Genomic DNA, 72,089 nt, shown 5'->3' with positions numbered 1-72,089 from the left:
AGGTCCTTCACTCTTCTGGCCAAAGGCAGAAATCCAAGCCCAGTTATGGTGTATGGCTTCTGGGTTCCCTCCACTTTAGCTTGCTTGCTCTGCTTACAGATTCTGCTAAGCCCTGGGACCTATAGGAATCAGTAACTAGGTGGTTGTTTTACATTGTTTTAAAAATGTTCAGATTATGCATTCTGATATAAAATTCCATAGAATCTTTGACAGACAGGCAAACATTGCATATACAACAGGTTGTCAGCTATAGTACCAATCAATACTGGGGGGAGTGGAAATTGGGAAGACGGATTCTTCTCTGCACCATTCACCCCTGTGCCCCCAAGCAGTTATTCTATTCCAGGGTTTCTCAACCTTGGCAGCTTTCCGATGTGTGGACTTCAACTCCCAGAATTCTGGGAGTTGAAGTCCACACATCGGAAAACTGCCAAGATTGAGAAACTCTGCTCTGTTCCAATGCTGATGATCTAAGTAGGACTATTCACTACAGGAGGGATTTTGTACATATTAGAACAAGGAATAGAAGATTTATAGTGTCTTTCCTACTATAAAAACTTATCAAATTTGCCCTCCTTAATAGGAATGCAGCTGTGTGCTCACAATATAGTTGTGAGGATGTTGTGATGATTCACTGCTCAACAACTGCACAAAAATATAGACCTATGAAGGGAAAGTATGTACCAAAATGCAAAACAGCATACTAGTTGCAAAAATATGTACACACTAGGAACAGTATGTAAAAAAAGATTTATTAGGAAACCCGTTTATAAAAAGAGACCTTTTTTTGCTGAATTTTCAAACTGAGGCCAAATCACACTGAAGCTGAGTGAAACCAAAACTAACAATTTTGTCCCCTTCCCCTGAAGAACCACAGATGAAAGTAAACATTCAGTGGTATAATTAGGTAATTTTAGCCTAGGTCTAATAATCTAACAGGTTGCTCTCATTTTAGATGGTAACGTGGATTACTTCCATGGTTTGAAAATATGAGAAGCTCGCTATGTTATGCAGTGGACCTTCCTGATCATTTTACTAAGTGGAACCCTGGATTTCCACTACAAAGTGGAACTGATGGCATTATTGTAAACATTGATTCACAGTTCTTTGTCCATAAGAATTGAGGGCTCTTTCCAAGGTCATGTTGGTCTTGCAGTCAGAGTGGAAAACCAAATGATTCAGAAAAGCTCACATGAAGAGGGTGAAGGCATCATCCTTTCCTCCTTGCCTATCCATAATTCTGATAACTCAAGGAACTCTGTCTCTGAAAGCAAATGTTCCATTTAATTATTCCTTGTGTATTACTCTAGTTCTTTAAAAATGTGTACAAATCTTATAGTCATGAATTCCCTAATTCAACCAAGCATTGTGCAAAATAATACTTCTTTGAATCTAGCGTTTGTCTGTTCAGACCAAGTTCAAACAAAATGTCCTCTCCTCTCCTCCCTCCCATCTCTCTCTTTCCATGCTATTTAGCATCTTATAAACCTGTTAGCTTATCTTCCCTGTGTTATCTTTTTTTGTAAATTCAAACTCATCAAATGTGTTTACCTTTCTTTTTTACTCCTTTGCTCTAACCCTTGAATAGCTTTGGTGATGGCCTTCCTCATCTGAAACAACCTCAAAAAACAGCCTTAAAAATCTGGCTGTTTCAGAGGGCATTTGGGGATGAGTTAGAGGTGGGGGAGCATGTATGATGTGATGTTATGAGAGTAGGTATGAGTTAGATGTTTTTGTTCTTGGTTCCTACTGTTTTCAACCCTATTTTGTACACAATATTTTGTAAGTCGCTCAGAGACTTTGGGCTGAGGCAGCTTAGAAGCTGGAGATAAATAAATAAATATATAAATAAATTGTGCTATTTGTCTTTTCAGTACCTTTTCCACGTTGGCAATGACATTTTAATTTGGAAGTGGGGTGACAAAAATTGTACAGTACACTGTATCACAAATGCAACTGCATCTACAGGATTGGTCAAATATTTATTGTGCCTCAAGGAAAAGAAAGAAAGGAATAGCACGCACACACAATTGGATTGGTAGTTTAATCTTATTTTAAGATTTATCTTCCAGTGATAAACAGATGATGTGGCATAGATAACTTTGTCCACGTAATGCCCTTAGCATCTGCTTTCTCTTCCTTCTTTTGCTTTATAGCAGGGTCGACTCTTCCTATAAAATGTTGCTAGGATGCTGGGAATTTTATTTTCAGTCCCTTTCTAAAACATCCCAAGATTTATTTCATAGCCATTGCATACATGGGACGATATTCTTAAAGTTCTCCTAACAAAAGACTCCCCTTCATGGATCACTGCCTTGTCGTGGCGAAGGGGCTTGTGTAACTCAGTGAAGCCATGAGCTATACCGTGCAGGGCCACCCAAGACGGACAGGTCATGACAGAGAGTTCTGACAAAATGTGGTCCACTGGAGAAGGAAATGGCAACCCACTCCAGTATCCTTGCCAAGAAAACCCCATGGACAATGTTAAAAGGCTAAAAGATATGACGCCGGAAGATGAGCCCCTCAGGTCGGAAGGTGTCCAATATGCTACTGGGGAAGAGCGGAGGGCAATTCCAAGTAGCTCCAGAAAGAGTGAAGCGGCTGGGCCAAAGCCGAAAGGACGTTCAGCTGTGGATGTATCTGGAAGCGAAAAGAAGGTCCGATGCTGTAAAGAACAATATTGTATAGGTACCTGGAATGTAAGATCTATGAACCAAGGCAAGCTGGATGTGGTCAAACATGAGATGACAAGATTGAACATCGACATCTTGGGAATCAGCGAATTGAAATGGATGGGAATGGGTGAATTTAATTCAGGTGACCATTATATCTACTACTGTGGGCAAGAAACCCTTAGAAGAAATGGAGTTGCACTCACAGTCAATAAGAGAGTGGGAAAGGCAGTAATGGGGTACAACCTCAAAAACGACAGAATGATCTCAGTGCGTATCCAAGGCAAACCATTCAATATCACAGTCATCCAAGTCTATGCCCCAACCACTGATCCTGAAGAAGCTGAAGTTGACTGCTTCTATGAAGACCTACAACACCTTCTAGAACTAGCACCAAAAAGATGTCCTTTTCATCATAGGGGACTGGAATGCTAAAGTAGGAAGTCAAGGAGTAATCGGAATAACAGGCAAGTTTGGCCTTGGAGTACAAAATGAAGCAGGGCAAAGGCTAATAGAGTTCTGTCAAGAGAACAAGCTAGTCATAGCAAACACTCTTTTCCAACAACACAAGAGACGACTCTACACATGGACATCACCAGATGGTCAATACCGAAACCAGATTGATTATATACTTTGCAGCCAAAGATGGAGAAGCTCTATACAGACAGCAAAAACAAGACCAGGAGCTGACTGTGGCTCAGATCATGAGCTTCTTACTGCAAAATTTAGGCTTAAATTGAAGAATGTAGGGAAAACCACTAGACCACTCAGGTATGACTTAGATCATATTCCTTGTGAGTACACAGTGAAGGTGATGAATAGATTTAGAGGATTAGATTTGGTAGACAGAGTGCCTGAAGAACTATGGACGGAGGTCCGTAACATTGTACAGGAGGCAGCAACTAAAACCATCCCAAAGAAAAAGAAATGCAAGAAAGCAAAATGGCTGTCTGATGAGGCTTTACAAATAGCTGTGGAAAGAAGGAATGCGAAAAGCAAGGGTGAAAGGGAAAGATATAAGCAATTGAATGCAGATTTCCAGAGAATAGCAAGGAGAGATAAGAAGGCCTTCTTAAATGAACAATGCAAAGAAATCGAGGAAAACAATAGAATGGGGAAGACTAGAGATCTCTACAAGAAAATTGGAGATATGAAAGGAACGTTTAGTGCAAAGATGGGCATGATAAAGGACAAAAAAGGCAGGGACCTAACAGAAGCAGAAGAGATTAAGAAGAGGTGGCAAGAATACACAGAAGAACTATACAAGAAAGATCTTAATGTCCCTGATGTCCACGCTGGTGTGATCACTGACCTTGAGCCAGACATCCTAGAGACTGAAGTCAAGTGGGCCTTAGGAAGCATTGCTAACAACCAAGCTAGTGGAGATGACAGGATTCCAGCTGAGTTATTTAAAATACTAAAAGATGATGGTGTTAAAGTGCTGCACTCAATATGCCAGCAAGTTTGGAAAACGCAACAGTGGCCACGGGATTGGAAAAGGTCAGTTTATGTTCCAATTCCAAAGAAGGGCAACGCCAAAGAATGCTCAAACTATCGTACAATTGCACTCATTTCACATGCTAGCAAGGTTATGCTCAAAATCCTACAAGCTAGGCTTCAGCAATACATGAACCGAGAACTACCGGATGTACAAGCTGGGTTTCGAAGAGGCAGAGGAACTAGAGATCAAATCGCCAATATTCGCTGGATCATGGAGAAAGCACGAGAGTTCCAGAAAAATATCTACTTCTGCTTCATTGACTATGCAAAAGCCTTTGATTGTGTGGATCACAACAAACTGTGGCAAATTCTTAAAGAGATGGGAGTACCAGACCACCTTACCTGTCTCCTGAGAAATCTGTATGCGGGCCAAGAAGCAACAGTCAGAACCGGTCATGGAACAACCGATTGGTTCAAAATAGGGAAAGGTGTACGACAAGGCTGTATACCGTCACCCTGCTTATTTAACCTATATGCAGAGTACTTCATGAGAAATGCCAGGCTGGAAGAATCACAAGCCGGAATTAAGATTGCAGGGAGAATCATCAACAACCTCAGATATGCGGACGATACCACCCTAATGGCAGAAAGTGAAGAAGAACTAAAGAGCCTCTTGATGAGGGTGAAAGAGGAGAGTGCAAAAGCTGGCTTGAAACTCAACATTAAAAACTAAGATCATGGCATCTGGACCCATCAATTCCTGGCAAATAGAAGGGGTAGAAATGGAAGCAGTAACAGACTTCATTTATTTGGGCTCCAAGATCACCGCAGATGGAGACTGCAGCCATGAAATTAAAAGACGCTTGCTCCTTGGGAGGAAAGCTATGGCAAGCCTAGATAGCATATTAAAAAGCAGAGACGTCACCTTGCCGACAAAGATCCGCATAGTCAAAGCTATGGTTTTTCCAGTAGTAATGTATGGCTGTGAGAGCTGGACCATAAAAAAGGCCGAGCGCCGAAGAATTGATGCCTTTGAACTGTGGTGCTGGAGAAGACTCTTGAGAGTCCCCTGGACTGCTAGGAGGTCAAACCAGTCAATCTTAAAGGAAATCAACCCTGATTGCTCATTGGAAGGATCGATAATGAAGCTCAAGCTCAGATATTTTGGTCACCTAATGCGAAGAGAGATCTCTTTGGAGAAGACCCTGATGCTGGGAAAGATTGAAGGCAAAAGGAGAAGAGGACGGCAGAGGATGAGATGGTTAGATAGCATCACTGAAGCAATGAGCATGAAACTGAGCAAACTCAGGGAGGCAGTGAAGGACAGGAAGGCCTGGCGCAATATGGTTCATGGGGTCACGAAGAGTCGGACACAACTTAATGACTAAACAACAACAAACAAAAGACTCCATGTATAGAAACTATTCTCTTAATGTATGTGAGGTTTAAGAGGGATAATGAATGTATCCTTCTTAAACCTCAGAGAAGGATTGGAGCAACCAAGCCGAAGAATAATTGTAGAAAAGACTAAAGCTTGCATCTGAAGAACACTTAGTAAGAAATAAGCAGTCCAATCTTATGCCTCTCTACTACAAACTGAGAATTACTGCCAATTACAGTATAAGATTTCATCCTAGCAAAATGCGTTTTTTTTCTCTCTGTGTATTTCTCAAGTCATGTATTAGCAGCAGGAAGCCAAAGAACAGCATGCATATGAAATATAAAATCCCAATGAACCCAAAGTTAAGAATTAAGCTTCTTCCTCTCTTCAGTTGAAATATATGGTTTTAAACTGCTTAACACTGGCTGGTTCTTGCCTAGTTTATAAAATAAGCAACAGTAACTCAAATACCAACAGAGGATTAGAATGTCCTCCCTTGCTTTAGGGAAAATTTCCAGTGTTCTTTTAGTCACCTTAGAACATATTTTGAAACTCAACTTGGTAAAAGGCAGATTACTTCATCCACAAGGAATCCAAATTGATTTCATGCAAGCTTATATTTTAAAGAGCTTACAAAGCAACAGCAACCCCTATATTTTGGGACATTGCAAAATTCATCCACAGCTAAGTGAACAGATCTCCCTACAAATCTGAATAAAATCCATTGTAGGGGATTTGTAGTGCCTAATGTGGGCTATTACACTGGCTCAGGAGTTTTAGAATTATTCTAAAATGATTCATTTTGTGTAATCCTCTAGAATTAACACTGTTGGATCACCTTCCCAGCTCTTGCTAGATAATTTATGGCTCTAAAATACATCTAGAAACAGATCAAAAGCATGACCATATGCTGTATTTTGCAAGGAGAAATTATCTATTTGAATGCATCCTCCATTTGAGACACTTTCACTCCAAGTGCAATTCAAGGATTAACCAAAGCAATCATGGGTCTTGTAGTTGTCAATCAACAGCGAGCACCACCTGAACGAAGCAGGCACACTGCCTTTCTTATTCTAGGGTGACTTATTTCTATTTATATTGAAATAACAGTAAATATTTCTACACATGCATCTATAAATCAGTATATGCACATTTTACGCACATTTATGCTTTCATTTTTAGTGATGTTGAAAGGCTGAAATGTAAGCATCCACAAATATTTCCTTTTATATGTTATATATTGCAACAGATACCAAGGTTGTATTTTTTGAGAGGAGGCAAGGATTTTTGAACTTTCACATGCTAATAGGCAGATTAATTATTTATATTTCTCTCTAGCAGTTGCAGCCTTTATTAAAGAGGCTAACAGGAATAAAATGTTTTCAGGAACTTGCCATCCTTCCTTCAGTTTAAAAAACTCTGCTTTTGTACCCTAAAAGGAAAGAAAATTGTATGATTTTCTAGCATTTTTTTCCATGAAAAATAAACAGGTTGAGCTATATATTTGTGGTTTTACCAGTCCACCTTTTACCAGTCTACCAGTTTACTTCTTGGCTTTGCATTATTCTCTACCATTAGTTTTAATACCTGTTTTCTCTTGTTACAGAGTGCAGGACATAGAACAATAGATTTCAGTTACAGGAAGGCAGAGCCTGACTGAATGTTAAAAACAACAACACCTCCCTAATAGTAAGAGCAGTTCTACAGAGGAACCCATTACCTGAGAAGAGGTACTGATCCCACTGCCCCACTAACTGGTTATGTTCAAGTAAAGGCTAGATAGCATCTCTTAGGGATGCTGAAATATGAATTCCTCCCTGAGCATGGGGTAGACTGTACTAAGTAGATAGTACCAAGCCAGATAGACCAATAGTGTGACTCAATAGAAGGCTATTTCTAAATGGCGCTGTGTCCAACAGAAATTTAATGATAATGAATATTATTTCTTATCATTACACAAAATCTTATCCCTTGATTTCCATTTATAATCAGCTGATTGACTGATTAAGTGCCATCAAGTTGGTGTTAACTTATGTTTTTGTAAACCATTGAAAGATCTCAATAGTCAGGGATATATTAAATATAATAAAGACTACTAAAACTAATCATCATCATCTTCATCTCATCATCATCTTCATGGGAGCTTCTTTTAGCAATTGCAGGGGAAAGTATCTGAAGCTATACATTTCAGGAACAGGCATATTCAGCTAAAATCAAGTCCAACATCCTGACTGATGGCAATTTCAGATTAAAAAGAACAAAAATACTAACAGAAAAAAAAAGCAGCAAGCCACATTGCTAATTTGTTGCAAACATAGGTGTGTAACTGGCATTCCTATAAATGGGAATATTATAGAATAGGCACATGTTGTGTCACACTGGTTTTGTGGTTGTCTCTATGCAACCTAGATGCCCTGTTATTTGCCTAAAATGAGAGATGACATAAGAAAGATAGTGGAACATTTCCTGGATTGTATAAATGGTTTGCAAAATGCATTTGGAGTTTCACAAACATTCTGCCTCAGAACCCCACACCAAGGGCTATTTGTGACCCGGCAGATCTCTGACCCTGGTCCTCTGAAGTAACTCCGCACAGATGGCAACCAGTTCTTGAGAAAATCCTATATTCAAGTAAAGGACTAAAACAAACTCTTCTTTTTGAAAAGTGCCAGGGAGTTACCAATTCCTATGTGACTCCCACTAACGTCAATAGAGATTAGGTAAACACCTCTCCTATGTACCACTAAGAGAAAAAGACATCTCTAAATTTAGAACAGTCATATGCTGAACTGGAAACAGCTTTCACAACATTCACTGCTGACATTACAAAAGAATCATTGACTGCACATTTATTTAAAGTGCACCAATGTTTTGGGGAGGTCGTTTGGAATCCTTCTGCTATTTTCCAGCTCATTCATAAAATTATGATATAAACTAACAAGTTTCTCCATACTTTATGCTTTTGTCTGTACTTAAACTGTCGTGTGCCTCCTTGAACTCATATAAGTTCCCTGATAAATATCTTACAGTATATTATTACCTTAATGCCAAAAAGGTTAGCAGATCCCTTTTTTAAAAATGTTAACTTGTCTGCATAGAAAGCAATCCCTCCTTCCATAGGATTCTTCTACAGGAGAGGCTTCTACCATGTATATAATAGATAGATTTCTAATAGGTAGAAATTTAGCACACTAGAAGATGCAGCTAAAGTCGTTATCAGTTCTATTCAAAATATTTGATCATTCAATAATCAATTTAAAATTCTGTTTTAAACATATCTATATATAAATACACACACACATATACATACATATGTATCTGCATGTATGTGCATGTGTGTATACTGTATACGCAGCCACCTGCATATACAGTATACACACACAAAATCTTGCCATATAGGAGTCACATTTTTGTCTTTATAAGAATTGTTAATCCCACTCCACAATTACATAATGCCATCATATAAATATCAGGGTTTGTGATACTGGAAACTTTGCAATTCTAGTATGAAAAAGACTCAGACAGCAATTAAAGGTAAAAATATGTAACATAAGTTCAGATAAACAATATTTCAAAAGGATGCATTGCCATACAGGCAAATATATGAGGGCAGGATCAAGAAAAGAGAAGGCCCTTGATAACCTCTATCTCTTCCAGATACAGTTTAGCAAATTCAAACTGAATTTTTCTGTGGTTGCCTGTTAAACCATAACTTTATCCATTCACACACAAAGGTCTTCCCTGGTCTGCAAAACCAGTGCATTCTATACAGTAGGCACATTGGAGGAGGACAGCCATATTAGTCTACGGTAGCCTAGTCAGAAGGAATGTGGTAGCACCTTTTCCAACTAACTTATTTTATAAAAAGCATAAGATTTGTGAGCTACAGCTCACTTCATCAAATGCACGGAGTGGCTAAAATGTTGTAGGATTGCTGAATTCTCATACATAAAAAGGTTTCAGGCCATCTCAGAAGTTCTTGGCAAACACAGTGGGGTTTTAACACCTGACAAATAAATGTTAATTGATAAGTAGAGTACTTGTAGAGAGCCAGTTTGGTGTAGTGGTTAAGACACGAAGCTAGAACCCAGGAGACTGTGAGTTCTAGTCCCGCTTTAGGCACAAAGACAGCTGGGTGACCTTGGGCCAGTCACTCTCTCTCAGCTCTAGGAAGCAGGCAATGCCAAACCACTCCAAAATCTTGTCAAGAAAGCTGCAAGGACTTGTCCAGGCAGTCATCACGAGTCAAGACTTACTAGAAGGCACCCCCCCAAAAAAAGTACTTATAATCTGTCTCATATATACCCACCCTGTCTTTCTGTCTTTTTTTCTCCCACCTCATCCCAATTTAAATCTTGTATCAGTTAAGATGAACTGTAGTTCACAAAAGCTTGGGCCTTTTAATAAAATTGGGTAGTCTAAGAAAGTGTTGCCAGACTCCGTGCTATAGGGACAGGAACCGGGGAGGAAAAGAGGACCATTAATGATTGTCCTGTCTCTGTCAGCAATTGCCAGGAGGCATTTAACAATCTTGGCAAAAATGATTATCTGGGCCAGCCTTGGTGTCTACTCACTAACTCAGCTGGGTCCAGAAATGGAAGCAGTAACCCCTCTGAAACTTCTAAGGATAATTACTGTTGCTTAAAGAACTGAGATATACTGTAGTTAGGTTTGTGAATTAAGCCTTTTGTTTGTTTGTTTGTTTTGCAGCACACTACAATAAAAGACAGTTGCAGAACTGGGAGTTCCTTAAAGTTGAGAAGAAAGAGGCATGTGAAGAAAATCCATATGAATCAGCTGATGGCTTTTGAGCAGAAAAGTTATTTTGTTGTGTTTATTCAAGCAAACATTAAACCTACCCCATTAACAATTAACGGCTTTTTACATAACTGCATGCATTCAAATCTATATATGCCTTTTCAAAAGGAAAGCTCATAATTTTAGTGGAGTTTCCTTGTGTGTGCAGAAGGCTGTGATTCTAAGCATACTGACCAGAGGTAGGATGCAGGGAACACAGTGGGATTTACTTTGGGTAAACACTCACTGGAATGTGTGGCATATCTATATTTCTATATTATAATAAGCAAAATTTTACTATATTGTAAGAGGAATGGCTATACCTCAGTTGCAGAATGTATTCCTTGACAAAGAGCATCTAGAATCTGTTCCTGGCACTGACTGATTGATTGACTGAGCAATTTATATGGCTGTCTGTCTACCCAGCAAAACTCTGGGTGGCAAACAAAATAATAAATATTGTCAAACCACAAAACACAACAAAACCAAGTTGAGACCCCAAGTTAAACATCTCAAAATACACACATGACATACATCCATACCAGACCTCCAGGAACAAATGTCCTGGTCCCAATGGCCGGGGGAAGAGGCAGGTCTTCACAGTCTTCCAAAAGCTAATAGGTTGGGCCCATCCATATCTCTGGAGAAGGCTGTTCAATAGGGCTGGCGCCATGACAGAGAAGGCAGGCTATTCAGGATCCACCATGTGACCCTGCTTTTACTGATCGGACCCAGAGCATGCCCACTTTGCCACATCTGGTAAGATGGGCAGAGACTATTGGGGAGAGGCAGTCCTGCAGGTCCCAAGCCATGCTGGGCTTTAAAAGTGACAGCCAGCATCTTGAATCCCATCCCTAAGCCTACTGGAGTCAGTGCAGCTCACACAGCAATGGTGTTACATGAGCGTACTGTGGATCACCCAATACTGCACTTGCCATTGCATTCTGCACCAAATGCATCTTCCAAATGCTTTTCAAGGGCAGTTGTATGTACAACATGTTGCTATAGCCTAATTGGGAGTGACTAAGGAGTAAGTGATCATGAGCAGGGCCTCCCAATCTAAGAATAGGCACAACTAGTGCACGATACGTATTTGTGCGAAGGCCTTCCTGGCCATAGCTGCCATCTCTTCCTTGAACAGGAGGGACTACTGGATTGCACACCAATTCTGTTTGGGGGAATATAATCCTATTTGGAATTAATGATGGAAAACCTTTAGATATGGAAGGCTCCTAAACCCCACAGTCCTCCCTCTGCTGTAGACAGAAAAAGGAGTCACTCATTTTAAAAGAAGTGGCAGAGGTCTGTGTAACTGAGCCTGGAAAAGGGTGAGATTTATCATCTACCCACAGCCTCTGATCAAAGTTTGGAATCTAGAAGAAACTGTAGAATCCAGGAACTTTTTGCCTCAGGAAACCTATTTTTCTGTGGAAATGGGTAAATGTCTAGCCAGGAACTGTAAATGTTCTTATTTCTCTGAATTAACTACGAATGAGTGTGCAACCTCAGCCTTTCGTCCATACTTCAGTATGTGCACAAAGTTATAATATTTTCCTTAGAATCTTCTTGAAATCTCTATATTGGAACCTTTGCAACATCTCTTCCAAGATTCTGCCTGAGAACTTTGTAGCTGTAGCAGACCACCACCATTTCGTGGTCTGGATCATTGCAGTTTCTTTTTTGATATTTTCTTTTTTCTTTTAATGAAATTGCCAGCATTGTAGTACCAGGACCCGGTCACCTCTATATTTATGTTCTTCAGCTATTGATGACACTGTAAGTTAATTATTGCTAAGGCAGTATTTTTTTTTGGGGTGCACCATCCAGCTAAAGTTAGGAATGCTGAAGTCAAGCATACCTAATGCAATATCCCCATCATAATATTGAGCTTTTTAAAAAGTTACTCCAGTTGTCGATGTAAGTAAGAGACCGATGGTATTGCCTTACGACTAAGAAATTAACAAGGGAAGTGCAGGAGTTGGCAATGAAATGCTCACTATGCCCCTGCCCAGCTGACCACTTCAAATAAGAATGGGGAGGCTGCACACGGCAAAACAAAGAACTCATTTTCCACTTTCTTCTTATTGAAAATAATGCCTCGGGCTTACATATGCCCCTTGAGCATTCTCCAAAAATAAAAATGTGGGGGTGACTTCAGAATAGGTGACTTCATTTATATTTGACTATATTGCTGACTATTTGGGGGGGGGGGGAACCAGATAACTATAAGCTAGGGCGGTGGAGTGTTTCCTGGAGGCTACAGAAAGCAAGCAGCCCCATCAGTCTGCCTTCTGCGAACTACATTTTTTCTTTGGCTATGTCTCTGAATGTGAGGAAACCCACAACATAGTTTAGAAATTCCAAAAATGCCCCCCCCCACACACACACACCCGTAGTCTGCCCTTGGCTAGTACTGAAAATTTCAGTGGTCTAACTGATGTTCAGCCCCATGTACTCCTGTGCTCAGCTTATGTGCGGCTTTCTACAGCACTGTTTGGGGAAACTAAGGTCACATCTGCCTCCAGTTAAGCTTGTCTTTCTAGATAAGGTCATGCATATCTTTGGTTTTTTACAAAGCAAAGTAGAGTCTGGAACAGAGAAGGAGCAACTTTAAGAATAAGCAAAATGGCTAAGTTGATGGAATCAATAAAAGAAGTCATTTGGAAAAGCAACCAGAGATTATTTTAAAGTCAAGTCAAAACAAAGAAATGAAGTTCAGCTCCCTTCTAAATCCGTATGATGAGGTCATATCTTATTGGGAATATTGGAGGCACTTTCTTTCCAAATGTTTATAATATAAAGTAAAGGCTTCCTTTTCTGTCCATTTCTGGTTTATGAAACAAAGGACAAATTACAATAATGTATAAGAAACAGGTTGGGCTCTCTGGTCAGAGAATAAAGGGATGCAATCTGACACTAAAAACACAGATGTTCACAAAACCAGCAGGAGGAACCCCAGGACACTCTACTGCTGACCTGAAAATCGCCATGCATCAACTAAAAATTTAAAAGAAATATAGGCTCAAAGAAAGGAGGGAGTCAGAGTAAAACTGCCACACTAGAATTTATCAACAGATTTGCTGATTCTATTCAATCTGGTCTTAATTGAAAAGGTGTGTTTCCTTCCAACTACAGATGTTAAATTACTGCAGCTAGAAAGACAGATATCATTTGCAATGGCTATGGTAATGGGGCTCTGTTCTGCTCTTGCAAACATCTGGGGTTTGCATAGAAATGTCAGCCCTCTTATATTTCACAGCCTTTTGGCCCCAGTGTTTACAAAGTGGCATTAAAAGAAAAAGAAAAAGGCTGCCTTGAATGGATCAGCAGTGAGATGTGTGTCTCCTAGGAACACTTGGTTGCCGGCATTCCCCAACTCCCACCCCCAGGAAGGAAGACACAAGGCAATTTAATGGGCAAAGGAACACAACTCTATTAGCAACACAGGATGTGCAACAAAACGACATTGGGCATCCCTATGACTTTGTGACAGGTTTCTGTCCCAGTTTTTAAACAGAAATCCCATCTGGCTATAAATCTCAATCCATTCACCAGCTAATTTGAACTTTCACTGCCTGGCCACTGTAAAGGCAGCTTCCTGAGTCCAAGCAGCAGATTAATTCTCCACTTTCAGGAACTGTGAAATAGAATATTCTTCCTCTATTTCACCCCTTTGATGACTCATAGTGTTCGCCAGGTCAACAGGGGTGTCCATAAGAGTGTAAAAAAAAAAAAAATCAAGATGGCAGCTGCAACCACATGACAGAAGTCAGCCCTTTTTTAATGTGAGTTGGAAGCCAGAATACCCCAAAATTCCTGTGGTGCCTGAACCACATATCATATTGCAACCAAATAGCAAGCAGTCAATTAAAACAGACGGGTATCCTTGAAGTAGGTGAATGCCTTTGTGTTCAAAACCCCATGCCCCTGAAAATGAAGTAGGGGTCAACTCTTTGAAAGGGACAGCAGAACTGCATTTCTAGGGCTTCCGGGGAGGAATGGTTTTAAACTCCCTTCCGGGGAGGACTGAAGATGTCTCTGCGAAAGTAGAGCTGATGACTGCGGCAAAGAATGAAGAATTGGTGAGTAGACTGGTTCTTTGGAACCTCTCCAGATAAGGAAAAGATGGGAGATTGCCCACATGTACTCCAGATGGCTGTTCCTCATGAGGACATTGCAGGACAACAGTTTTCCACAGGTTTAAGCAGCAGGAGACAATGGGATTAGCCATCTTGCTCACAACCATAGTTGGTGCATTTTAAAAGACACTAAGTTCACTAACCTCACTTTCTAATCACTTTCAAAATTTGCTTAGTAACTATTTTTAAAATATTAGAGGACTTCGGAATGACAAGTTTGAAAATGCTGGGTGAGTTTGCCTTCAATCCTGAATGAAAGAAAATTTTAATTATAAACTTAAAGATTTAAAGAATTTGAAATAAACAGCAAAAAGCCACTGTAAATAAGATTTTGATCTTAGAAAGTTATAAATGGACTAAGGTAAAATTGGAATATACAAACTTTTACAGTAAGATTTTGGAATTAATTATAAAGGACCAACAGCTTCTTGTGGGAAATAGATTTGTTTTGGTTTTTGCAAGAGATAACCAAAATAAGTAATTTTCTGATTTTAAAAACTGGACACTAAAGGGGACTAAAGATTCTAGGCAGAGGAAAAAAAAACACAACCCTATCTTTTGTGTTAATTAACTGGGACCTATAAAATTATGCAAATGTTATAACATTAAAAATACTAAAGGAGACTTTTGAAGAATGGAGCAAGAAAATAATAGCCACAATATCAACAGTGACAGTGTCAGTCATGATGTCTGCCTCTATGGATAGACTATGTCCAAAAGATGTTATTGAAGAAATGACAGATGTGGAACAATTTTATCTGACAAGACAGAAATGGTACTGAAAGTGGATTTACAAATGACAGGTCAAAAGAATAATTTGGAAAAGGATGTCTCATTGGATATATAAAAGAAACTGGCTGATATTTTAAAAATCAAAAGGGAAATACAAATGATAAATGAAGAAACTGAACTGGATAATTTTTTCTTGTTGGATTCACAAACGAGGCTTGTTAAAGACCTGAAGAATTCTGTGTGATGGGATAAAGAAAAAATTAAGAGAAATCAAATCCTACAATATTTGAATGAACTAAAGATTAAGACTGTTAAAAGTAAAAGGAAGGAACCTAAAGTTGCTTTATTTGATTAAGGTTAAAACAAGATATGTTGTTACTTCTGGCTACCCTTTTTGGACTTTCTGCTGACACCAGGACTGAAAAGATGATGTTTTATGGGTTTACCTATAGATAAGGGATAGGATATGGGATGAAGAGATAATTGTTTGTAACCTTAGAGGGGGTGAAGAGTCACTAAATTTGTTCATACTTGTGATGAAGGTTAGAAGTCATTTCTTTATATATTTAGTTTCTCTTTATTTATTAAATTCTTACTTTTCTCTTTCTTCTCTCTTTTTCCCCTTTTCCCTTGCACTTTTTAGTCTTTCTCTTCTCTTCCTGTTCTTTAAGTTTAGTTTGTATTAGGTTTTACTTTTATCATCAAAATTCTTAATAAAAATTAAACATATAAAAAAAAAACAGAATCGCCCATAGCAACAAGAAATTTGCTGAATTATGTATTTTGATTTTTTTTAAAAAAAGGACAGCAGAACTGCATTTCTGGATGATTTTTCCAGAATGACCCTGAGCATAAGGTTAGACCAGAAAAACCTTCATGGATAAACTAGAACTAAGTTTACTTAGGAACTAGTACCCCTTGAATTCATAGATCTCTATCAGATGCAACTCTTTCTTGGCTTAAGGCAAGATTTAACCTTTTAATAGGGTATTGGCCCACATTCTATAATATAATGGGTAGGTTTGGGACAAAAACTGAATTTGACTTTAACTAGCATTTCATTGATATCATTACTCTCCAATTATGTTGTACAGCTCTGACTTCTATGGCTTCCCCCACTTGGGCATTTGCACAGTGCATGGATATCCAAAGCTGGGGAAAATATTCTGTACTGATAGCAGAAATGTCAGTATGGACCTGCAGCTTTTTTTAAACACAGAGAGCTCCTTCACATATGTAAAACAAAAATGGGGGAGCTGAAGTTAGACTTCTGAACCACTTAGCCCAGTCCTCCCATTGTTCAACACTCTGAAGAACATCAGGGACATCTTCTCTGGTCCCCTTGCATTTCAACGTTGCAAGTGGAGATGCCAGGAGCTAACCCACAAAATGTTGGGATGCATGGCAGGTGTTCAGCAACAGAATAGGGGGCCCTCCCCTTTCTTTAATCCACTTTTCAAATCCATTCATGGTCTCTGTGTTTCATAAAACAAAAGAAAGGAGAAAACATGTCAACTTGAGAGGGATTACAGCCCTTACTGAGAGCACATTGACTTAGTCCTGTCGCCAGGGTGTTTATATAAAATGCTTGCCCTCTGCAAGCCTCTCATAGAGGCCAGGAGTTTAACTTTGCCATACTCAGTTAGGGTGGTAATAACAAACATACACTCTTTCACACATACAAACCTTGAAAGGGCAAGAGTCAAGGCTGTTTTGAAAGAAAACACATACATTGTAGAATCCATACCTCTTGAGTTCTTGGTGAAGACAAAACTTCAGCCCAAATATTAGGTGCTTTGATGTGACACTGAAGCCTTTTGAGGCTCACAGGCAGAAATATAAAAGGGGGGAACATGCTATTGTCTTTAGAACATGGTATGCCACATTCATTTTGTACAAGGTGATATTTCCAAATTAAATGCTATGTTGGTCTACTGAACTTAAATTTCAGTTTCATTCTTGGTCATGGTTACTTAAACCCTGATTCGTATGTATATAATTATGTCAATAGGAAGCCTGAATTTTTTTCTTTACTTTCTTCTAGAACTCAGTTGCACATGAGTTGTGTTCAAAAATTCAAAATTAATTAAAAACTCATTAACTTTGAATGTTTGTTTGAAAACGGATTAGACCAGCCTTTCCCTAAACTGGTGCCTTCTAGATGTGTTAGAAAACAGCTCCCAGAATCCTGCAACAATACAACCAGTGAATTTCCTGTGTAGAAATGATAGAATTTGTAGTCTTACACATCTGGAGAATACCAGATTAGAACTAGGCCAATTCACAGAAGATTAATTACAGATATGTTCAGCAGAGCTCTAAACAGGTATAAGTTATGTCTTCTATTTTTATTAGCATCAACCTAAAAAGCTAAAAAAAATGTATCTTATGCTGGCAAAAGCAGCAGAGTCTGAGGCTTGGAGATTATTCAAAATGAAAAAACAAAACAAAACTACTCTCCTACAAGGAGGTAGTTTCTAATTGTCTGAATGCTTTGATTCAATTAAAGAATGCTTGTCTGATTGTCAGACCACTTCAGAGTAGCAATTCCTTATTTGATAGAAATGCAGCCTTGACATGCCACTGCAAATCGCCTGCTTGAGGTAGCATTCTACTCTCTTTAACATGTAGGGCCAGCTATGTTAGCTATTTCCAGTATCTCAGCTTTCCTTCGCTGTCTGCCTTCCACATGTGATGAAACTGCCCCTATCAAGAAATTTGGAAGGCATTAGTTTGGGAAAGGCTATATTATTTCTTTTGGGTGGTCTTCTTTCCTGCTCAGAAAACACAGGAAGAAAAAGTAATTTCTAAACCCAGAAAAATTGTAAGGCCAAAATTCATATAATCTTTTATTTAAAAATTAGGAGAAAATAATGGGCAGACCTTCACATATTTATTTCCAGCAGCTTCTAAGAGTCATAATGGAAGAGATGAGGGTGAATGAAAATGTTTAATATTCTGTGAATGCTTAAGATTCTTCATTTGTTCTGAAGTTCTGCAAAAGCCCCAGAGAGGAACCCCACCACTCCCTGTAGCAATGACAAGTTCTTGCCTTAACTTGCCTCTTTTTAAGCGCCAGACTGGCAGGCACTGGACTTCAGAAAGAACCAGGAGAACTAAGGAGGTCAGGAAATAGTTATTTCTTCAGCACTTCAGGCTAAAATCAATTGAGAGGACTCCAAGGATTTATATGTTTTACAAAACAAGCTGTCCACCCCTTGACTTTGTCTAGCTTTCAAAATATATTTACTCTTTCACTAATAGCTTGAGAAAGCCACCCCTAATCCAGTGAAAGCAGCCATGCTCAAATTACCTGCTTTCCCCCCTTAGGGTTTCTTATTTAAAGAAAGAGGTTTCTAAGTGGCCCTAAATACTATTTAACTTTGGGTAGATACATTACACACCCATATTTATTCCTTTAAATCCTGGATAAACTGTGATGACCATCAACCCTTTGATGACTACTACACAAAGGCCTGGTTTACAAGCTTCCTAGGTAACAGTCCAACTCCTGGAGAAAAAAGGCACAGCCACATGGTTTCTTCTTGCATTTCTATTACCTAATAATACCTAATACAGGCATCCTCACCTGACACTCGCTATATATTGGATTTCACCTCACTTTGGCCATGCTGGCTACATATTTCCAACTTAAACTCTGCAAAGCTAGAAGCTAGCAAGTTACCTAATGCAGGCTAGTGGCATGTATTGTGAAATATTGTTTGAAACAATAATTTCAGTTCCCTTCAGATATAAATTGTGCAAAGCCATAACAATGAGCATCATCACACTGCCACTTTTTCATATTTCTCAAAAAGCAGCAACGCTCTCAGAATAAGGACAATGCAATTTTCCTAATAGGTAAGAATGAGTGCAGGCCTACTTTAATGCTAGGAAATAGGGATTTTTAAATTTGCTTTTATCAAAATTAAAAACATTCTGCATCCTTGGAAGTCTGTGTTCAAAGAAAGTTCAGAACCTTGCCAGTTTCAGAACAGAACTGCTTCATCAAAGTTAAACATAGCCCTTTGTGACCACTCAGTCTTTTGCCTTGTGTTTATAGCCAGGGGTTTGGAATGCATTTTTGACTACAGGAATGGAAAGTACGATTTAAGAGATTTCCTGTTATTTTGCAGGTTTTTAAACCACTGGAACATTTTTTCACCTAAATCACAACAGGAAAGTTCCAATATGCCTTTTGAGTGCATTTCATACTTTCTCAGAGCAACAACTGCTTAGTATTATTATGACTTTACTCTGCGCTCTTCAATATCCTTTGGGCACGCTGGGCAGAAAGTGATACTAGTGAATTAATACACTTGAATGACTAGCTTGAGGCAAGCAATGGTTGAAGGAATATCTGCAGAATTCATTTAAGAATGTTTTTAAAATGTATTCTAGTGTCTGAGGGTAAGGGGTCTTAGTATAAGGGTGCTGTTCTTGTGTTAGGCACAAGACATTATAGAGATCCAGGATTCAATTTTCAGCTGAGTATCTGCAGCAGGGGAAAAGAAGGGTGATGGCTGAAAATCCAGACAGGGCCTCATTTAGAAGCAGGCAACCCAGGCTCTCCAGGATGGAGGCTTGCTGGGTTCAGGAAATAGCTATCCGGGGGCAATCTATTTAATTATCCCATTCAACAGCAAAAACATTGTATAAACAATTCCTGTCTCATGAATGAATATGGATTACATTGTAATGAATGACAGAATATCAAATATATATCAAAGTTGTGAAATGTTCTTCAAGTGAAAAATGAAAAATTGGCCTGTGGAAATTAGCCCTTATTTGATTCAAATTGGAAATTTAGCAACTGAAAAGTGAATGATCTGCTTTGAGTTTGTGATTCAAGATTTGAGAGCAAATTGATTTGATCTGAAGTGATTTGAAATTCTGTTAAAAAGAGATTTGTCCATAGACTATAATGGAGAAGGATTAAGATGCTTACAGATGTTTTCCTCTGAAAAATGCTATGAAATTGGAGGGATAATAGGCCCTTTAGAAGACAGTAACCATGCCAGATTAATGCTTGATACCATCAAGGATTCCATCATAATAAATTTTTGAAATATTCTCACAGTATATCTTTTAAGCCAAAGATGAAAGGACAGTCCAGCAGTCCTCCAAAGTGTCCAAAAAAGAGCTTCAGTTATGTTGAAACAATATAGAAATGTCCTACTCCAACTTAAGAATAAAAACTTTTAGAGCTATTCAAAAAGTAAGCTCCTTGCTTTCCACTTGCTTTTCAGAGCACAACACTGAAGAATGTCCATTGGTTTACCCTGAAGGGGTGGTTAAGCTTTGCTACCTCTAATCACTTGGTTTGGGGGGATTCCAGAAAGAGTCTCCTGGAAATAGCCCCTCATTACTTGCTTCACTGGGGTACCAATCTGGGCAGGGTATGTTGGCCAAACTTAGCTTCTTCTGGACAGGGTTCAGAAGAATTATTACAGTATTGGCTTGTCCTTGTGGATAGTACAGTTTTGTTGTCTCTAAACCCTGGCTTTTCTGCAGTGCCAAAAGGGTTGGAATAGCTCACTAGCAAGGTTTGCTGCTCCTGGGAAGGACCTGCTCATCCCTGGCAGGACTCAGTAGTGTCAGTGTTGTGTCTTGCTTGCAAAACTCAGTTATCAGAGGCAGCAGAAACTAATTGGCACAGTAAAATATGCTACCAAGACAGGCAGGCTGTAAAGAAAGAGGGTAGCATAGAAAAAGTGGTATTTGCAGTGGTATTTCACCCCCAGCAACCATTTAGAACAGCATCTATAAGTATTAGCCTGGTCCCTATTCACTCATTGTTGAGAGACTGACCCAATAATGGAGAATTTAAAAATAAGCTTTGACTGCATGCTGGATCACCCTGGGGCCATATTTAGAGTGCTGGAAGCTAAGTTAGACTCCCAGTTGCATTGGCAGGACCAAGACAGAAGTATAACACCCCATTAGCAGAAGAGAGTGCAAAGTTTGAGGCTGGTCAGTTAAACTGAGAGTTGAGTAAATAAATTAAATTCAAAGCAATGTTAGGCTTGCCACTCCAAACTCTATGACAATCACAGAGTTAAATGAAGTGATAGAATTCATTGGCCAGCTATTCATGTCAAAGTCAAAGGTTCATCATAACCCCCTCAATGTTCTCTATATATGGAAATGAAGTTGCAAACATGTATATTGTCTCTAACAATGCTGGAGGCAATAAGAAAAACCATCAAACTGGTGAAGCACTTTGAAAAGTACTTCACATCCACCTGATTCAAGTCACTGCTTTGGAGCTGCTTCAGTGGGATGATTTGATCGAAACTTTGTTGAACTTTCTCTTTTAAACTGCGCACGGCCCTAATGAAAAATAAAACAAACAAACAAACAAAGATAGCTATGAATGCCATCAAAAGTATCTGGTTTGCTTTTAGTTTGCCTCAACCATTATTTATTTCTCCATTCCAGCAGTTCTATGGAAACCATCAAAGTACCTGTATGGCTTGATTAGAATACCTACTATCTCAAAATTGAGTGTACTTCCACAAGGGTTCATTTTATCACTTCAGAATCAGCCCTGCACACATGTGATCCCACCCATTGTTTGCATTTGGTAAGTAAGTCCATTTATTACCAGTTCAAGTGTAGTGTATTTGAAACTGCTTTGAATCCCTACAGTGCTATGGAATTTATGGGCAGTCTGTTTCCCAATTTGCAGAAACTCTTGCCTCTTGGTTCCTGATTTTCAGCTGTCTAGCAGGTCTTCCAAAGGGAAGGGTGGCCTGATGGCTTTTCACCTTCATCTCATGAGAACTGCTTAGAATTTTTTGCATACAAACATAAGAATGTAGAATACCTTTCTTTAGGAGATTACTACTCTATTATATGTACTGGTTTCTTCAAAGTTTCACTGGACAGAAATGTAACCACCAAAGTGAGAAAGCCCCTTTGAACTATGAATCTGCTCTTTGTAATGAATTCCTAGTAGTGACTTTGAATTCTTAAAGAGTTTGGGGCTTCCTTCATATCTGGCAGAACAGTTGCTCTGAGCACTTAAAAGTATTTTAAGTGCTCAAAGTCCAAAACCAAATTTTATAAAAGCAGGATTCCATGTTAAGACATGCTAAGATTTGTGCAGTTAAACCTAAAGCTGTTACTTAGGTCACAGTACATCTTATCAAATCTAGAGAACAAAGCACATATGTTGTATGATTCGTGAGAGATATGCATATGGAACTGTCGAACGATACTTTGTTCAGAAGAGGATGGGGAGGGGCATCATCGAAGGGGCAAACATTTCAGGGGCCTTGGGATAGCCAATCAAAGATTTTCACAGAATGGCAAGATAGGATTGGGTCAGACAAAAACAGCAGTTTGAGATGATGAGAGTAATAAAACAGCAGGTGACAGAGTATAAGTATGCCTAGCTGCAAAATGATAACTTTGTTAAGAACTGAACCTAAATCTAATTCAGCATTTAGACCCCACCATGTCAGCCAGACACTATGGGAAATTCAGAATCAAGGCATGAATGTTGATGTCTAAGAATGCTGAACAACCAAAACTCAACAGGTTTCACCGAATATGCAGAAGACATGGAGAAGTAGGGCTTTAGGATAAGATATTTCTATGATTCTATAAAATCATTTTTATGAGGTACATATGAAACACCTTAACAACATGTGGCACATATAAAGACAGATGATCAATTTTATTGATTAGATTTAATTGGCCAAAAAGTTTGCAAACTGAGTTTCAATTGTCTGTGGGTGACCTTGAATCTGGGTCTCTCTGGTCCTAGGCTAACACCTTAACCACTATACCATGTTGTCTTTACATGTTGCCATCTAAAAGCTTTCTATAGTTGCAAAATTAGGAAATACTTATTTCATAATGTCACACATTATATGAAATATGTGAATATTTCACCAGTATTTAGTTCTCTTACCTGCAATTACCCTGAAACTCTTTGTGACATCTGTCAGGCCAGCTAGCCTAAGGGCCTGTATCAACTTTTTTTTTCTTGTCAAGCCTCTTTCTGATATCAGAGATGAGTTGTTGATCTATGAATCCAGAGGAAAACATACTGGTTGTTATACTGTATGTAATTCCTTGGTTGCAATCAAAATTTATAGCTCATGTTTGATTTTTTTTATGGATAAGAATGTAGCCTTCATAAAATATGAATCTTTTTCTGGCAAATTATATTATTATGGAGTATATTGTGTATTCTTGAGATAATTCCTTGGATTTATGAAGTGAAATTCAGATCCAAACTGTTGTTTCCATTGTTAGTTCCTACCGCAAAAGCAGAGGTTGGTCAACACTGATAGAGGTGACTTCATCTATTATACTTAGTCAACACATGTCAATACAATTCCAGTCCACCCGGATTGGGTGTGAATCAGTTGAAACTAAAAGCTTTGCTATTCCTAGCATCCTCTTGAACCATCCAGCTTCTTATTTAAAATCGTAGATTTTATAAGACTCTGTTGACCCTTGTACAAATGCTATTCCCACCTGGCTCATGAGATCTAACTTTAATTTTGTAAATAGGGGGACCAAAATGGGCTTCAGGCTTAATTCAGAGAAGATAAAACATATCTCAGTCTGATTAAAATCAATGGAATTCATGTACACATTCCTTGGATAGCAGCCAACATGTCATAACTATGGGGCAGCTCTTAAAAAATTATTCTGGAGTGGACTTCTTGATTTTGGTGATATGAGGTTGAGCTGGATTTCTTTTTTCAGTGCATTTTGTTTGTCTGCTTGCATGCCTGCTAAAGTTTGAGCTCCTTTTCAAAGTAATGTTAGAAGCCTTCTTGTTTTGTAGGGTGATCTGTGGCTAACTGAGCAACCATCTCCTCTGGCTATACCAGCAGCTACCCTGTTGCTATTGGTACAATCTTATGCTTGACTGCAGGATAGCTACAGAAACAGCAGCCAGCATTTTTTCAATACCATCTGAGGCCTTCTAAAACTCCATGGGCAGCTTGCAGATAAAATCTGATCAAACCAAGAATCTGCTCCAGTTGGGTGTCAGCCATCATACATGGCATACGCACAGTAAATATTCTTAGATTTCTAGCTCAAGTTTTAACCCTTTGCAATTAAAATGGCATTTGCTCCCCTTTTATTTTCACAATAGTATTATTAAGCAGGATAGGCTAACAGGTTGTAGAGAGTAAGGAAGATGATCTTGACTGAAATAGGCAAGAACCATTACCTAGGCAAAGGAGGCTGAAATATTCTTAAGTCCTGAAAAACAAAAGAATATTCAGAAGCAGCTCAGGCAGATACCTCCCTGATTCATAGGAGTATAAAGAGGGGAGGGGGATTAAGCCCAATCAGACCTGCAAAATTCCTAATATGATAGCCAATCTGAATAAAATTAGGTCTAGTCTTCCTGTGGAGTTGATTTCCTGGTCTGGTCCACTTAGTTCACTATCAGTCAGTGGTAATTCCAGAGTGCTTTACTGGCTATCACGTGCAGTATGGCTCCCTTTTTCTTTCCGTTTTCCCTTGGTGTTTGCCATCCCCCTGTCAATTTTCTGCACTTACGTTCAAAATTCTCTTGATGGCTCAGAATGAAGTGGCCATTTGTTACAGACCTTCATATAGATGAATATATGAACTCCCTGATCCCCAGTTGGTTGGGTAGAGTGTATATGTACAGTATTTGCCAATATGCTGGTTTGGGCTGTAGGATACATCCTAAATACTTTGAGTGACAAAAGATAAGGGGAAAAAGATGAGAGGCGTTTGTTCAGGTACTTATTGACTCGATGTTTTAACTTAAGCCACATCTTTTAACAGAACAAATCAGGAGTGGGACTGATCTTTGAATGAGCATAGAATGCAAGTAATTTTGCTCCACTAACATGCTTTCAACTCAGTCCATTTTCTTTCTCAAATCATGAATAGTCTATTGACAATAAGGGCTACCTGTACAGTCATGAAACTGAATGAGAGAAACAAAATAATTTATTTTGCAATTTAATTTTAACTTGCACTTCCTGACCCCATGCATGAATACACACTTACCTTTTAATAATCACATTAAAACTATTTAGCAAAATGTCGATAGTATGGAAAAAAGCACACCCTGATTGTGTGTGTGTGTGTGTGTGTGTGAGAGAGAGAGAGAGAGAGAGAGAGAGAGAGAGAGAGAGAGAGAGAGAAAGAATAATATATTATGAAACATTATAATAAAATACATGTATCAGAAAAAGTTCATACGGAAGTTACCATTTTAGGCAAAATACACAGAGAAATGTATATTGATACAGTCTTTTTTTTTTTTTTTTTAGAAAATACAAACTAAAAAGAACTTCATATTAGAAAAAAAGAGAAGCAGGGTGAAAGGAGACTTAATACAGTATTCCATCCCTACATTTTGATACACATCCTGTAGCAAGTGTATCTTTGTTCTTTGTTTTTATCACCACCAAAGTCAGGGACAATACTGCCCAAAATGGTTACTCAAGAACAGACCTTGTCAGTGGTAGCCCCCAACTTTGGGATGTCTTCCTAGGAAAGTATGCCTGGCACTGTCTTTACCATCTTTCCAACATCAGGCAAAGACATTGTTATTTTCCCAGGCCTTTTAATAAAGAGTTGATTTTTACATAGCTGTGATATTTTAATTTTTTTTTTGTGGATTTTTAATTTTAATTTAATTTAATTAATTTATATATCAAATTTGTCACAGCCCATCTCATTGAAACAACTCTGGGTGGTTTACAGCAGAGATAAAATCAATTAAAATACAATATAAAGACAATAATAAATGAATTCCAAGAAAGATGTAGAATTGGCGGACAACTTTTATTGTCTCTTTTACTGTTAATTTTCACTTGGGTATTTTAGATAATATTTTAATGTATGTGTTACATCAATTTGTTTGAACTTATGGTTTAATCATTTTGATTTGGGGGGGAACTGCTTTTAAGGTTCCTACTGGGAATTGGCATGTAAATGTTCTGAAGAAATGAAATGAAATGAAATGAAATGAAATGAAATGAAATGGTATTCGAGGGCATCGGGCATGGGGGGTGGGAGGAGGAAGATGGTAGGTTCAATTGTGTGGTTGCAGCAGCCATCTTGGCTTTTGGAAACACCCCCTCCCCACCCCCAAGATGCTCCTGATGGTGTAGCATCCATTTTGGATGTGCTAATGGCAGGCCACTGATAGGAGATTTAAAATGATGTTTCTTCTTTGTCTCCTCTAATGTTATAATATTATCCCTTCAGTAGACACTAATTTCCATCTGTTTGTTCTCTTTCCTCCGCCGCTCACTGGGATGGAGTGGAGCTTTTCAAGAACCACACCACACCAGCACTCTGAATTTAGCAGTAGGTCTCCCCATTAGATTTGCCACAACAATGCCTTGGTGCTCTGCCAGCACACAGCTTTGAGCAACTGTGCCCTGCCCTTAATCACCAAGCTTTCTTTTCCTTCCTTATATCTTCAACATCTGCATCTGTAGCTTGCTTTATTTAGCTGTTTATTTAGATACAAAACCTGCCTCATCCTGAAAACATGAGTTGAGCAATAAAAAGGGTGGGGGGAAGATAATCCAAATAAATCAAAACAGAGCAAGTTTTGTCTAATGCTATGAAGTTGTCTGACTGTTTTGCAACTGAAGGCCACACCAAATGCAAGGTAATACGCATATAACATGTAGGTTTTTTTTAAGCGTAAAGAGTATGAGATGGTAATGATAGTTGTCAGGGTTGCAGCAGACACAATATGGTCCTAAGAGAAATCCCACTTCAGGAAGGACCCAGGGCCAGCCCTTATATTAGACAGAGTGATGGGACTGCTTCAAGCAGGAGTGCTAGCCCCACTGGCTATTTCTCCACCCATTCTCTTCTGTTGGAGGGCAGACTAATGGAAGCCATATAACCTGACCTGGGTCCCCTCAACTAACTGGAAGCCTCAGTTGTGGTATAGCTCAGCCAACTTCCACATGCAACACCATCTTGCGCTTTGCCTCAGGCAACAAACATCTTGGATTGGCCATGTCAGCACCATGGCAGGCGACGTCGTCATGGAACTCTCCCTCTGCACTTACAATCATAGACTCGTGGTGTTGGAAGGGGACATCTAGATCCTCAAGCCCATTCCCATCTTGCAGCAACCCTTTGCCAGTTTCTCTTCTGCCCTCCCTCACACTCAGTTGAAAACATTTACTTTTCTTTGGACCACATCACTTGTAGTTGTGCTGAGTAGTTCTTCAGCAATAGCTACATCTGATGGGAATGTCAAGCAAAAGATGAGACAGAACTTTTTTTTCCTTTTCCTCATTTTTCTGCATATCAAGATTTACTTTTGGGTGTGTGTGTGTGTGTGTGTGTCAGAAATTTAGCTTTTACCTCCAATACCTATTATTTTAAATTGTATGATTTCATTTTATTACTGATTCTGCTGAGTGTATAAACAAGACCTTACTGTTTCTAGACACACAGCAGTTTGCAATTATTGTCTGTTCTTCAGCAAGCATTTTCCATGGTCTAAACATTCTAGAGTAAGCAGGTTAGTGATGGAAGCTGCTCTGGTTCTCAGTGACTGGGGAGGTGGACATAATATTCAGTAGAGGAAGTGACTTGCACTCTTTCACATATGATCTTAATTTTGAATATTCACATCTATAAGGAAGCTGGGAAAGGGGAGGGGCACCAGAAGGAATGTTAACACTTTACAGATGACTCTATCTAAATCTGCTATCTGCCATAGTTTCCTGTGCTCCAAGCAATTTTTCAGACATTTCATGTGCACAATTTTGTTTTCAATTTAACTGTATGACCAACTCCAGTCTTGTTTTGTTTTTTAAGACTCAAATGATGAATTTCCAAGATGACAACTGGGGAGTTTCCCCCAAGCCCCAAAAGATACCATTAGCATAATCTGCTAAAATCTGCTTTGCAAAACATTTTCCGATAATGTTTGGATTATTATGCTTTTGACAGATTGCTACTATTTTAGATAGTAATGGAAGAGTTAAAAAGGAGGCCTGATTTGGCCACAGGAGATAATGCAGAGTGCAACATTGCCATCTACTGCCTCTTTCTAGATGAAACTGGATTTCCAAAACCCTTTTTTTTAAAAACAGTTAACCTCCTGCCTCCCTAAATTGGTCCTTCTGAGATGGTGGGTTGCAACTCCTATATTTCCCATGCATCCTGGCCATACAGTAGGAAGTTATAGGCATTCTAATCCGACACCTCTGAAGAGCAGCAAATTGGAGAAAGCTGGTTTAACTACAGTTAGACAAATATGGCTGTTGCTAATCCTTGTCATGAATTGTATCTCCCTTCTCCTGTCTTGCAAAAGCAATGAGGGATATGATATTATTGCATTCAGCATTTTCCCACTCCCAGCAAGAGCAATCAGTGAATGCCAAAAACAATGAATCAGAAATATTTGCACATTACTCTCCAGACAAGTATAGCTTATGTTCCTAAATATGGATTGCTGAGAGAGAGAGAGAGAGAGAGAGAGAGAGAGAGAGAGAGAGAGAGATCCTCCTCACTTTATCTTTAAATAAATAGCTGGCTATGAAGAATGAAATAAAGTGAGATTATCTCTGTTCAGATATGCAATCAGCCAACAGGTTTCTTCTCTTCTTGTGCACATGGTGGTCAGAGAGTGTGCAGGCCTCTCCTTTGGCCGTACTAACTCTCCTGGGTTTGGGAGGGAAAGAGAAAAATACATGGAATTATATATAAACCCACAACTCCAACCTACCATTCAACACAGAAACGTTTTTGAAATGTGATTATTATTCCCCAAACGTTGCAGCCAGTTCTCTTTCTGGAACAGCTGTGTTTTAGGAAATCAGAAGTGCTGGAGATGGAACACACAGTTAGATCATCCATGCTAAATTAGCTTTAAGTTTGGTCTGTGCACATTCCAGGCCAGCTTTGGTTCTGGATTGGTTTCTTGAAGAAAATGTGGCTGGCAAGCAAGCAAGCAAGCAAGCAAGAATCCAGATTAGGATTTGGTGTTATAAAGCTGAGGGAAGTGCTTTGTGACACAATTTTTTGATGAAAGACTAGATTTAATCTATTTTACTTCAGTTTACCTAAGGGGCTCGAGCATACTGAAGTTAGAGAGATGCTGCACCTTTTCCCTGAAGACCATGTGGAAGTTGGTGCAGATGTAATTTGCTTACCATTAATACTATTGTATAAGATTGAAACCCTATGAACATTTATTTTGTGAGTAAACCTTACTAAGCCTAGTCAGATGTTTCTTTCATGTCTTCATAGATAATATTTGGTTTCTAATTTAATCATTCTTAGTTGCCTGTGAGACCAGACTGCATGTGTAATTAAATGTATGGGTTTATGTCACTGTGGTGGGAGTTTCAGTTTTTTTCACAGCTTCAGAGAAGAGTAATCAGGGTTAGAGCACAGTGTATAGGGAGGGGGTTCCATTGGTATTTGATTTGGGAGGGGGAGTTTCATTGGTACATAGACAGCTTCCTCCCATAGGACATGGTGAAGGGAGGGCATTTTCATGAGAACCACAACACATAAGGAAAAGGTTCAGTTCCCTATTCCTAGGCCCTAATGAAAATAATCACACAGTTGTAATACTAATACAATATATGTACAACCACACTTTCCCCCTCCCTAAAATATGTCCTGGAAAAGAAGTAGTGGCATTTGAGTAGCCTTGGTGGATGGAGGGTCTTATTGGGGGTGCTCTTTTTTGAGGATTCCTCTGAACACTTAATCAGTGGTTTCTCAGCACGCTATCTCTTCACTGGGATGTTTCAGGTCCTATATCACAGGCTTAGCAAACCTAAGGTTCTCCTAAAGCTGCTGGGATATCTTCTGAGTAGATAGTAAGACTGGGAATACTGTTAGTATATGCATTACTCTCAAGACAGAATAGATTTGGTGGAATGTTTCGCATCCCACCAGCTTAGCTTGAACAAGTTGCTGTATTATCTCCAAACCATGACCTGTAATCTGGGTCTTACTCAGGAGAATTTCTCCACCAAGTGCTAGTTTATACTAAATCCCATGAGGGTCTGGCTCTGCATGGAAAACAAAGAGCGTAGCTTTCTTCAAAGGAAAAGATTCATTCAACCACTTTACCTAAGAGCTTATTGTTCTTCATCTTCTCATGTTAATCTTGTTGATTTTTCTGGAGATAACTTGCTTTTTATCTCCCATGGAAATCAGCAAAGTAGTACAATCTAAGATGACCCTGAGTCCCTCTTGTCCAACCCCAGCAACCTCAACTTAGCACAAGTTGATGACTTTCGAAAAAAACACATTTACGCATAAAACTTCAATCATATATTTATTTCTCTGCAGAACTTCCTTAGTTTGTTCTTTTATATTTTATTGCTTTTAGATTGGGTATGGCTTACTGTGGTTTGGGGAATTTGTTATGTGCACTGCCCTAATACTGTTGATGGAACAGCAATAGTAGGAATAATAATGTTGTTGTTGTTGTTTAGTCGTTAAGTCGTGTCCAACTCTTCGTGACCCCATGAACCATATTGCGCCAGGCCTTCCTGTCCTTCACTGCCTCCCTGAGTTTGCTCAGTTTCATGCTCATTGCTTCAGTGATGCTATCTAACCATCTCATCCTCTGCCATCCTCTTCTCCTTTTGCCTTCAATCTTTCCCAGCATCAGGGTCTTCTCCAAAGAGATCTCTCTTCGCATTAGGTGACCAAAATATCTGAGCTTGAGCTTCATTATTGATCCTTCCAATGAGCAATCAGGGTTGATAATAATGTTAACTATCAAATAATAATGTTAATGTTAATTATCAAATAATAATAATTTGATATTGTTCATGTTTGAAAATGAACTATAGAAGAATCTTTTGCAAAGTAACTAGCATTTTACCCAATGCTACTCTTGCATTACAACCTGATTGAATATAGAGCTGCTTTATGCCATGCATGAAAACACAGAGTTTCCATTTGGAAAACTATTATTTTACAGTTATAGTTCTATATTTAAAAAAAAAAAAAAAGCAGGGGAAGAAATGAATTGGCCTCCATGGCATCTGGGGGGACAGGATATTTTGTGAAAGATAATAGGCGTTCTGTGGTCCCAGAAAGTTTGTAACCTCAAGGGCTTAAAAGATAGCCCACCCTATCCTATTCCCTAACTTGGAAGGAAGTTCCAGTGAATACCATACACAGTATAATGTTTTCCACAAACAATGGATAGTATTGTGCTGAAGAGAACAAACTACAGTATCTCATAGGGTTTGTGGTGGAGATGAATGAGATATGATTTGTAAAACACATCCATATCCAGGGTACAAAGGGAACAACAGACAGCTAGGTGCATTCAACAGGGAGTATGTGTGTGGTTGCACATGTGTTCAGCACATAATTGGAAGCAGCTTTTACTGCCTTTCCATCAGCATTTTGCAATCCAGTACATTTCATCTGCGTGCAGATCTGTTTGTATTCACTCTATCAGGACTAAAAAGTGCAACATGAGCAAATAATAAGAATCCACAATGGTTTTCAGCCAAACCTGACTTGGAATGTTTTGAAAAATTAAAGGTGCGTGTTCTTTTCTTTGTCTCTTGATGATTACTAAGAAAATAACATTGTTTCACTTAACTCTCTTTTTCAAGACACCTGAAGGCCAATGGCAGAGAATATGGTCAGTAAAAGACCTTTTACATTATAACGTTCAGAGAAGTTTTGTTATCTTGCTGTTTAAAGATCTAATTGCAGACAAAGGGATTTTCATTTCTTTTCATTTCCAAGGCCTGATTCATTTGTAACTATTGAATAATGTTAAATACATGCAGAAATTTTTAAAAAATGCCATTCAAAATTATAAAGCTTCCATTCTTGTTCAGTTCTTTTACATGGCATCTAACAGTTCATTTTTAAAACACTGGTTCTGGAGGATTTCTTTTTTTCTTTCACACACAAGCATGCAGGCATATACAATCCATGTGGTCCATCCAATTATTACTCTGTTTTTTCTCTACCCACTGGAACGCAGGCCTATTGTTTTTTGCTCTGAGGAACAAACATTGTAAATGCTTGGCAAGAAGCCTGTATTATTTTTAGAAAGTTTGGAACAGTTTTCTCCTTGTTTGGGGGTGGGGTGGGGGGGTTGAATTTCCTATCCATCCATGTGATCACACTGCCATCTGTTGTCCAGATTTTAGAAAGCAGACAATACAAATTCAAACAACCGCCATGTGAAACACAGTTCCAACATTTGTAGCAGAAGCAATATTTTGCTCTTCAGGAGGCATACTTCTGGTGAATTATTAATATGCACATGCACAGTAATGTAAGGAAAATGGATAATCACTTTCTGTATCAGTGATTAACAAAGAATATATGGCAGTTAAGTCTGTGCATTCACTCTTGTGTATTTCCATGCTAGAACAAAGGAGAACATTCCGCTCACCCCATTTGTGACATAAACATTAAACAGCACTCTGTAAGTGCCTTCTACTTCATTTCTGCCCAGGTAGCAACAATGATACACTTTTCCCCTGAGAAAAAATGAAAGTGAAACATATTTCACTTGAAATATGAAACATATTTAGGAGGGGAAAACATAGAGGGATACACCTCTAACTTCCTCTGCAGTTGTTTTTACATTACGTTCTTGTTAGAGAAAAATTGAGGTTGTGTTGCGGGTGTCTTAAAAGATTGAATAATTAGCAAAATGCCAAGGTCAAAAGAATTCAAAACTTGTATTCCTGCTCCCATTTCAGAGTAATGTCATGAATTCTATCCAGTAACAGTGGAACAGAACAGTAGCACAAGACAAGAAAAAAGTAAACATTCCAAAGAATAATGAAGATTTTATCATTAAACCTTTTCAAGAGACTTTTTATGTTCACGAATTTTTATTTGGATTTAACCTTTAAACATAAGGATTTGTGAACATCCTCCAAGATCAGCATGCTGGCTGGGGAATTCTGGAAGCTGAAGTCCACACATCTTAAAAGTTGCTGAGATTGAGGAACACTCTTCTAGGGAATGATCGAAATTCTGAACTCAACTGAGACTTGATGTGCATATTTTTATTTTTGTCCAATCGAGAATCGCAACAGGAAGTGGAGGCACTGAACAGCAACAAATTTCCCTCCCTTCCTCCCCACTTTTTGTCTTACGAATATCAATATATTTTCTAAGTAGTCCTGAAGAGTAGGCGAACCTGACCTAGCTAATATTGATAGCGTAGGCGCAAATGCAGTTAAGTCTGCGAGTATTCAACCTTATTCCCCACATTGTGCAATATGAGTGCGTATGCAAAAAAAAAAAAAAGGGCGGGGAGAGAAGAAAGAGCCTTTCTTATTTATCCCCCCTCCCCATCACGGGCTGCCTTAAGCCACGAAACCCTCTGAGACCCTCGAGCTCCCGAAGTCTCCAAGGAACGGGGCGCGGTGGGCGCGGGGCAATGCAGCAAAGAGCGAGCCCCATCTCATTTCTCCTTTCGCCGCGCCTTGAGAACGCCACAAGCCTCCAACGTGTAAAGACCCGTCCGAGGAAAATGTCTGAACCCCATTCCCCCTTCGAAGCTGGGCGGAGACGAATCGGAGGCGTTTCCTGCCCAGGCGCCGTTTCCCCCAGGCCGAGCCTGGCGTGAAGAGGCGGGCGGGGTGGGGGCGCGGACCGAGAGATGGAGGGAAGGCTGGGATGGGAGAGTTGGTGGCAGAAAATGCGTTAGCAAGGAGGTGTACAAAAAAGGGGGAAATTGGGAGGCAGGAAAAAGAGGGCCAGCCGCACAGTGACACTTCTCTCTTCCGTGGGACTGTTTTTCCCGCTCACTGATCACACGCTTATGAGCTGCACGCCACGTTCAGGGCGTTGGCAGGAAGAGCGGGCGCGTGAGAAGGGGGCGCTCCTGCGAGTCTTCATTTGAGACCGGCGGCTTTTGACGGGAGTTGTGCGTGAGAGGAAGCTGGCGACTTTCCTACCCGTGCGGCGGGGTTCTGATCATGGAAGGTTGATCGTTTCCCTGCTGTCTGCGGTTTAACAGTGTTGCATTTAATTTTGCCACTAATTTCTGCCTAAAATCAGATGTGGTTACAGCGGCTATACGTCCTTCATTATAAACGACAGCCCTTTATTGCAGAAAGCTGTCCTTTAGATTTATTTATTTTTCAAAAGCTCACTTTTGTCCTTTAGTTTGGTCATTTAACTTTTACCATACAAATGGTGCCACTGAACGCACAGTCTTTCACATTCATTTGAAAAATATGGAAATTGAATGGTCTTTTTAAAATAAATTTACATAGACTATTTGTTTTTAGATATTTTTATTAGAATTTTTTTTTAGTTTTTCTTGGTTTTGCTCTTGAATTTTCCTTTGTAAAGCAAAGTTATAAACACAATTTTTTTATCCATATGAACCTCTTTCAGATTTGCCTTTTTTTCAGGTTCATCCTTTATTTTTCTAAGAAAATATGGCCGCTATAGATATGGTTGCTTGTGCTGTTTTGTGAGAGAAGGCAACGTGAGAGGCAAGAGCCCCTTTGTTCTCCTGACATGCGCCTTGAGCCACTAGGTATTTCTGAAAGTCTACTGGGGTGCTAAATTAGGACTATGTACTAAGGCTTTGCACACTGTCCACTGCATAACCTCATTTGCTATTCACTTAAAATTTTTTAAAAATTATGTTCTCTTCTTCAGCTTTGTGGGAAACAAGACATTGCTGAGGATGATTTCTGTTTTCATTGGAAGGGACTCTTCTACCTTCCTATCTTTTAAATAAGCATTGTGCTCCACGTTGTACTCCTTGTGGCTCCCATGAACTTTAAACACGTTAAGAAGTGAGGGCATCCTCTAGACCAGGCCTGCACACCTTGTATAGGGGAAGGAGCCATGCTGACAAATGAAGAACAATCACAGGCCACAGAAGAATAGCTGGTGCGCCAATTACCTGTTTAGTGGTACAGTAGCAATGATGGAGCTGGCGGAGTTGGTGAGGCCTGAAGGTGTGGGAGGCGCTTGGCCATGTGTCTTGAGGCAGCAGCAGTGGCAATGTTTGGTGGTGGCAGATTTATTGAGTTTTCCAAAAACGCCAACAGTTGCACAAGACTGGGAGGCCGCATGTTATGCAGGCCTGCTCTTAGCAAACTTGATTTCTGACTGCATCCATGCAGTTTTCTTGGCAGTGTTATGAAGTGTTGGCTATTATGTTGTTTGGAGACACACACATAACTATAGCTCATCCAAATGCTAACCTGGCCCAATTCTGCTTAACTTCCAAAATCAACTTGGTGCTGCTACTTACTTTGACTTACATAAAGGTCAGAGCCCTTATGTTTAAAGTCACTGATTCCTAAACAAACTCCATGAAATTGGTTGCTACAGGTCATGGGACTGAGGGTATATTCAAGGTTACATTCACTGAACATAGTAGAAGGGCCTGTGCTTTGTACCCTCCTCCATCTCTGACATTCAGTGGTCATGCTTTGCAATAGCTAAGGTGAGAGTATCAAAAAACAATGTATGGTTTCTCTGCTGTTAAATATTCTGTTGCAATTGGGTTTCTGACAGCATGGAATGATAACTAAGGCAATAGTGCTTCACATAAGTACCAAATATCAAGCCATTGTGGAACTTATGCAGTTCACTATACAGTATATGTATGTGAAGCCTGTGTATAGGCTCGTTGTACGTGTGCCAGTTCCCATCCAAAGACTCATTCCATCACACCGTACACCAGTACATGTGGGATATATTTCACCTATTCAGCAACTTGTTGCAAAGCTCCTTCAATCATGTATCTGTGTCTGCATAAAATTACTGATATGATTCCAAGTGATTTCAGTGTTTTCACTATTTTCTTTTTAATTTTTGTTCCTGACTTTGAAAAACAATTGCATTAAATTACAGTTATTTTTTGCAGGTTTGACTTTTCATTTATATGGTACAGTACATTAGATGAGTTATTGTCCATAAAAAATAAATCCATCACAGTGTAATGTCCAGAAAATGCTGGGATGGAGTGAGGTTGGAGTCTGAAGATGGTGGTGTTGGTTGCATCGGAGGAGATTCGTTGTGGCACCAGGTTTTTGCTTTTATTGTTTTTATGGTGTTTTGAATTTGTACTGCTGTTGTGAGTTGTCTAGAGCTGTGTCTCTTAAGATGAGTGGCCTATAAGTCTTTAAATAAATTTTTTTTAAAAACCAAGGTTTGGAGCTTATTTGCTGAAGAAGAGTAAGAAGGAACAGAGTTTGAAGTATTCTCCAATATTCTTTTTAAAAGTGTAAAATAGATAAAATGAGTATTGAAATCATGCAAGTTTTAATTATTTTGCCATAGATACAGTAATGCATCATTTATATATCTTAATGAGAGACATGGACTTGCATCAATATTTGGAGTGAATTGGTTGACTGAGTGAAAAAATCCACTTATGTTGGTGCTGAAAAAGCCCTTTCCTAACAGTATGCTGGAAGAAATGGTGGTAAGATCTTCAAAGCTCAGAAACTCTATGGGTGCTCATACAAAGGTTTTCTAATATCCCCCCCCCCAAAAAAAAATTGTTAAATGTGTTATTTGAGGAGAGATTTACAAGCATCTCTTCTTCCTGGATAGAGTACTTGTTTGGCTACTAAAACTGAATGGATCAAAAATCCACCAAGAATAATATAAAAAATTATCTCTCAGATCTTGACCTGCTCATAGCCATCTTCAGATTCCAATAGAAGAGAATATATGTAGCTCAGGGTTGAACTGTGGAGTCCTTGGGGTTCTCTGAGCTTGGTTGTTTTCTTGCAAACGTTTCGTTACCCAGCTAGGTAACATCTTCAGTGCTAGGATGGGAATGGGGTTTGCTCTCTGTTTATATACAGTGGCTTGCCCTGCCTGTGCGTGTGTGTGTTTTCCTGATCAACCAAAGGGGGGGAGAACTCACCCCCACCAACACTGGCAGGGCAAGCTACTGTATATAAACAGAGAGCAAACCTCACTTCATTCTAGCACTGAAGATATTACCTAGCTGGATAACAAAACATTTGCAAGAAAACAACCATGCTCAGAGAACCCCAAGAACTCCACATCTTCAGATTGTATAGGGAACATGCCTACATGGCATGGGACTGGGTTACCTGAGGGATCATCTCACCCCCATTATAGCCACCCGTCCCACCGGATCAGGCAGAGAGGGTATGCTGCAGACCCCGTTGATGAAAGAATGTCGACTGGCGGGGTCCAGAAAGAGAGCCTTCTCTGCTGTGGCCCCCGACCTATGGAATACTCTCCCCCCAGAGGTGAGGCAGGCTCCAACTCCCTTGTCCTTCCAGAAAGCAGTCAAGACCCAGCTCTGCCAGCTGGAATGGGGCAAAAAAAGGGGCAACCAACTCTGGCTGTAGCTAGCACCTTGAAGATGTTCCCATATGTTGACACCTTACTGATCAACATCTTGGAAGATGTTTGTATGCCACCCATCTCTGCTGGGGGAGATGGGCGGCATACACATTTAATAAATATTTGTGTATGTGTTTGGTTTTATTCTATTTTTACTGTATTTTTATACTGTTTTTATTGTATTTTAATTAAAATTTATTGTTGTTTTATTGTGAACCGCCCAGAGTCATTTCTTCGTGAGATGGGCGGTATCTAAATTTGAAATATAAATAAATAAAATAAAAACATTGGTACTCTGTGGAACATAGATTAAGCATTACTACTCTATGTTATTTCTAACTGTTCCTGTAACAATTGTAAAATAAATGAACACCAAGCCATTTTAATTCTAGGATTTCAATGGGGAAGATTTCAATATTGGCTTAATTTTCCCATTGACATGAATGAAGTTCAACCTAAAACTTGAATCTAGCTATGAGATCCTATGTAATCTCTTTATTTTTTTTAACAATTAGGTATATACTGGAATCAAAATACATGAATATTTCTGTTCCTGTGTAATGAACATGAAATACTGATACAAATTATGATTCTTAAATGCAACTAACATATTTATGATACTAATGAAAAGCTTCACTAATAATAACTTGCAGTCTGATAGCAGTTTTAAAGTTACTGCCTTTGCATCCGTGAGTTACTGCAATTCTCATGACTTGTGTTCGTCTGATTAATTCTCCACGTGGAATGAATCCGTGGCACACGTAGCAAGCGAGCTGCTGACAAATGCACGGAAATATCCCAAAAGCGAACGGTCCCAAAAGACATGTGCTCCAGGTGAGGCTCGAACTCACAACCTCGGCATTGCTCTGCTGTGTACTGCTGTATAAGTACCGCGCGCTAACCGATTGCGCCACTGGAGCCCTGACATCAACTCTTCCCGAACGCTTTATCAAGGGCTCAACCGGAGTGGACGCCATTCCAATGCGTGCTCTTTCTTTTTCGTCTTTGCCCGTTTCTTCCTTTGCTCCGAATTTCATGTTTCTGGGCCACAACAAAGCACGGGCTAGAGGGGCAGAAGCAACGAGTTCTATTTCACGCCGGCCGCCCTTCCCCCTCTCCCCTTCCTCTAGCGTCGCGTTGTTTTAGCGGCGGCAGCGGCTGTTACTAGGCCCTGGCGCGGCCGTGACGCTGCGAGCCGCCATTGCGGGGCGGGAGGAGACGCGCTGGTTGCTGCTGTTTAGGCGTCTCCGCTGTCCAAGAGCGGGAGCGAAGCAGGCCAAAGTAGCAAAGGTGCGCCGGCCGGCAGGGCGGGCGCTGAAGAAAAGCCTAAGAGGAGGCTCGAAGGGGGAAACGGGTAGAGGCGGCTGGCCGAGGAAGGCGAGGGAGAGAAGGCCCCGCTGAGGAATGAGGGGAAGTGGGCTTCCCCCCGCCTGGCCCGCACGGAGTTGCTAGAGGCGCGCCGGCCTTTCCCCGCGCCGGGCATCGACGGTCTTCCCAGCCGAGTAGCCCGGACCCGGCCTCCCTTTGGGTGGTTGCGTGCGTTAGGATCGTCCGCAGGCCCGACTACATTGCCGCAGTAGGAAATAAGGAAAGCATATTGAACTTCCTCTCAGATTAGAAGTTTCTTTCATTTAAAAAGGAACAGTGAAAGCTTTTGCCTCTCAAGATACCCAAGAAAGTATAAGATGCTTCTAGGGTCCACCCCAAATGCATTCACTTGTTTTTTTAATAATATAAAACATAACATAGGCTTCTGGGGAAATAAAGAGTACCCCTGATAATTCTACAAACTGTTAACAGGTACTCCGTTTTTTTCAGATCCATAATTCGGCTTTTGCAAAAGCACACACTAAAAGGGGAGTCTTCCTTTGCTTACAGACACAGTTGCAGACATCAGCTGCCAAAAAAGTTTATCAAGGGCCCCCTTTGGTTTTGAGGGGGCCAGATGAAGCACTTCTGGGGATGATCACTAATGCAGTCAGCCTCATCACAGTACATATTTACTCTCAACCCAAATAGCAACTGCTCTGTGGATAGCTGTTTTACACTTAAAATATACTCTATAAACTACAAGAACACTACATTCTTAAAGCTTGATCTAGGAACATAGAGTCTATCTGACCAGCCCTTGTTGCTATAAGATCCATGGAGCAAGTAACTGAAATTAAATGTCAATAATCAGTGGGGAAATAGAAAAAAAAAATTCAAATCCTAAATCCATTCTATTTTAGAATTATTTTGGTCTTACTTGATCTTCTTGGATGTGGGACCACCTGGGAATATCAGCTTGATCAAGCTGGAAAATTAAAAAATGCTAGAAGAAGGTAAAGGGAAACTACTTCCATAATGCTGCCAAGAAAATTGCACTGATTTAGTAACTTGGAATCAAGCTTGAGGATGTATTTATCTTGTTATGTATTTATTTATTGCTGCAGCACTAACATGTTTAATCTCAAAATTTTCCCAAGAGATATTGGCCAAAAGTAAAGAGTATGGGAGGAATCAGTGACTGTTTCTGTTTCATATGCACAATGTACCTGTCATCTTTTCACACTGACATACCATCTTGGTCCCCTATCTGCCCCTTCATAGAAAAATAATGAACAATTTTTCTATGGGTGGTAATTGATAGCTTTTCTATAAATTTGCTTCACTTATCATCTTTGACCAAGCTCACAACAAAAATGCATAATGGCACCATGTTCTGCCACTCAAACCCATCTATTTAAAAATAGCATCAGTCAGAACAACAACAACAAAATAGGACTCACTGTTGGATCTTTCTGCTACTTGGATTCATTAATTTAATTGTAGGGGAGGCGGGAATAAAGGAGGGGAGTAACCAGGAGAGAAAGGAAAAGAATAGTAGATGCTATGTGGTACTTATAGGGATTCACTTGTCCATGTTCTGCAAGTTATTTCAGCCGCATTTACAATCAAGTATTCACAATGTCAGCAAAAGTATCCTTGAAACCTCAGAGCAAGAGGCCCACCCAGTTGCAGTGAACACTTTTGGGTATGTTCCAGGATGATAGAGGATCCATCATGGACAAGTGTGAGAAATCAAACTATTAATGATAATCATTATTAGTAGCCCCCAATAATTTTATCCTGTTATTTGTTTAATCTCCTTTTAACTATCCAAGTTCATGACAATCACTGTACCTTCTTGTAGCAAATGTTTCCATAATCATGTTCTGTAGAATTAGCTGCAACAATTTGATTACTGCCAAGCCTTCTTTACTTACACAGAAGCTAACTCTACTTTGAGTTGAATTGGTATGCTTTTTTATCTGAAAAAATATATATGCAAGTTCTAGAGGGCTATATTTGACTGTAATAAAAACTGACTTTTAAAACTAATAAATATTGTGAAATGTTCATGTTACATATAGGCCAGATACTAATAATGTAATATGTGTGAGGGTGAATAGGGCACACAAAAAATAATTCATCCTACTGGTACATTCTCTTTACTAAAATTGAACAGATTTCTGTGAGGAAGATATCTTAGACATACGGTAGTTTTTCATGCATGAGTTGATTATTGGCTAAACTGTTGAGAATGCCCTTCAGCTAAGTAATCATCTAAATAACCTTTTGGATTTTAAACTCATCAGCTGAGGATAGTGCACTGTTATGCACCAATCATTCCAATTATACAGAGACACTCATTTGCAATAGCATATAAGAACAATTGCGGTGCCAGACCTAGTAGGTTCATATACCATTTTCTCTGGACCACATTGCTATCAAGAGTCATGGAGGAGATGCTTGTGAATGTAAAGAAATGGGTAGAAGAAAACAGAGATGCTTTTCTGCCTCCAGTATGTAATAAGCTTATGTAAGTGAAGGGTACCATTACTATTATTATTATTATTACTATTATTATTATTTTCAAAAATTTGTAGAAATGAAGGGTAAAGATGTATCTGACAGTGCTAATTGATGTTTGACTATTGTCTGCTTTTGCTAGGCTAGCCTAAGGGTTGCTTTATATTTAGAAAGTTAGCAATAAATAAATGACAACCCTGGATTCTAATTTTTTTTTTTTTAAATCCATAGCAGATACAGTACTTATCTAGAACTACTGTTGTTTTAGTCCAGAAGCTGTTAGTATTTCTCATATCAAAATAGTCTGTAGTTGTACAGATTATCTCAATTTATAAGTGAAGTATGCATGTGCCTAGGCCTCCACAGCTAGCTATGATGATGCAAAAATTATTCTTAATTGTGGTCTTGGAGCAAAACCACCCTTACATACTTGTATCCTGACATTGTAAGTACATAAGTTTCATGCACATGCAGTATGTTGTGATGTATGCTTCATCACTTCCCGCTTGCAAACTCCTAAATCTGACTACAGGCATACCTTGGAGATATTGTAGGTTTGGTTCCAGACCACTGCAATAAAGTGGTCACGTGAATTTTTTGGTTTCCCAGTGCATATAAAAGCTATGTTTACCCTATACTGTAGTCTATTAAAGTGTGCAACAGCATTGTGTCTAAAAATGTACATACTTTAATCTTAAAAAAATCTTAAAATAAGACAACAGTGAAGTTTGCTGCATCGACTGACTTCCTTTCACGAAAGAGTTCTCTGTAGCGTGTGATGCTGTTTGATAAATGCAATATCTGCAAAGCACAATAAGGTGAAGTACAATAAAATGAGGTATGCCTGTATGTATGCATGTTCACAGTAACTCTCCACCTCCATGTCTAAGTTTATTGTAGCTGTTTTCCAACTGTTTGTAGAAAATTGCTAATATAATCTAGAATGGGGTATGGAGAAGATAACAAGCTGGTATTTGGAAGACACAGAAACAAATATGAAATAACTGAAGGCAAAAAGTCTTGAGTTACAAGCTCTCCCTGCCCAAGACTCATGTGCCTTCTTTTTTTTCTACTGTTGCACAGCCTACATATTTTATTTTCAACAATAAAAAAGAGAACTTCTCCCCTATAAAAGTATAATTGATACACTCATTGACCTAGTGTTACATTTATATTCCTGTCATATGAAGTTAACAGTTAAATCAGTTCCTTTAGTGGGAGAAAAAATAGGAAATTAAATTTATAAACTAGTAAAATAAATAAAATAGTATAGTATAGTCTAAGGATCTAATCAGTCATTTGAAGTTCCCAGTAGTAAAACGTTTGTTCAAAATATAAATAATATCAGTCCAACTGTGCAGTATTTTAGTGTGTGATGAAAGAAGTACCCAATATTCATTTCCACTGTTCTATTAATTTCCAAGCCACTGGTATATAATTCAAAAGAAGATGAGCATCCACAAAAAACAGTGAGTCTTCCAGAACAAATTAATATGCAAAATCACTTATGTCTTAAAGAGAATCACTAAAGCACAAAACCACATTATATGAAGCAATGTTGCAATATTGCATTCTGATCACAAGCATAAATCAGTTCCTAAAAAGACATACAGTATAGGTTCCAACAAAAACAAAATAATAATTTTTGTTGAATTAATGGAACCTTCAACTTAGAAAAGATGTCACAATAGCTTTTCACTGACATTTGTATACTCTAGTTCCTTATTCTTTGGCTGACAGTAACTGCTGTTTGGTTTGGACAACATAGTTAGCTGTAGTTAATCAAAAACAGAAGCCTAGACTTCCCAAGTCCATACATTATGCCAAAAAAGTTAGTGGTGAGACAAAAAATACAGGAACTAGAGGAAACTTAGGAGTGTTATAGCAAAAAGCTATATATTTTACACTGTATCTGAATGAGTCTCCAATGGGAATTCATTGTAGGTTGAATTTGCTGCTTGTAGGTTATATGATTACCTCATTACCTTCACTTACCTCCTTCTGTTCTCTGAATAAGGGAAATACTAGAGAGTCCATTAATGCTCAATAGACTGACACAAAAGAAATGAAGCATGATAGGGTAGACCTGAGGACTTCTTTCTCCCCAAGGAACTCAGAAGCAAAGAATTACATATTACAAGAATTACATATTACAAGCACTGTTTTCTTCCTTCTAATTGCCCATGAAAATAAACTTCTCAGAGGAAGTTACTTCTGGTTTGAATGGAGCAAGATTGCATCATTAGCAAAAAAAAAAAAAAACGCCCCCCCCCCCAACCCATTTCTTAACTGTTTCTTAAATTATTTCATCTTTTTATGCCTTAGTTTTTCATTATTTTTATGTCATTGCTGCTGTCTATGGTTATTAACATTTAAAGCAAAATAGTTTTACTGTTGCATATCACTTTTTGTATGCTATGAAAAAAGGACAGTAATGAAATTGAAGGAAGCATTAAAAAGATTGATGGTTAAAAAATGTTGTTCTGCAGGCATCGCCGACAGCTCAATATAATGTTTGTTGGTGGGCCAAACCAAAGGAAAGATTACCATATTGAAGAAGGAGAAGAGGTAATACAGTGGTTTGAATTTATCTCTCGGTTGTGCATAATTTTTTAAAGCTTAATGTTCTTCCTCATAAGGTTAGAAAAAGGGATTTTTATTCATTAGAAAAATACAAATTAAAGAGTTCTACAGTCCAAAGTACACAACTTTAATGTGGCTAAAATAATTATGTTTCACATTAAAGAAATAGAATAAATAAATCATTTACTCTCAACTTCACAGCAGAGGTTTTATCTGGACTGGTCTGGAAGATTGGAGAGACAAACGAAGAAAATGAAAGCTGCAGACAAATATTATTAATGAGGTTTTAAAACCAAAAACTTCAAGGTACCATATAGTATGCTCCCCTATCTTATCAAAACCATTGTGAGATAAGTAGTATAATAGATGCTGATAGGCCTAAAGTCATCAGAAAGAGTAATAAGTAACTGGGGATTTCTAAAAATGTATTTTTTCTAATGTCCCTGATTTTAAGCATTTTTTTTCCCATTACAGAAGCGGCAGCATATTTGTTGTTCTTGTTGTTTTATTTAAATTTGTTACAGTAGAAACTAGTAGACTCTGGGTGACTTACAAAATCCAACAATAAGAACAGTTAAAAACATACCACACCACAGACAGCATGGGCTAAACAATAACAGACAACCACAGTAGGGGCCTCACAAACATATTAACCCCAGGCCTGAGACCAAAGCCAGGTCTTCATGCCTTTTGGAACCCCAGGAAAGTGAGTGCCATCTGAATCTCTGGGGGGATGCTATTGCAGAGGGTGGGGGCCATGACAGAAAACATACTTCCTTGGTCCCATCAAATGTCAACATTTAATAGAGGGGACCTGGAGCGCATCCACTCTGCTGGAACATAGCAAGTGGGTAGAACAATTGGAGATATCCATCCATTTTACAGCTTGCTGTTTCTTTTCTGCACAAGGTGCTCTGGGCAAATCTCATGAAATGGTGATCCAGCTGGTATTCTGAAGCCTTCTTTAAAAATTTTGATTTTTCCTGTTTTTTTATTTTTATTCGTTTTCTAATAATTTTATTAAGATCTTTGGAAAGAACAATAAAAGATAATACAAAGTATAACAAAAAAGAAAAAAGAATGCAAAAAAATCTGCCCATTTAAGAAACCGACTTCCTACCTTCATCACAACAAGTATAAACAATTTCATAATTTCTTCACCCCTCTTAATTAACAAAAAACTGTTCATCCTATAACCCATCTCTCAGTAATAGAATCAAATAAGTAGCATCTTCTCCTTATCCAAATGTCAGCAAAAGTCCAGAGTTCTAAAATATTAAAATTAATTAACATATGTAAAACTCAAATTTAGCTGTAAGCAAAATCTCATTTAAAAGGTATAAAAAGGTCCCAACATCCTAGTATAAACAAACCAAACCTAAAGTTTAACATAATAAAAGAGACTATTTCTCCTTTAAAAAAAAAAAACTCCAATACACAGCCCATTCCACAACCGTTCCAGAGATGACCACCCCAAATAACAGCATATCCCATTCAAATAAACATTCTATATCTCAGCTCTAAACTATTCACAAATATAAAGTAATTCCAGCATCCTAATACAAAAAAGACTAAAGTTTAACCTAACAAAAAGAGCTAGTTTCTCCTAAAAAAATTCACACAATTAGACACTAAACATTTAGATACTAGGCAATTAGGATACAGAAAATAGCTATAAAGTAAACATATTTAAACACCAAATAAGCAAATCCAGTTTCCAGTCAAAATACCAGTAAATCCAAAAAGAGCTACCCAGAATAACAACATGTCCCATTTTAACCCAGGTCAAATAAGGCGACTTTGTATTCCTTTTTTTATATATACAGAACAGTCTTTCTCTGTAATCCATTCTAGTAGTTGTTGATCTTTATTACAAATTTCTTCCATACTTTAAGCAATCTCTTTTGTAAATCTAACAAAAAAGAATTATTCCCATTACTCTCTGGGATTGTCTTTTTTATTTCCTTCTTAGTTTTTAAAACCTCATACAGTTCTCTCTTTGCATCTGATGGCAGGTTCTTATCCAAAGTTTCATTCATATTAATCTCAAGTGGAATTTGTTGTATATCTTGTTCTATAACATCTTGTTCTGAAGACAGACTATTCCCAAAAGGACACGACATAGCTGCCATACTTGATTCAAAGTCTCGACGCAGTCCTCAGTGGAGTTCCTCAAAGATACCTCCAAATGCCATGATAATTATTTCCCACAAACATGCATTTATTCTTTCAAAATAATTTCAAAGTCTTAATATTCAAAATTCAACCAATGTTTTCTGTGCCCTTAATCTTTTTAAAACTTTCTGTAGCCAAAACCTTGTCTTGTTTTTTGCTGTTTATTTTAAATTCTTAAGAGGTATAAAAATAAATATTTATTTTCTTATATTAAGGTCTGAAGGTACTCACTCACCGGGCGTTTCCAGCCTTGTCCCTTTGAAAGTGTCTAATTTAATTGAAGCAGTTAATAAGCAATTTCCAAAAATAGTTAGCAAGGGAAGTGCACGAGTTTTGCTCTGTTTGTGGCTGGAGTAATTATGTTGATTTCCCCCATCTCCCCCTCCCCCCCATAGCAGAGATCATTGTCTTGCAGTCTCTTCCTCTTCACGAGGAAGCGGAACAACTGTAAGGAGAAACAGCTTGGGCAATATTGCATCTCCCTCTTTTATCCAGAGAGGATCAAAGGAGCCGATCTGCTGACTGGCTCTTTAAAAAAGTCCGCAAACGTCAGCTCCACTTTTTCACAGAGCCATCTTCAGTCGGCCATCTTCCCCAGAAGTCCAATTTTTCCTGTTTTTTTCTGAGGCAAAAGAGAAAACTCTGGAGAGATTACACTGGGAAATCTAGTTTTCCTTCATCAAACTCTTCAGTTCACCTGGGCAGCATGTTCAGATTGCTCAGTTCAGTAGAGCCATTCTTTGAATGATTCAGTTTTTTAAAAAAATCATCTGCAGTTTTGCATGTAATTCTTTTCACTGCTACTCTTATAATCCTATTTCCCCATGATCCCACATGCTGCCAGCAGCTTCACATTATTTGTGAACTCTTACAGCAGCTCAGCCAGGCAGTTTATATATCAATAATCTTTGGGAATAAAGAAATAAAACAATCAGGAATGCAATGGTACCAGCATGCTATCTCTCTCTAAATCTAACAACTTGCTATCAAGAATAACTCATCTCATGTACATATATTTTCTAATTGTGCACTTAAAATGTTTATTTTATCACCAGTCATACAGTGCTTGTCCAGACAGTATATAGATTTAACTACAAATGGATATAATATAAATAGCCATACTATCCAAAGATTAAATACATAAAATAATATAATGGCAGCTAGAATTTGTGTTTTATCATCAGGAACTCTCAGATGCTAAGATTTATTAAAGAATGCTGTTTGCCTTCAAGGACAGAACCTACAAAGGAAGAGAAAGAGAGAAAGCCTCAGAAATACACATAGACCTCCAGGGGTGGCCTTGCGTCCCTCTCCCATAACTTAATCATGATGTAGAGTAACCAAGGTTGATCAGGTTTCTTTTATATGGTGATAAAAAATTCCATGTACTCATCTCCCCTTGTCAATTCATCATAATGGCCAGCTCTTTGCATAAGGCAGTGTTGTCCAAACTTGGCCATTTTAAGATGAGTGGACTTCAACTCCCAGAATTCCCCAGTCATCCATGCTGGCTGGGGAATTCTGGGAGTTGAAGTCCACTCATCTTAAAGTGGCCAAGTTTGGACAACACTGGCATAAGGTAATCAGGTGATCTTTCTCTTACTGTGACTAATTCTCAAGATCTACACTGGAGTTCTTTGTCTTTATAAGGTTCTGCCATGGTTGTCTTTTCCAAAACACCACAGTTGCTCAGTCATACCGTGCAGTCAATGTAGTACAGACTCCATTGTGTTTAATGTGTGAATATGATGTTTACTACTTGTAAATGAAGATGATGTAGATGGCAAGAGTTTTATTTTATTTTAGTTACTTAGAGTACTGTAATTATTGGTTCCAATTCCTACCATTTTTAAAAAGCTGTTCTGATTGAACATGCAGATCTGTCAAGGAACATCATTTAAAAAGTAACCCTATCTTATGTATGAACTCGGTGACAGAGAATTAGCCAAAATATTCTGTAGATCTACCCTAGCAATTATATTCTATTTCTACCAAAAGAAAGAAAATCAACTGTCTGGGTTTAATTATTCTACTGGTAATAATACAGATTCCTGGGGCAGCTTAAAATATGAATCCATTTCTTATGGAAGAAGCTTTGGGATCTAGATTCCATTTTCTAATGACTCTGGAAATGGTTGACATGTGTGGAATTCTTTAGCATCTTCAATATCTTGCTTCAGGTTTCAGTCGAAAAGAGCAGTTGAGCTATTTTCACAAATAAGCAAATAATGCTTTTGGCGTTATTATTTTTCGGGGGCTGCTTCAGGAAGTTAGGTGCTTGGAGATAATGCATAGCTGCTGACATGAGAGGTGACCCACTGCAGAATCAGATTGCTGCTTTTGGCCAAGGGAACTGTCCTGTCTGCAGTTGTCCCTTCCTTCACCACTGCTGTCCTTCTTCTTCAGTTATTGGGCAGCAATAGATAACAGTTTTGTCTTGCAAACTACCACTCCTAATTTGCAGGTAGGAGTTGCAAATCAAGTTGTCCTTAAATCAAGTTCCCAGTAGACGCAGAATAAAAGGAAGCAGCTCATCATATATATAAAGACTTTTCTGGCTGCAGTTCATTAGCCCACTGGCAGCAAAGGCTGTCTTCCTTTTTCATTTTTTTAAAGAAATAATAAAACAAATGGATAGTAGGTAAAGCCACCAGTAGCATTTAGATTTCATTGTTGTAGAATACCGAATGCTGAGACAAGTAAGAACTGTTGCTTGTATATCTTGCTTGTGGGCTTATCAGGAAAATCTGAATGGCTATTATGGAATAAGTACAGGTAGTCCTCGACTTATGACCATTCATTTAGCGACCATTGGAAGATATGACAGTGCTGAAAAAAGTGACTTACCACTGGTCCTCGCATTTACAACCATCGCAGTGTACCCTCAGTCACATGATCAACATTCAGACACTTGGCAACCAGCATGTATTTACAACAGTTGCAGCATCTCAGGGTCACGTGATCACCATTTGCAACCTTTCCAGCAAAATCAATGGGGAACCGCGTGATTCACTTAAAGACCACTGCAAAATATGTCATAAAATCATGTGCAGTTATGTGATGCCTCATTTAACAACTGTACTGCTTAACGATGAATTTTCCAGTCTCTATTTTGGTCATAAGTTGAGGACTACTTGTAGTGTTGGATTTGATCAGCTTTCCTCAATGTGGCATCACTCAGCTGTATTAGATTCCATCCCACAAACTGGCAAGACAGGAATTATAAAGTACAGTATATAAACCAACACATCTGTAGGAGGCCAAATGGGAAAGACTGATATACAGTAGGTCAACTGTAGCCAGATCCAGCAGGTGAACAGTGTATTAATTTAAAATCATATGTTTTAAATTTAATATCCTTATCCAGAAACTTCCAATCATTAAAAACTAAACTAAAATAATGCTATTTTTATTTGTGTCAGACAGATAGATGATTATAATGGTCAGGTTGCCAGAAGTCTGTGGTAGCATTTGTTATTCATTATTCTTAATAATTGATGCTAGTTATTTGAATAGCTGAATTTCAGCAAAACATTTGCCAAATCAGATTTAGTAGCTCAATATGTTTTCCTGACTATCCAGATGGTTAGCTATTTTTTAAACTATAAACAAATAAACAAAAACAAGTACTTAGGATTTCTAAAACATAATTTGCCTGCAATCTTCTGTGTGTCCCATAGATGTCAGTGTATTTCTTTGTATTCTTTGAAATCTTAAAAACATAATTCAATGCAGTAATGAAAGATAAGAGTTAAATTAAATGTTAAATTAAACATTTACAACAAAGACAGAAAGTTATACAGGGATTTAAGAAATACAGTATAAAGGACATAAACATCTAGACTAATTAAATTTCATCACAAATAGGTCAATCCTCTCATGAAATCTTCATAGGCAAAAAAAAAAATAGATTGGTTAGGTTCAAAGTATGTTACTTTCTCCAAAGGAGATATGAGAAGCCAACTCTTCCTTCTGTATAACAAAGTGGCCAGAATCATGTTCTCATACACAGTCATTTTGCTTGCTTTTGACAAATATTCTTGCTTGCTTGCAACAGAACACCTTTCTACAAGCATTTGTTCATTTTTAAATTTCTCCATCCATTTCTCCATTATTAGTCAATGGCCTACCAGTGTATACAGTTCATCTACATGTCTAGTCTTTCACCATTTATCTATAACTTGCAATCGTTCATTCTGTTTTCCCTATCAGACTACCTTGGTATCATACAATCTGTCTAACATTTAGTATAAACAGTTTAGTTTCTTGGCCAACAACACAGCATCATCTGAATACAGAAGTACATGTGTATTCATGTCTCCAACTAATACACCACTAACATTACCATAAGCATTCCTTATATATTTATCCATAAATGCATTCAACATCCAAGGGACATCACATAGCTTATACAAGAAGAGATAAAGGCCCCCACCTGGTTCCTCCTGGTTTGCTTTAGGAACTGATTCCTCCAGTAGTTTGATTTAAAATGAGGGTCTGGAATAGTACATTGACACAACTACTCAAGTCGCATATAGTTTGACCGAGCTTACCTTTTTCAAATTTCTCCAGGAAACCTGGAACACAAATGAGCAGCAGCTGGCTTTCAGTAATAGCTGTGTTCACATATCCATTAATGTTGCATCCATTAATTCTTCCATTCATCCTGGAAGAAAATCATAAATGTATTATTTATAAAGAAATATTTTTATAAAGGCCTCTATCTTATATAAGGCCAATATTCAATGTTCATTAAAAATTAAAGCGTAATACAATAAAGTATAAAACAATAGAAAACCATTAACTACAGCAATAAAACGCGCCAAATAACATAAGTAGCTCACCTCAGCAAGTTTAAGAGGAACTATATTAAAATATCCATGCAAACAAACAGGTTTACACTTGACTGTAAAAATTTAAAGCGCTGGCACCAGACACACCCATTTTTAGAGTGTTGTACAGTTGGGGCACCACAAGAAAAAAAGTTCCTCTTTCCTTGTAGTCAATATAGTTCATCCTTCCTTCATAGACCATTTCCTTCCAATGATCTCTGTGTTAATGTTAAGTTGTTGTCCTAATTTATTAATTTAATTTCACATATTTCAGTTTTGAAAAGACATGTATATAACATTCAGAAAAAGCTTAGGTGGGTATATTCGCAGTTATTTAATGGCTCACATTCTCCTGAATTTATGCACAGTACAATAGGATTTGAACTATGATTATTAGTTCCTGTGGTCCTGTTGCAACAGAAATATAAACATGACTAAAATACAATAATAGATTAATTATACTGCTATAGTTTTGTGACTTGAAATGTAATCACCTTGAAGGCAAAATGTATGATTTATACCATGTATTATTCTAGTTTATAATCTGTAATAAAAATAAGATAAAACATTTCTATTCATTCATTACTTCTAAACATAGAGGAAGCTTTGGCATTGTCCAAGCCTTGCTTCCTTAAATGAAATGAATTTGTACCACAAACTCACCTAGAGCTTGACACTTTGACATAAATTGCAAGATATTTCAGTTTGGAAACATTAAACATTCTCATTTTCTTTGGAAAGGATCTACCCTGCAAATTTAAAACTGAGTCCAAAAGCCTCACCCTAAATAGTACACTGGAATCTCAGTTTGATCATTTTCTGTACCCAGATTGAACTGATCATTTTAGGAAGGGGAGTTCAACTTGGCATAAAACAGATTAAAACATAAAACAGCATTAGCATAGATATATTCTAGTTTATTATTTTATAATAATCAACTTTTCATGCATCATGGCATCTCCCTCTTGAAGATATAGAAGAACTAGCAAAACATATTCTTCAAGGGAGTTATTCGAGTACAATAATTCGGTTACTGGCCCTGCCTCCTTTTCCGTCAGTGAAGTGTGTTGCTGGCTACACTTCAGTTGGCTATAAATAAATATAATCTCAATAAATTATTTAGAGAGAAAAACAAACATATATGCAAAGACTACACTGGACTACTAAAAATGACTTTATATATACAAGTCTTATGTATTGCATTTAGCATGAAGACAAAAGGTAAAAGAACAAGTTTCTTCTGATTCCATATATTTATAGAATAATATGTGCATTATATGCTGCTTCCCCCTATCTGGCACTCAGCCCACCACGAGGCTGCTGCAGGAAAAAAAAAAAAAAAGGATTTGAACTCTACATGGGTGCCCTGAGGGAAGACCCATCTTGTAGATGCTTCCAGAAAGAGTATAATCTTATTTGAACTATAAACTGCAAGGCTGCATATTTTGCTACAGAAACCTGATAAAGCATCCACTATTAAAAAGGATTCTGAGGAATTACACTGTGTCACACCAACAACTTGAGAAAAGTTCACAGTGGGCTTATCATGATATTATACAGAATGCAAACATTTGATAGAGTAAGGCGAGGGAGGTTCCTCGTATAAAGAATATTTTCAGAAGCCATAATATTTGGTTTAGCCATAAAAGCTCCAGTGTGTGAACCTATGCTACAATGTGTGAGATATATTGACATGTTTTTAATTTAACGTTTTCCTCCTTCCTACACAGTTGTTTTACCAGCTGCAGGGAGACATGTGCCTGAAGGTAATAGAAAATGGAAAACACAAGGATATCCACATTAAAGAAGGAGAGGTAAAGATAGGTTTGTATATAAACTAGCAAGCAAATCTCAGGCTGTAATTGTTGTATTTCTCTGTTTATGTATATATTATTTTCATATAATAATTTTTTAATAATTACATGAGACAGTTCGGTAGGATTTCCACTTCCCACTTCAGTAGCACATCATGCAAAAAAGAAAAAAAAAATGAAAATCCTGAACAATGTTAGAGACTGTATTATTATTATTGCCATTATTACGACACATCGCATTGTAATCAGCTGTTCCAAGAACTTTTTCACAAGTGCTATTACCAAGATAGACAGAAGGGCTGAAGGTAGTAAAGCTAGAACCAGTACTTAGGTCATTCAGAACCATTATATAAACATTGAGGAGATTTTTCTGACTCTCAAGGTTGGGAGAAGTCTCTTGCCTGAACATGAGGGAAGAAAAGGCCTAAAATTTAAACCACTGGAGCAAACATACATATTTCTACTGTATGTTCTTCAATAGGCAGAACTGCGTGTGTATGTGTGAAATTTATCTAGGCATGTCATGTCTGTGAAACTTCTATAAGCAAGTTCAGGTTGAATGTCTGGAGATTTGAGAGATTTTGAGGAGGCTGGGAGAAGAATGAAAGGGAGAGCAGACATAAATAATCAAGAAAAAGAAGGCAAGTCCATTGGCAGCTTAACTCATAAACAGCAACTTAGGCCAGGTAGCAAAAAATTTGGGAAGAAACATTTCAAATTATTCAGAGACTCTGTCCCAATGAACTCACTTTAAATGAGGGTGGGAAATTCTTTTTACAGTTTCCAAGTTTCTGTATTTACCTCAGACTACCTTTAAAGATACCTTGCTGAAATCTGTATAGTTCTTACTTCTTTGATCTTGTCCAACTGCTTGTGGCTTGATGGGAGAGTTAAGATTTATTGCCATGCCTGGTGTGTGAACTCTGACATCAGGTATCCCTCATTCTATACTGTGGATTTAATTTCTTTTTCCTAGGTGAATAATTTGGACATGCTGTCTTCTGGCCATTATCACACTTTTTTCTAGGTGCTTATAGATTGATTTCATTATGATTGTTCTACAGCTTCCCAATTATTGATGTCAATCTAATATGTCTATAGGTCCTCAGATTCCCACCCCGCTCTTCTTTGAAGATACCAGTGTTTTCTGTCCTCCCATCATCTGAACTTCACCAATTCTGCAAAGATAATATATATTAATTGATTTTAACTTTGTACACTGCCCAGAGTCGTTTCCATGATATGGGTGGTGACAAATTTGACAGACAGACAGACAGACAGATAGATAGATAAAGGTTCACCAGACCATCAATTAATTCCCATAGTACCCTAGGATGCAATTCTTTTAAATATATCCAAGGAAGCCTCTTTTTTTTTTTTGCTATTATTAGCTCATTCTGACCTTTTGCTTCCCATATGCCCTCTCTACAATTCTGCACTACCTTTATGTATACTTTCATGATGACCTGAGTCTTTCCATCTCCTACATTTGTCCTTTTTTATTTTCACATCTTCACTAAACTTTTTGAGGAGCCATGTAGGCTTATGTTTTCCTCCATTTTCTTTTCTTATTGGAATTTTTACAATAGTCCATCAAGCGTATTCATTTGAATTCATTGCAGATACTGGATACTTTATTAGGCCACATTACAGGGATATTCCCACTTCCTTGTAAAGTGCACAAGTCTTATTTGAGGTCGTTACTTCACAGATTTGGTCTACAGGATTCCTGAATCCCCTCAGTTTTCATTTTAAAGCCTTCCCAGGCAATGGCGTTTTACTAGTACTTATGAGATACAACCACATTTCATGCCAGTAGTCTGTCAGCTACATAATTCAATATGATTCCAGAAACCATTTTTTCCCACTGATACCATTTCCAAGGCCAGTTATTCACCTACTGCAGGGTTCCTCAACCTTGGCGACTTGAAGATGTGTGGACTTCAACTCCCAGAATTCCCCAGCCAGCCATGATGGCTGGGGAATTCTGGGAGTTGTAGTCCACACATCTTCATGTCACCAAGGTTGAGGAACCCTGACCTACTGTATTCTTTTCTTTCACTTCTTCTTCCATGGTCAGCAGGATGAATGAGAACATCTCTTGAGCAACCACAGTGTTAATTTCTAACTCCTTGATGCCTTTGTTGTAGTTGCTGTGGCAATATGTTTCCCCCCACTTGGGTTAGTAGGAAGGAATAAGTCCTGGAAGTTATTCTGTCATAACTGTAATCCATGGGCCTACTAGACACCTTTAAAAGCTTATGGATGAGGACAGTAGAATGTTTTTCCTGTTCCTCATGAGTTGCAAATTACTGCTGTCTTTCTCTTTGTCATCTTCCAAGGTGCAGGTATTCAAGGATCTACCCTCCTGTCTCCTGTTCAGCAGTGTCTCTTTTTTCCTCAAAGGCTCAAAGTCTATTTTCTCTGCAATATCCTGAAAACTTTTCCTGAGTACCAGTTGGCAGAATATCTTTTATATCTTTTGTTTTTAGCTGTTACTCTTTGACAACTCTGCTCCTTTTCCTTATGTAGAGTTGCTTCTACTGTTAGCTTTTGCTGCAGTGTCTCTTTTGCTTGCACTAATAAATCTTTTCCTTTCTCGTACTATGGGATATGACCATTCTTTCCTACAACTCTCATATCTTTTCTTCAAGCATTGCTACAAGCTTGTAACTTTTGTAATATATGCCAGATTATTTTCATGAATGAATGCAAACATGTCAAAGCACTGAAAGTCACCATTATAGAGTCAAGTCTATCTTCACTTCTGTTTCTTAAGGCACAACCATTAGAAAAGCATTTATTTCTTTTTGCTCCTTTCTTAGGCTCTCATGTTAAGCTAATATCCGTTGTCTATAGTACTTAGAATGAAAATTTGGTAGGATTTCAACTCCTTTGCTAAAATCCTGTTAGCTCACTTACTGAGTTTTCTTCCTCATAACTGTATCTTACATTCCTCCTACATTTTCTGTACAGGGTCTGCTTGCTCAGTAGGAAGCAGTCATTTAGTCCTACACAATGGGCAATCTACAGCTGTCAGGACACAGCCCTTTCAGCCAGCAATTATTCAAGTCATAAACTTTTCATTCCCCTGACAGCATGTAAGTCTGACAGAATTCATGATTCCTCTCTTCTTTGTCTCATCCTGTTAGCCTTTCAAGGTAGATCACACCAAAGTCATGAATGCTAATACTACTTTTACTATAAGGTTACAGTAACAGAATCTTGCAAGTTTGAATGGTGTTCCCCCTTCCCTCTCTTTATCTTTGTGAGAACTAGGGAGGAAGGTCTTGTCTGCCCCAGACTTGGATTTCTTTTATCTGACTGTTATCTTGGTAGCAGCTCTTCCTGCTGTTCCTCAAGGTTGTTCCTTCTTTCCATTACATCTCCTCCTGTTGCCAAACTCTTGTTCACTGACTCAGGGCATTCCACTCCCATCAGGATGGGAGAACAAAGACCAATTGAGAAGTCAGAGAAGACGTAATCAAACCTCCTGCTATTGCTACATGTTTCAACTTTCATTTTTATCCTAGATGTTTCTTTTACCAGCCAGGATTCCACATTCTCCACAAAGGTATGCAGACACTGTGGGATTGGTAATTGAAAGGAGAAGATTAAAAACAGAAACTGATGGACTCCGGTGAGATGTCATTTTGTTGTCAATCGTTATAAGCCACTGTGACAGGGGTTAGAGTTGAAAAAAATATAAAATATTTACCTCCACAAATAAATTATATGTGCACATGGACAGTACTATAATGTGGGAAATGCTCTCACTTCTTTGTAGAGTCTTGGGTCTACAGAACCAAGTTTTGTGTATTGTATGTTTAATTCAACAAAAGAAGTTCTGCATGTAACCAAAACTCTGAGAACCATAAAGTATTAGTGGATCTGGGTCCCTTGTTGTATACAATTGGATGGAGCTTATTTGGATGTTTGGAGTTTATTGTCTTTCTCCCACTACAAGCGTTCAGGCATTGATGGACATCACAGGGCTTCAAACATTCAGAAATCCACTACTGGAGAAAATGGCACATTTCCTCTCTGTGTGTAGTTTTTATCAATGCTGAACTAAAGGAAGGTATATGTGGTGGCACAAAACATCATCTAATCAAGTCTTTTTGATTTTAATGGAACTAGAGAGAGAAGGATTCATAATCCTCTCCCACCTGTCACTTCTTTGGGGGAAATTATCCTACTTCGTGCCATGATGAAAAACATTCATTCTTGAGATCATGAATATGCTGCCATATAACTATGGTCTTCTAATACGTTTAATCTCATTTGACATCACATGTTCAGTTTTTCCATCTTTTCAGGTATGTTCGAATTAAATTCAAAGCATTATACACTCTTTTTTTCATGTTCGTAACATATCACATTATTTTTAAAAGTAAATTGCCTTCTCTTTTATATGATAAAGATGTCATATATTTATTAAGAAATCTAATTTCTTTTTTTCTCTTCTCAGATACTATGTTGGAGAATCAACAGATGTCCTTTTTGAAAGATGGTTTTACTGTGAGGATCTTGGTGTACAACTTATCCCAATAATTCAAGAGTAAGTCTTCTTCAGGTTGAGCTTGATTCCTGGGGCTTTTTGGGAAGGTCTATGTGGCTTTCTTCGCAACTAGAGAAATGGTTGGTCATTGCCTTCTCCCAGGATGATTTTTCCTGGAATTTCTCTGGGACTTCCTGGTGGTCCAAGTGCTAATCAGGTTCCTCCTTGCACAAACTTTTTGAGATCATCTATCGCAGAGCCAAGACTCCTTCATTATACAGAATTAACAGTTGGACTTGATTTACAGCATTACTGTATATTAGAGCTAACTGTTATAATAATATTGGCACTTGTTTTAAAGTAGTTTGATGTTTCAGGATTATTAGAATGAGAGGGATGAAGTTTTATTTCCCAATGATCTTGTCCAGCTGTGCTCTGAATGACCATATATGATGGGTGTGAATGGGTGTGAACAATATGTGCATTTATTTTGTTCCTAATTCTATATTCAGTGCTACCCCCTTTTCTATACTCCTCATTTAAATTCTACAACCACACTAGTAAAGTGCTTGGACTATATCATCATAGAATACCAGTATCAGTTCTTTGAGAGCTTGTCCTTAGATAGTCTATATGGCACCAGAGATATTCTAGAAGGTGGTATCTATATGCTTGGACGAATCCTGGTTTTGTCAAAATATAATACTTAATGGGCAAAAGACCAGGAAGAGAAATCCCAAAGTACCCTGTTGAGGACTGAGCATGCTCATTGGATACAAAAAGTTGACTGTATTGGGGAAATTGGAGAAAATACAGAGAAAGATTAACATGGAACAACTTGGAAGTGAGCATGGCAGGTCTCCTTGAAGCTTGAATATGAATAACTATACTGTAATAATAATTTCATCCATCAAAGGACTACTGTTAGTTAAATGGTTTCTCTCCATATAATCTAATGTTAGGGGAACAGATGGATTTTAGAATTACTGAACCTTTGTTATTTCAGATTTTTCAGTTCAGTGCAGTATCAAACTGGAAAACCCAAACCAGGTGATGTAAAATGACTTTGGAACTAAAATAATTTTTCATCCAGCAAACAATAATAATTTTAAAGCTTAACTAATTTTACTTTTCTTGCACTCCTATCCTTAGTCTCTTTTAATACTCCTCTAAATGAAATTAATATTGCAAGTGAAAAGTTACTTTTTTTCTCTGTTTGGTAACCAAATATGTGCCAGAGAAAGGGAGAATGATTCATTACTTCCAAGCTAAACTCAGCAGGCAGACTGGGATCCTCAGTTGTCCCAAGCCACAATCATCATTACATGTGAGTCCCAAAAGGCAGAGGAACCCTACACGCTCCATACATTTGTAATAACGGTGATTATACCATTCCTGAAAAATTCTAGTTGGATTTTTCTATCCATCATCAGAGAGGATGGGTTTCATTTTTACTCCCTTTCTGTACCTTCCCTTCTCAACCAATCAATTTAACTTCATCTTAAGAGAGTGATGGGTTCTCTCTAACCACAGGTCCTCAAAGAGAAGCTGGATAGCCATTTCTTGGGAATGCTATAATGCTGGGTTTCCTACACTGGGCATGGAGTGGGAAGCAAAGGATAAATTAGGAACTGCTGATTGACCTCGGAGTGATTTGAAATAGACTAAGATTTACAGTTCTAAAATATTTAATGAGGAGAAAATCCAGGGGGAAATCAAGAGAGATCCACCACTTGAAGTGGGAAGGCTGCTGCTATACAGTAGCCATTACCTCTGCACTCCTCCAACAGTTTCCCCATTTGTGTTTGGTTCCTGCCAGGCCATATTTGTAGATATTTGCTCATGGGAGTGCTTCTCACACTTCAGTAAACATCTATTTCTCTGAGGAGGTTTTCAGCATTGCACTTTTTCCAAGGACCTCCTTAGAAAGATATATTTGGCCTGAAGGGAAACAGACAGTGCAAGGTCTCCCTAGCTTACCAGGAATGTATCAGTTGAAGTAAAACTCTAGAGACACAGAATTGTCCCACCTTCCTACATCTCTCTTCCAATATCTTAATTAATACTTGGATAGGTGACAATATTATGGACTGTATAGGTTAATACCTAGGAGTATCAGGGGAGTGTTAATGTATCCCCAGATACTTCCCTTTGTGTTTGGAAGACTTTCTGCCCCACCTGACTATAAGAATGACAGGCAGTTTTCACCTAGTGCTTTGTTTGAAAGTGTGACTATTTCTGACCCCCCACAACCCCAACAAAAGAACAAAGATATAAATATATAGTTGCAGTAGCCATTGTGTGTATGAACATGCTTCTTTCCTGCCCAGCTGCTATTGTGAGAGCACTCGCAACATGTTCTCAGTCTATCAATAGAGGAGAAGCAGGGATTAACACCAGGATTAACCCCAGAGAGACAATCAAACAGTAAACAGTAACCTAAGCAAAGAATTATCAACTCAGACAAGGAAAAAACAACTCCCCCACCAACACTGACAGGGCAAGCTACTGTATATAAACAGAGAGCAAACCCCACACCCATCTAGCACTGAAGATGTTACCTAGATGGGTAACAAAACATCTGCAAGAAAATAACCAAGCTCAGAGGACCCTAAGGACTCCACATGTTCTCAGTCTTCCATATGATCCTGTCATCCTCAGCAATTTAAGAAAATCTAGATTAATTTTGGGGAGCTGGAAAGTACATGCTTAATTCTGGGAAACAGCTATATTTCAAGTGGTAAAATGCATGCTTAGCTTGCAAAAGTATCCAATTTTGTTCCATAACATCTTGAGCAAGTGTACTGCTGCCTCCAGAAAGGCTGGGCAACAGTTCTCATCAACTCCAGCCAGCATGCTGACCCATTTGGAGAACACCAGATTAGTGTGATAGATGGAACAAAGGCTTGGCTTGCTGTAAAGCAGGTGTTTATATCTGCTTTTGCCAGCCACATGGAGCAAGGACTTGTTCAATGTTTTGTTTGTCAGCCTCATTCTGAACAGTTTCAGAAAGAATGAATTTAATCCCTTTGAGCCTTTCAGATTTTTTTTTTAAAAATGAAAAACAGAAATTTTGCATTTTTGAACAAAGTTTTTCAAAAGAAGCAAAAAAAAATGTTCTTCACACTCTGATACTTCTTTCTGTAAATATGTATGAAAGATCTTCCATGGTTCATTCCCCATGGTGAAGTATTAGAAGACCTCTTGGAGATAACTGTTTGTACACGGTCTCACTGGGCCTCTTCTCAGGTGAGATTATGAAAAAAACAATATACAGTAATCTCAGGTGTTATGAGGACAGCATTTTTTCTTCAGCTCTCCGTTAGCAATAATGGAGTCATTTCTGTTGTGAATTAAGGGCTAAAATACACGAAGCCTGTGTAGTTCTTAAGCTCATGAACATATAATAAATAATCAAAAAAGTGAAAAATCCCTACTGTGTCAAACAAGAACATATGGTAGATATGGAACTTCCATTAAAACAGTAAAAATACACCTATTGCCTCTTACCGTAACAAAGCCAAAGTAGGCATAATAAACACATAAACTGCCCTTTGTGTCCTTTAACTCCCACTTCTGTATTTTCACTGTAAATTATTTTAGATTGTAATCCCTTTGGAATATGCCGCAAATGATTTTTTTTCAAATTAATTGTTTTATTACAAAATACAAATAATAAGTTGTAGAATACAAATAAAAACTAAGTACATAAGATGAATTTTGTTTGGCAGAATACTCCTTTAAAGGCTTTTGCAGAGTCCCCACCCCACTCCACTCCATCCCACCCCTGGAATAAATAAAAATTAAAAATGGTAAAAATGAGAGGGTGTGCCCAGCAGCAGAAAAGTTTGTTGATGTTTGATTTATTGGATGTGCACTGTGGGCAGTATTGGGCGAATCACAACTTTTTGTCCTATGTGTCCTAACCTACATGATAATTTACCAGTATAAACTGGTTTTCACTTTACCTTCATCAGTTTTCAGCCACCAACCTCCTTCATCTAACATATTGTTCAAGACATTATCCCAGGAAAAACAAGTTGTGGCAATTATGCAGCATTATTACACCATAATACTAGAAACTTTGCAATAACATCATCCTCTCCTGTTGTTGTATTTTCATAACTTTCATAGTTTTAATGATTGTTTTATATGTATTTTTTTTAAATCAAGTGTTGTACACCACCCAGAGTCACTGTTTTGTGAGATGAGCAATTATATAAATATGATCAATAAATAAAAATAAATAAAAAATAAGCTGAAAACAAATACAATATCATCATTGCCTCCCACCCCCAACCAATTATACTTCTGAAATTAGAAGTGGATGTTCTTAATGAACATTTGGGATACCACTGAGATGCACAATATTTTTCTGCAACTTGTTTGGGCCATTATTGAAAAAGCACCCCAAAGACATATTATAAAAGCACCCCATGGCTTTTGAGGAATAAAATGTGGGTGGGAACAGGGATTTTATCTTTGCTCTTAACTGAATGTTGCAGTTAATTTCACAGGGCACAGATCAGAAAATTTCAGAAGAGAATTTGAAATGCCTGCTGGTCTTTCAGACATCTTGAATACAAACTGAAGATATAGTGCATTGCATTTAAAAGTGTGATAATTACTTCTGTTCCACAGAGCCTCCAAAATGTTGCTGAGTAGCGTAGGAGAGTATGGAAATGAGCTATATTACGCAGCATGATAATTTAAAATGTTTGAAGGGAGTTTTTTCCCCCAAAAGTGAACAAGGGAACAATGGATGGGAGATCTGTTATAAATACTGTATACAAGGCACAGAGAGAGTGGACAGGATTCTCTACTGTCATAATGTTGGTGAAACCAGTTAAAAGCAAATACTTATTTACATAGGTAGGTGTTGGGGCTCAGTTCAGCTCTCAATTGGTTCACAAAATTCCTGAAAATTTAACGATCCGCTCTCCCGAGTTGGTATGAGTCAGCTCCAGCACAAGATTTGTAACAGTCCTTCCCAAGCAGCTTATAAGCAATATAAATAACTCAGAAATAAGACTCACTATGTTTAACATTAAGCTAGTGTTTCTCAACCTTGGCAGCTTGAAGATGTGTGGACTTCAGCTTCCAGAATTCCCCATGCCAAGGTTGAGAAACACTCCATTAAGCATACATAATCATCCATTGTTGTTTTTTAATTGCACTGCAGCCATAAGAGAAATCCAGTTTGTGTATAGCAGTATCTAGAGTAGCAAGTCTTGGGGAATAATATTTAATCCTTCAACCCATTCAGTTTCCCAGAGCTATACTATATAAAAAGTTGCAGAGTTGGAAAAATAGTTGGAAGGAAACATCGAGGTTGTCTAGACCAACCCCCTGCCCTATGCTGGAACCCACTATTACAGCATTCCAAATAGAGGGTTACTCAGTCTCTGTTTAAATACCAGAGTGAGGAAGGGCTCAGCCGATGCAATCTACTTCATTGTTGAACAGCTCTTACTGTTAGGCAAGTCTTCCTGATGTCCAGTTGAAATTGAAATCTGCTTCCTTGTAATGTACACATATTTCTTGTCTTACATTCTGGAAGAACACTGAACAAGTCTACTCTGTTTCAAATTTCTTTTCATATGTTTGAATCTTCTAAAATAAAAAAGTTATGGTATCAAACACTGTCTTTTCAATAACTTTGTTCTCTCTTTGTTTTTGATTTGTTTGTAGATGAAATCTTAAGAGCCATTCCTTTCCCACTAAATGATATCACAGTCATGGATCCCTTTTCTTTGCAAGGCTGGATGAATGATTACCAAGAAGATATAGCTCAGAAAAAATCCTTGAGTCTTTTTGGAGACAACTTTGAAACAGAGGTTAAAAAATCAACTCTTAATTCTGAACTAGAGGGATCAAATGAGATTCTCTTTTAACTGAAGAAATGATATCTGTTGAGAGATTTATCTTGACCAAAACATTTTGCTGTGAAGATATTTTGCTGTTTGAAGTGTTGCACTATACACACTATAGTCTAGGTGCATAATATCTACAAGTAGTAGATATTACTTGTAGATTTTGGTACTCATGGCAAAAGTTTATTTCCCGGAAGAAAACTGACAATCTGTTATCTTCCCATGACACTTAACATTATGTATCTTTCTGCCTACTGGTAGTTAAACCTTAAGTACTAACCTTTATGTGCAATCTAACCTCCAGACTCCCCCTACTGATCCTCTCCTTCCACTGGTCTATATATAGCTAGAAATGGGCACATCTATCAACTGTTGATTTGCTCATTTTCTAATTCCAATAACAATAAAAAATAGCAAGTCAAGAAAAATAAACTATATGGGTTAGAATTTGCAATCTGAAACAGCTCAGTCTTCAGCATCTTTCTGAATGCAATCAAGGATGATGCTAGCCTGAACTGTGCAAGGAGACTTCTGGTGCTGCAACCAAGAAGCAGCACCTCCTGGCTTCTTTCTTACCTAAAAGTGGGGAAGTGGGAGTAGTTTTCTCTAGATGACCTGATAGGTTGGCCCAATTCTGGTTGGAGCAAGTGGTCCTATAAGTATCCAGGTGCTAAGCCATAAGCCATAAAGGACGTTATAGATCAAAACCAGCAATTTATGTATGTATGTATGTAAAATTGCACTCAGAAACTAACCTATAACCAGCACATTGGCAATGCTGTGGCATATTGCAACGTTCCCAGGGATGAGTGCCAGTTAGCACACTGGCCACTGCATTTTGGACTCAATGCAGCTTCTGAGTGTTCTTTAAAGGTAGCCCCAGATAAAGCACATTGCAATAATCTAAATAGGTGGTAATGAAGGCATGTGTTGCTGTAATGAGATCCTCTTGTATCAGGTAAGATTGCAAATGATGTACCAAGCTAGGCTGGGCAAAAGCCTCTCTAGCTACAGCTTCTACCTGCTGTACCTTCAGGAGCCATGTATTGAGAAGGATGCCCAGATTGTAAACCTGCTCCTTCAGGATAGTGTCTGCCAGTCCAGAGACAACACAGTGTCAATACAGAGCTTTGATAGGATTCAGCTTCATCTAGACCTTGAAAGGCTCAAGGCACTGGGATAAAAAATCAGTTGCATCTCCCCTGCGGCCTAAGGTGGCAATGTAAAGTTGAGTATCATCAGTATATGGATGATACCACCCCACAAATATTTTTATATTTTATTTGCTTTTCCTAGAGTATATAATTTTTGCAAGCACATTTCCTAAATATTCATTCACTAGTTTTTATAGCCTGCTCAAATGAAAAGACTGTGGGCAAAATGTTAAAATTTTAAAAGCAATAGTAATAAATCAAATTATAAAAACATCAGTAGTAGTAAATCAAATAGTAAATCAATAATCTACCACAAAGGATGCCAATAAAACTTAGCTAGGGGTTGAATGCCCAGTGAAATAAAACTTTATTTCAAGATCTTCTAAAAACTAAGAGGGAAGAGTTTTACAGCCTCTGAAGGTAAAATCAAAAAATCCATAGATCAGTTATCTGACCACAGTCCAGATGTATCAAAATAGTTTTGGCTTAAAAAAAACATAACCTTAAAATAAAAAAGAACATATTTTTGGTTGTTTCCTAGGTTATAATATTTGGACCAGGAATAACTGAAGAGGGAGGAAGGAATGCAGATATATGGATATGGCAGATGGTATATGATATTTACTTTATTTCTTACTCATTATGTACAGTGTTGTATAAAAAACAAACCTTCAGAACCAATATGCACTGATCTTATTGATCCTTCCCTGGGATTCTTGGTTACAGAGGAATGGTGGGTCACTACAAAGAAATAATCCTTCATAGTGATCCTTCTGCCAGAACCATCCATATATTCTAGATAAACACCTATAGTTATTTTCCTTTTAATTATATTACGGCTTTTGTTTTACCACTGGGATTTCAGCCCTCAATCAGTAATCTGTTGTGGCAAACTTTATTTTCCTCTTTTTAAAAAAAAAATATTTCAAAACATTATTGAAAATTAACTAGAAACTCTGGATGTTTCCTCGCTTGATTTAAAAAAAAAAATTGGGCTTTTTCTGCATCTACCCATTTCTGAGTCAGCAGAAAACTGTACTGACATGAAATTTGTTGCACCTATTACTCATCAGTGTCCTGCCTCAGTTGCCTCTCTTTCATAGTTTCTGTCCGTTCTTGGTCATATGTCTGAGAAGGAAGAGAGAGGGGCAACATTAGACTGGAGCAGTCAGTAACCTTCCCAGCTGCTGCCTTTCTCATAGGGATGCATTGGGGAACATTTTTTCAGGATTTTTTAATTCCAGCTTCCCCCACCCTACCAAATTTCATCTAATTCATTTCCACTTTTGGAGACTTATCCTGCTGAAGGACAGGGACAGTCCTAAGCAATTTTATATCATGTCTTTCCAACCTTCCATTGGCTTGGAAAAATAACATGGTAGGGAAAGCACACCAAGCTCGGCTTCTAGAATTCTTTCCAATCCCTTAATGGCTGCTCCATTTTGGGTCATGTGACCCGAAGGAAGTGGGGGCTTTAGAAGGGAACAATTGGCAGCATTCTGAAGTGTTTCCCACTGCTCTTCCACAAGGGGGCATTGGAGAGAGTTTTTTTTATGGATTTTTCATCACAGTCCTTGGCCAGATGTGGCCCATTTTTTAACATGAACATTCTTTAGTTGGATTCTCATGCCACACCAAATTTGATCCTATTCTGTTCTGCTTCCAGAGAGTTATCCTGCTAACAAATAGGCAGATGGACAGAGTCCTGGGTGCATTTACATAATTTCTTTCCAAAATTGTGTTGTGTTATAAAGAATTAGAATGGCTTTTTGCACAAAAAGCGGGGACCCTGTGGCGTGTTACTCACCTGCAGCCCTTGGCCACTTTTTGAGTTTTCCAACTCATACAGCGAAACCTATTCCTCCCCTTTCCCACTCTTAGTAACCTTGTGTATCCTGATGTGCATTAAAATATGGGTGTACTTGCATGGTTTGTCTACCTGGGGTAAGTACATAGGCATACTCACAGGTTTTCCCCTTCCACATGCCCTAATTTTGAATGAGGCCCTTAGGGCCAGAAAGGTCATCCTTGTCTGCCTAAGAACAGTTCTCTAAAATAGTAATAGTAATAATAACAACAATAAAATAACAAATGGAGTCAGAAGCTAGAAAACTTGGCAAAAGAAGGAGTTAGCTAGAAAAGCTACTGCAAAACTAAAATCATCCATGAGTAGTTGTGCTTGACTCAAGATGGTTGCAGTCTTCTAAAGTAGTTTAGTTCCCCTGCTTGATGACCGCCAACTTTGGCTCTGAACCAGCAACCTATAAGTGACTGCAAGACTCTTTGAGAAACCAAAATGGGAAATAGGAGGTCTGAAGGCTACTGCATTGCATGTGCAATCAGCTCTTTCTTTTTGAAGGAAGATAATTGTCCTACAAAAAGTAAGAAAAAGAGATGGCAGCCAGACACAGTGTGCCTCTCTGAATGCTTGCAGGGGCCTGAGTTCATCTACTGATGACGACCCTCCTTCCATTCAGGTACTGTATAGCTCTCTTCAGACCAGACTTCTTTTAATTCTTGCAGAAGTGAATTAGGTCACACACATCTCTCTGATGAGACAGAGATAGCCTTTTTCACCACTAATGGTTCCCCCTTAGTAATGTCTGCATCATCCCTGTAGGCTTAGAGAACCATTCTTTTAGTCTTGGAAAGCTTTTCAAATATCAGATGAGAAATGCAGAAAAAGAAATTGAGAGAGGGAAATAATACCTCCAGCAAGTCTTCTATTTTCAGGCAGACCAATCAATCCGTGTATTGCAAACTTAGTTTATTAGTGAGTCACCTGGCTTGATTGTTTCTGCTCACTCTTCTTCAGTGCTGGTTAATAGAGATATCTTTTTTTATCATGGGGCTTAGGGGATTGTACTTAATCTTTTGATTTGTTTGGGTTGTTTTCTTCAAATTTAAAAATTATAAGAGCATCCCAAAGAGGAAAGGAAGTATTTAATGTTGTAGTAGACTGACAGAAATATACTAACAAATGTACTAGCGTTTTTTCCCAACTTTTTCTCCACATGCTTGTAAGCAGTAGTCATTGAGGAAAGGAGTAAGAATGTGTCTGTGTTGCCAAGCAACCAGCTTAATTGTGTATGTACGATTAGCCTACTGTAGTTGATGAAGTGGAGCAAAGATGAATAAGAGATGGGCAAGATTTGTTTATAAAGATATGCTGATGAATTTTTAAATTTAAATTTTAAATTACAACTCCCTGTCTATTTTAAATCCAGAAGGAATTAAAAGTCTGCCTCTTTTCCCCCATCATTTTAGGAAGGCACATCTTTTGTTACTATTGATAGTAAAATCCTGACTTTAAGGACTGGAGACAGCCTTCTTGTCCCAGTGCAGACTAAGTAAGTAAAATATTATCATCTACCCATTGTTATCCACATTTGACTAATGCATTTTTATACTCTCAGCTATTTCTGCATCATTGCCCTTTCCATTTTCTATTACTGTAATATTAAAATGAGCAGCCTTCAGGTGCAGACTAACACATTTCTAATGTATAAGGTTCTGTAGATTATCACTCTATCCAGTTCAGCACCAGGTTTGGCAGGAACTTCAACAGTCTTCCTAACTGAGACCTTCAGCACAGTGATGCTCCCCAAGGTCGTATAGCTCTGTCCTAGCACAAGCAAAGCTACTGTAGCTCTTTGCTAGCTAAAGCATCCTCCATCCCTGAAAGATGTGAAGGCCGAGCCAAGCTCTTTCATTTCATCTGCTTTCCTTCCCTTGACTTGTTGAACTAGGTTCCAGTACCTCCCTAAATCCCTGCTCTCACCAACAAGCATTGCTGCTTCTGCTGCTGTCCTTGCCATTTTAACTGCTCACAGTGCTTTGAGCTCCTAATGAGGTGTTGCTGTGGAACAATGCTTCAAAGCAGTGTTTCTCAACCTTGGCAGCTTGAAGATGTGTAGACTTCAACTCCCAGTATTCCGCAGCCAGCATGCTGGCTGGGGGAATTCTGGGAGTTGAAGTCTACACATCTTAAAGTTGCTAAGTTTGACAAACACTGCTCCAAAGTGTACCCTGGGATGTTCTCAGAGAACTTAAATGCCAGATGTAGCAGCACTATTCACCAATGACACTCTTTGTTATTGCTGCCCAATTCAGCAATGTTTTGGAATGGGGAGGGAAGATAACTTTGGTAATAAACAGAAAGGACTTAGTCTCTTTGGCCCACAGTAAATGCCAAAGGTTGCCAATCTCTAATGCTAGACTTGGTCTAGTCTACATAATCTCTGTGCAGGGTTGCAGAATTTGTGGCTTTAAATTTGTGGCTTTCCAGGCATAGATGACCTACAATTCACAGTATAACTACTTAGCATGACCAATGGCAAAAGTGGCCAAAAGTTAAGTTTAGCAAAATCTGGAAGCCCATGAATTGGCCAATCCTCTTTTGGTGCTTTTTTTTTTTTTTTGGCTGAAGCTGATTAAATAGCTATCTTTCAGAAATAGCTATAATATTAAAATGATCTGTGAAAGTTCTTTTTTCCTCCAGATCAACTAAGCACTGATTTATCTTTGGCAAATGTGCCATGAGTCAAGTCCAATATATGTTATTCTTTTTGGGAATAAACTCCATCAAAATAATTTGTGCTGGCTTTTTAGTCTCCTGAAATACCAGTTCTGTGCTATCAACCTAAGCTTGATTCTTCAAGATGATTTTTATCTCTAACTACTTAATTGGGAAGCATATAATGGTATCATTGAAAAAAGAGGCAGTCTATGAACACTATGTACATCCAGGACATACAAGTCCCAAATGAGGCTCTGTCACTTATATTTTCTATACCATGAATTGTTTACATATTGTCCTGCTCTAATGAACAATAGTCTTTGTCTGAGTTAAGCAGGTTACTCTTGAGCAGTCCTGCAAGATCCAGCTGTGATTTGGTTTTTTTTTTTTTTTTTATCTGCGCTCAGTCGTTACCGACTCTGCAGTGACTGCTTGGACGAGTCCTTGCAGTTTTCAAGGCAAGGCGTTTCGGAAGTGGTTTGCCAGAGCCTCCTTCCTAGAGCAGAGCCCAGCTGGCGAGCGCAGGAGGCGGGGTTTCCGTTGCTTTGCGCCCTTTTCGGGCAAGCGCAGTTTCACGCTTACCGGCAACTGCCCTGACTCCTTTTGCAAGGTGCCGCCAGCATTTTTCCTCCCACCGGAGTGAGAGTACCCATTTATCTACTCACGTGAGTTTTCGAACTGTTGGGTTGACAGGAACTGGGGAGGAAACAGGAGCTCACCCTGTTAACGCGAAGGCTGGACTCGAACCGCTGAAGCGTCGACCATTTCTGGCCGGCAACTTTCAGCGTCATTAAGCCACTGCGCCACCATGTCCCCTCTGTGATTTGGTACAAGTCAGCAAATCTCTTACTACTGAAGGCCTATCTTCTGATGTTGACATTCCCAAGGCCTTGAGTGGAGGAGACTCCTGGTCCAGGGCAGAAATGATGAGACAGATTGCTGGTTCAGCATTACTGTGGGGCTTGATGGCACAGAATCTGATTCTTGAGATACCTCCTCCTGGTTCTATTCCTTGTTTTAGGCTTTTGAAACTAGCCCAAGACACACATATAGTGGTAGTCTACTGAATATGTTTTGATGTTGGTAGAGGTAATTGCAGGGATTGAGAATTAACACTGAGATCACAGTTAAATCAAACTGAGTTGAATCTAGCTAAATATTTAATTCAGCCAAGCCTCCTGATAAGATTCATTCATCCTTTGTTATGGGAATTTACTCTAATTATTGTAATATAATGTTTCCATATCTTTTGGCAACTTTCTATGTAATTAAAGTGATGATATTTTCCCAGAACTCCCGAATTACTTGGTTTTATTGTTTCAATTACTTGTAATTAAATTTGCAGGAGGAGGAGCAGTTTGGGGTTACACTATAAAACATGTAGCATCCTCATAATAATACTAAGCTTCTTATTAACTGGTAATAATTCTTGGAATCATACTGAAAAAAATAGCATGGGATGATTTTTAATGGGCTAGGGCATCAGTATTTTAGGGGATTCAGATTTTACATTCATTAGATCAGTGTTTCTCAACCTTGGCAACCTGTAGATGTGTGGACTTCAACTCCCAGAATTCCCCAGCCGGCCAGTTGAAGTCCACACATCTTCAGGTTGCCAAGGATGAGAAACACTGCATTAGACCAACCTTCCCCAATGTGGTACCTCCAGATGTGTCCAGATTCTGACTCCTAGAATTCCCAGCTAAGATCTAGGAGGCAGCTAGGTTGGAAAAGGTTAAAGGGTACTATGCTGTGGCTTATGCTATAATTGAAATTCTGACAGTAGATACCACATATCATTCTCTATTTTTTGTTTGGTGCTGTTTTTAAGGTTTCACTGGAAGAGAGATGAAGGATCCATTGCTCTTTCTGTTGTTCAGAATCCAGCGAGGAAAAGACCCTATGTCTGAGTTTGGTATCCATATCCCGCTGTCAAGAATTATTAATACAATTCTACTTTTTAAATGGAAAAAAGTGTCAATTTTATGGTTGTTTGTAGAACTTTGAAATACAATGTGAATGTATTTCCTGGAATTAACTGAGTGCAACTTGAGCTGTATGTATGTAGGGATGCTGCTTCACTTAAAAGGCATCATGTCCATAAATGTCAGAGTCTGCACACTCATTTCCCAAGTTCAGTAAATCCTCTGGACTCTAATTAGTTCCATTAAAGATTTCTTTGTTGAGAGAAATGCACAGCAACTATAAATTGTTGAGTCTAAGCATTTCTAAGCAAAACCCTTCCTTTTAACCCCTCCCCCCCCCCTTTCTTTTCCCACTTGAAATTCCTCGCACCTTTCTCCTGGTCTCACGGTTGCTTGACCTTGCTGGGGCCTCTGCAGAAATAATGGCAGCGCCTGGCTCGGGCAGCTTCCTCCCCCTTCTCTCCTAACTTTGATGGCATGAACAAGCAACCGGGCCTCCAATTAACAATTCTAACATTTAACCCTATCAGCTATGCATCACTAGTCTACATTTAATTAAGCTTTAATTTCTAGCTTGCGCAGATCCTGACAATAACTATGTCAGGACATAATTATGAATAATTAGTAGTTATGAGAGTTATATATTATGCACAGGACCAGATGTTCATTACCAATAGCATTATCTCAGTATAAGCGGGAAGGAGTATCAGTCTGCCTGTATCTCACTTCTGGACTCCTCACTGATGTGTGGTTGGTTACTAGACTGTAAGGTTTGGTCTGGCCCAGCAGAGTCTTTCTTAGGTTCTTAACCTGGCTTTTGCATCTGCTTGCATCCGGTAAATTTGCTTTGCAGATCAGACTTACAGGCTTTTAAAAACATGCTCAGTCCACAGTGAACATCTTTGTCATACAGGGCCATAAGCAGGAGAATATTATGAATATTGGTAGTATTTGTAATATTTAGATCTTGGAAAGAAATGGAAAATTCAGACCAGTCAAAGAAAGTACCTCTTTGAATAAATGGCTTAATAATGAAAGGTGCTGTTCTAAGATACATTGATGGCCGCCTGTTTGGGTGGCTATAAATGGGGATTGGATGGATTCATGCAGGATCAGTCTATTCTGATAGTTGTGTGTTGCCTCCAATATTGGAAGTGCCAGGTTTCTCAAGTGCAATTAAGGTGTGTTCTTTCATAAGATTCGGATAGGCAGAAAATAGGCTGCTACCAGTGAGCAAAATGTTGACAGGACAAGACATTTTGCATTCATAAAATAAGATCAGTTGAACTTGGAAAAAAACAAGATGCAGTACAATTACACCAATGACTCTCCTAAGAAGTCTCTGTGAGCATTTGGGAGCACAGCGTTGAGATAAAACTCCATAACCAGCAGCATCTTCTT

The 72,089-nt window shown here is 38.4% G+C and overlaps 1 protein-coding gene and 1 non-coding gene across 3 annotated transcripts; one reads left to right on the top strand and one right to left on the bottom strand.

The window, feature by feature from the left end:
* Positions 1 to 38,304: 38,304 nt before the first annotated feature.
* TRNAI-UAU (transfer RNA isoleucine (anticodon UAU)) lies at positions 38,305 to 38,398 on the bottom strand. Its single transcript has 2 exons — positions 38,361 to 38,398; positions 38,305 to 38,340 (listed from the first exon to the last, which is right to left on the bottom strand). It is a non-coding gene; the product is annotated as a tRNA-Ile (tRNA).
* Positions 38,399 to 41,117: 2,719 nt separating this feature from the next.
* Positions 41,118 to 71,725, top strand: HAAO (3-hydroxyanthranilate 3,4-dioxygenase). 2 transcript variants are annotated; one of them, XM_007442122.3, is made up of 10 exons: positions 41,121 to 41,322; positions 43,802 to 43,880; positions 52,633 to 52,716; positions 56,250 to 56,356; positions 57,188 to 57,277; positions 58,224 to 58,267; positions 62,909 to 63,054; positions 64,786 to 64,854; positions 67,512 to 67,594; positions 70,595 to 71,725. In XM_007442122.3, the coding sequence occupies exons 1-10, from the start codon at positions 41,240 to 41,242 to the stop codon at positions 70,671 to 70,673; spliced, it is 864 nt and encodes a 287-aa protein (XP_007442184.1). In that variant the 5' UTR covers positions 41,121 to 41,239; the 3' UTR covers positions 70,674 to 71,725. The 2 variants fall into 2 exon arrangements, with proteins under 2 accessions (XP_025031382.1, XP_007442184.1); XM_025175614.2 differs by lacking the exon at positions 64,786 to 64,854 and having other exon boundaries at positions 41,118 to 41,322.
* The last annotated feature ends 364 nt before the right edge of the window (positions 71,726 to 72,089 follow it).

The sequence above is a fragment of the Python bivittatus genome, unplaced genomic scaffold (assembly GCF_059951505.1).
Source record: "Python bivittatus isolate LINGU-HERP-01145 unplaced genomic scaffold, Pbiv_v1 ctg000020_np1212, whole genome shotgun sequence".
NCBI classification, from domain to species: Eukaryota; Metazoa; Chordata; class Lepidosauria; order Squamata; family Pythonidae; genus Python; species Python bivittatus.
This window is presented reverse-complemented; position numbering and strand designations above follow the sequence as displayed.

Coding starts and splice junctions, on each gene's coding strand:
- HAAO (XM_007442122.3), top strand. CDS start 41,240: ATGGAGGAGATGCTTGTGAATGTAAAGAAATGGGTAGAAGAAAACAGA. Junction 43,881..52,632: donor ATATTGAAGAAGGAGAAGAG/GTAATACAGTGG, acceptor CTTCCTACACAG/TTGTTTTACCAGCTGCAGGG. Junction 67,595..70,594: donor CTTGTCCCAGTGCAGACTAA/GTAAGTAAAATA, acceptor GCTGTTTTTAAG/GTTTCACTGGAAGAGAGATG.